This window comes from Oncorhynchus mykiss, chromosome 7 (genome assembly GCF_057628025.1).
Source record: "Oncorhynchus mykiss isolate SJ-2025 chromosome 7, ASM5762802v1, whole genome shotgun sequence".
Lineage (NCBI taxonomy): Eukaryota > Metazoa > Chordata > Actinopteri > Salmoniformes > Salmonidae > Oncorhynchus > Oncorhynchus mykiss.
In genome coordinates, this window is record NC_143028.1 from 85,573,082 (window position 1) to 85,643,127 (window position 70,046).

Below are 70,046 nucleotides of genomic sequence, written 5' to 3' on the forward strand. Positions count from 1 at the left end.
TGCTCAGTTTGGTGGTACCAAACTTCTTCCATTTATGAATGATGGAGGCCACTGTGTTCTTGGGGACATTCAATGCCGCAGACATTTTTTGGTACCCTTCCCTGGATCTGTGCCGACACAATCCTGTATCAGAGCTCTACGGACAATTCCTCCGACCTCATGGCTTGGTTTTGCTCTGACATGCATTGTCAACTGTGGGACCTTATAGAGACAGGTGTGTGCTTTTCCAAATCATGTCCATTCAAATGAATTTACCGCCGGTGGACTCCAATCAAGTTGTAGAAACATCTCAAGGATGATCAATGGAAACAGGATGCACATGAGCTTAATTTTGAGTGTCATAGCAAAGGGTCTGAATACTTATGTAAAGGTATTTGTTTTTAATACATTTAAAAACATTTCTAAAAACCTGCACCTAAGGGCCTCCCGAGTGCCACGGTGGTCTAAGGCACTGCACCGCAGTGCTAGCTGTGCCCCTAGAGATCCTGGTTCGAGTCCATGTCGCCGGCCGTGACCGGGAGACCCATGGGGCGGTGCACAATTGGTCAAGCGTCGTCCGGGTTAGGGGAGGGTTTGGCCCAGCGTTGTCCGGGTTAATGGAGGGTTTGGTCCAGCGTGGTCCGGGTTAAGGGAGGGTTTGGCCCAGCGTCGTCCGGGTTAGGGGAGGGTTTGGCCCAGAGTCGTCCGGGTTAGGGGAGGGTTTGGCCCAGCGTCGTCCGGGTTAGGGGAGGGTTTGGCCCAGCGTCGTCCGGGTTAGGGGAGGGTTTGGCCCAGCGTCGTCCAGGTTAGGGGAGGGTTTGGCGGCAGGGATGTTCTTGTCCCATCGCTAGTGACTCCTGTGATGCCGTGTGCAATGCACGCTGACACGGTCGCCAGATGTTTCCTCCGACACAATGGTGCGGCTGGCTTCCAGGTTAAGCGGGCATTGTGTCAAGAAGCAGTACGGCTTGGCTGGGTTGTGTTTCGGAGGACTCACAGCTCTCGAACTTCGCCTCTCCCGAGTCCGTACGGGAGTTGCAGCGATGGGACAAGACTAACTACCAATTGGATATCACAAAATTGGGGAGAAAAAGAGGTGTAAAAAATAACACAAATAAATACCCTGCACTTAAAAGGACTATGACCATGAGAAACAAGATTATCTGGTCTGATGAAACCAAGATTGAACTCTTTGGCTTGAATGCCAACCATCACGTCTGGAGGAAACAAGGCACTGCTCATCACCTGGCCAATACCAGCCCTACAGTGAAGCATGGTGGTTGCAGCATCATGCTGTGGGGATGTTTTTCAGCGCAGGGACTGAGACTAGTCAAGATTGAGGGAAAGATGAACGGAGCAAAATACAGAGATCCTTGACAATCTGCTCCAGAGAGCTCAGGATCTCAAACTGGGGCGAAGGTTCATCTTCCAACAGGACAAAGACCCTAAGCAAACAGCCAAGACACAGGAGTGGTTTCGGGACAAGTCTTTGAATGTCCTTGGGTGGCCCAGCCAGAACCCAGACTTGAACCCAATCAAACATCTCTGGAGAGACCTGAAAATAGCTTTACGGTGACGCTCCACATCCAACCTGACAGAGCTTGAGAAGATCTGCAAAGAAGGGGAGAAACTCCCAAAATACAGGTGTGCCAAGTTTGTAGCATCATACCCATGGGACGCGAGGCTATCATCGCAGCCAAAGGTGCTTTAACAAAGTACTGAGTAAAGGGTTTGAAATGTAAATGTGTTTTAATTTTTTTTTTATACATTTGCAAAGAATTCAAAAAAAAAAAATCTTTGTCATTATGGGGTATCGTGTACATACAGTGCCTTGCGAAAGTATTCGGCCCCCTTGAACTTTGCGACCTTTTGCCACATTTCAGGCTTCAAACAAAGATATAAAACTGTATTTTTTTGTGAAGAATCAACAACAAGTGGGACACAATCATGAAGTGGAACGACATTTATTGGATATTTCAAACTTTTTTAACAAATCAAAAACTGAAAAATTGGGCGTGCAAAATTATTCAGCCCCTTTACTTTCAGTGCAGCAAACTCTCTCCAGAAGTTCAGTGAGGATCTCTGAATGATCCAATGTTGACCTAAATGACTAATGATGATAAATACAATCCACCTGTGTGTAATCAAGTCTCCGTATAAATGCACCTGCACTGTGATAGTCTCAGAGGTGCGTTAAAAGCGCAGAGAGCATCATGAAGAACAAGGAACACACCAGGCAGGTCCGAGATACTGTTGTGAAGAAGTTTAAAGCCGGATTTGGATACAAAAAGATTTCCCAAGCTTTAAACATCCCAAGGAGCACTGTGCAAGCGATACTATTGAAATGGAAGGAGTATCAGACCACTGCAAATCTACCAAGACCTGGCCGTCCCTCTAAACTTTCAGCTCATACAAGGAGAAGACTGATCAGAGATGCAGCCAAGAGGCCCATGATCACTCTAGATGAAATGCAGAGATCTACAGCTGAGGTGGGAGACTCTGTCCATAGGACAACAATCAGTCGTATATTGCACAAATCTGGCCTTTATGGAAGAGTGGCAAGAAGAAAGCCATTTCTTAAAGATATCCATAAAAAGTGTAGTTTAAAGTTTGCCACAACCCACCTGGGAGACACACCAAACATGTGGAAGAAGGTGCTCTGGTCAGATGAAACCAAAATTGAACTTTTTGGCAACAATGCAAAACGTTATGTTTGGCGTAAAAGCAACCCACCATCCCCACTGTCAAACATGGTGGTGGCAGCATCATGGTTTGGGCCTGCTTTTCTTCAGCAGGGACAGGGAAGATGGTTAAAATTGATGGGAAGATGGATGGAGCCAAATACAATACCATTCTGGAAGAAAACCTGATGGAGTCTGCAAAAGACCTGAGACTGGGACGGAGATTTGTCTTCCAACAAGACAATGATCCAAAACATAAAGCAAAATCTACAATGGAATGGTTCAAAAATAAACATATCCAGGTGTTAGAATGGCCAAGTCAAAGTCCAGACCTGAATCCAATCGAGAATCTGTGGAAAGAACTGAAAACTGCTGTTCACAAATGCTCTCCATCTAACCTCAGAGCTCAAGCTGTTTTGCAAGGAGGAATGGGAAAAAATGTCAGTCTCTCGATGTGCAAAACTGATAGAGACATACCCCAAGCGACTTACAGCTGTAATCGCAGCAAAAGGTGGCGCTACAAAGTATTAACTTAAGGGGGCTGAATAATTTTGCACGCCCAATTTTTCAGTTTTTGATTTGTTAAAAAAGTTTGAAATATCCAATAAATGTCGTTCCACTTCATGATTGTGTCCAACTTGTTGATTCTTCACAAAAAAATACAGTTTTATATCTTTATGTTTGAAGCCTGAAATGTGGCAAAAGGTCGCAAAGTTCAAGGGGGCCGAATACTTTCGCAAGGCACTGTAGATGAGAATAAGGCTGTAACGTAACATTTGGAAAAAGTTGTGGGTTCTGAATACTTTCCGAATGCACTGTGTATTTACACTGTAACGTCACCTAGAGGTAGGTACATGTTGAATACTGGATACGCTTGTAGTTTGTTAATGTGAATAAAAATAAGTAATTCATTGCAATGATGGAATCTGATCAATTCAACTCAGTCTAACTTCCCTTCTTGCGCTTTATTGAGATTAAAATTACATTATGTTGGAGGATTTCAGTTGCATTACCTTTCCACTTAAACTGAGTACAAGCAAATTATATATTTTTACAGTTGTCCAAGTCAGTGGTTCCTAAACTGTCGGGTGTGCGATTGTCGGCGTGGAGCGCCCTACCGCCCCCAAAATATTTATAGAAGGGGGGGGGCCCGATTGAAAAAGGTTGGAAAACCACTGGTCTAAGTGTTATTTTGTAGAAAAATAACATTTAGATTTGTGAAAACATTCTTTCTCTTAGCCTTTCTTTTTCTGATCTGTTTCCATGGTTATATAACACACATTAACTTACTACTGGATCAAGACTGATTCTGACACTCAGCAGCTAACTGTACAAAAACAAATATTTGTATTTTCTTGTGAATTAGCTATGACCGTCTGTATTCATACACCATGTTGTGACGGGTTTGGTCCTGGTCTGTCTGCATGCTGCTGTCGGACGGACTGAACCCATAACGACCACTGGGTGGTGCTGCTGTCTCAGGTCTAGTCCGTTATGTTCCAAAAAACTAAAAAGTTCCGACAAACTTTCATTCTGACTTGAAGGGCTGGTTTCCCCGGACCTGGTGGGGAGGACATCCACTCAGAACTCATCCCTTGTCACCAGTGGCATGGAAAATGGCTTCTTTAACAAACCATTGTACATTAACCTCTACCAAAGTAAACATTTTGGATTAAATACAGAAAGTGTATTATTCAGCACTTTACAGCAGACTGGTCTGGGAGAAACCTCCGTAGCCAGAGGGCAGGTTTCAGACAAAATAATACAATCATCCATGTGAAAAAGGAGGGGCGTAGGAAGGCAGCAGAGTGCTAGGCCGTGGCCTCGATGGTGCATTCTTTAGCCAGGTGACCAGACTTTCCGCAGTTGTAGCAGTTGACTTCGCTGGCCTTGCTGCACTGGACGGCAACATGGCCGATCTCACCACACCTGATGGGAGACAGAGGAGAGAGACGAGGTTTAGCTAAGACAAGGGAGTGTTTTCAAGATGGAGCACAGTAATGAGTCTGTGTGTCAGTCTTCAGAAAGCACAGTCCTGCATCTGTGCATCAGTCTGTTTACCATGTGGCTTAAACAAGTCTAGGAGAAAGTGACAGGTCAGAGATAGCACATCCAGGACTCACCAGTAACACTTCACTACCTTGTTTAAAAATATATATATTTTGTAAATGTTCTTAAAAATGTTTTTTACTTGCATATTTTTCTTTATCGGGGATAGAGACCGTGAGAAAGAGGATAGATTGGAAAGAATTTTGTACCAGAAGGGGAGTGGGCCGGTCCCGAACCCACACAGTACCTGTGTGTTATCTCACCTAACAGCCCTTCTGGATGTGTATATGTGATAACTCACCTGTAACATTTGACCTTCTCACAGCCCTTCTGGATGTGTCCAAAACCTCCACAGGAGTAGCACTTCTGCTCGTTGGCATGGTCACAGTCTCGGGCCACGTGGCCAGCCTTGCCACAGTTGTAACAGACCTGCATTATAACAAAAGTCTCCAGTCACGTGGCCAACCCAGCCATAGTTATAATAAGGTTATAACACACCAGCATTGCCCTAGTTCTAACACTACAACACAATGGCCTCGCCCTAGTTCTAACACTACAACACACCGGCCTTGCCCTGGTTCTAACACTACAACACACTGGACTCGCCCTAGTTCTAACACTACAACACACTGGACTCCCCCTAGTTCTAACACTACAACACACTGGACTCGCCCTAGTTCTAATACTACACTGCAAAACAACGGCCTAGCCCTAGTTCTAACACTACAACACACCGGTCTCGCCCTAGTTCTAACCCTACAACACACCGGCCTCGCCCTAGTTCTAACACTACAACACACCGGCCTCGCCCTAGTTCTAACACTACAACACACCGGCCTTGCGCTAGTTCTAACACTACAACACACCGGACTCGCCCTAGTTCTAATACTACAACACACCGGCCTCGCCCTAGTTCTAACACTACAACACACTGGACTCGCCCTGGTTCAAATACTACACTACAACACACCGGCCTCGCACTAGTTCTAACACTACAACACACCGGCCTTACGCTAGTTCTAACACTACAACACACCGGCCTCGCCCTAGTTCTAACACTACAACACACTGGACTCGCCCTGGTTCAAATACTACACTACAACACACCGGCCTCGCCCTACTTCTAACACTACAACACACCGGACTCGCCCTAGTTCTAACACTACAACACACTGGACTCGCCCTGGTTCAAATACTACACTACAACACACCGGCCTCGCCCTAGTTCTAACACCTCAATGCACCGGTCTCGCCCTAGTTCTAACACTACAACACACCGGCCTCGCCCTAGTTCTAACACGACAACACACCGGCCTCGCCCTAGTTCTAACACTACAACACACAGGCCTCGCTCTAGTTCTAACACTACAACACACAGGCCTCTCCATAGTTCTAACACTACAGCACACCGGCCTCGCCCCAGTTCTAACACTACAACACACCGGCCTCGTCCTAGAACTAACACTACAACACACCGGCCTCGCCCTAGTTCTAATACTACACAACAACACACCGGCCTCGCCCTAGAACTAACACTACAACACCCCGGCCTCGCCCTAGAACTAACACTACAACACACCGGCCTCGCCCTAGAACTAACACTACAACACACCGGCCTCGCCCTAGTTCTAATACTACACTACAACACACCGGCCTCGCCCTAGTTCTAATACTACACAACAACACACCGGTCTCGCCCTAGTTCTAATACTACACTACAACACACTGGCCTCGGCCTTGTTCTAACACTACAACACAATGGCCTCCCCCTAGTTCTAACATTACAACACACTGGACTCGCCCTAGTTCTAACACTACAACACACTGGCCTCGGCCTAGTTCTAACAGTACAACACACTGGCCTCGGCCTAGTTCTAACACTACAACACACTGGACTCGCCCTAGTTCTAACACTACAACACACTGGACTCGCACTAGTTCTAAGACTACAACACACTGGACTCACCCTAGCTCTCATACTACACTACAACACACCGGCCTCGCCCCAGTTCTAACACTACAACACACCGGCCTTGACCTAGTTCTAACACTACAACACACCGGCCGTGGCCTAGTTCTAACACTACAACACACTGGACTCGCCCTAGTTCTAATACTACACTACAACACACCGGCCTCGCCCTAGTTCTAATACTACACTACAACACACTGGACTCGCCCTAGTTCTAATACTACACTACAACACACTAGGCATGCCCTGGTTCTAACACTACAACACACTGGGCTTGCCCTGGTTCTAACACTACAACACACCGGCCTCGCCCTGGTTCTAACACTACAACACACCGGCCTCGCCCTAGTTCTAACACTACAACACACCGGCCTCGCTCTAGTTCTAATACTACCCTACAACACACTGGACTCGCCCTAGTTCGAATACTACACTACAACACACCGGCCTCGCCCTAGAACTAACCCTACAACACACCGGCCTCGCCCTAGTTCTAACCCTACAACACACCGGCCTTGCCCTAGATCTAACACTACAACACACCGGCCTCGCCCTAGTTCTAATACTACAACACACCGGCCTCGCCCTAGTTCTAATACTACAACACACCGGCCTCGCCCTAGTTCTAATACTACAACACACCGGCCTCGCCCTAGTTCTAATACTACAACACACCGGCCTCGCCCTAGTTCTAACACTACAACACACCGGCCTCGCCCTAGTTCTAACACTACAACACACCGGCCTCGCCCTAGAACTAACACTACAACACACAGGCAATGCCCTAGAAATAACACTACACTACAACACACTGGGCTCGCCCTGGTTCTAACACTACAACACACCGGCCTCGCCCTAGTTCTAACCCTACAACACACCGGCCTCGCCCTAGTTCTAAGACTACAACACACCGGCCTCGCCCTAGTTCTAACACTACAACACACCGGCCTCGCCCTAGTTCTAATACTACAACACACCGGCCTCGCCCTAGTTCTAATACTACAACACACCGGCCTCGCCCTAGTTCTAATACTACAACACACCGGCCTCGCCCTAGTTCTAATACTACAACACACCTGCTTCGCCCTAGTTCTAATACTACACTACAACACACCGGCCTCGCCCTAGTTCTAATACTACAACACACCGGCCTCGCCCTAGTTCTAATACTACAACACACCGGCCTCGCCCTAGTTCTAATACTACAACACACCGGCCTCGCCCTAGTTCTAATACTACAACACACTGGACTCGCCCTAGTTCTAATATTACACTACACCACACCGGCCTCGCCCAAGTTCTAACACTACAACACAACGGCCTCGCCCTAGTTCTAACACGACAACACACCGGCCTTGCCCTAGTTCTAACACTACAACACACCGGCCTCGCCCTAGTTCTAATACTACACTACAACACACTGGACTCGCCCTAGTTCTAATACTACAACACACTAGGCATGCCCTGGTTCTAACACTACAACACAACGGCCTCGCCCTAGAACTAACACTACAACACACCGGCCTCGCCCTAGTTCTAACACTAAACTACAACACACCGGCCTCGCCCTAGTTCTAACATTACAACACACCGGCAACGCCCCAGAAATAACACTACACTACAACATACTGGACTCGCCCTAGTTCTAACCCTACAACACACCGGCCTCGCCCTATTTCTAACCCTACAACACACCGGCCTCGCCCTAGTTCTAACACTACAACACACCGGCCTCGCCCTAGAACTAACACTACAACACACCGGCCTCGCCCTAGTTCTAATACTACACTACAAGACACCGGCCTCGCCCTAGTTCTAATACTACACTACAACACACCGGCCTCGCCCTAGTTCTAATACTACACTACAACACACCGGCCTCGCCCTAGTTCTAACCCTACAACACACCGGCCTCGCCCTAGTTCTAACCCTACAACACACCGGCCACGCCCTAGTTCTAATACTACACTACAACACACTGGACTCGCCCTAGTTCTAATACTACAACACACCGGGCTCGCCCTAGTTCTAACACTACAACACACCGGCCTCGCCCTAGTTCTAACACTACAACACACCGGCCTCGCCCTAGTTCTAACACTACAACACACCGACCTCGCCCTAGTTCTAACACTACAACACAACGGCCTCGCCCTAGAACTAACACTACAACACACCGGCCTCGCCCTAGTTCTAACACTACACTACAACACACCGGCCTCGCCCTAGTTCTAACCCTACAACACACCGGCCTCGCCCTAGTTCTAATACTACACTACAACACACTGGACTCGCCCTAGTTCTAATACTACAACACACCGGGCTCGCCCTAGTTCTAACACTACAACACACTAGGCATGCCCTGGTTCTAACACTACAACAAACCGGCCTCGCCCTAGTTCTAACACTACAACACACCGGCCTCGCCCTAGAACTATCACTACAACACACCGGCCTCGCCCTAGTTCTAACACTACAACACACCGGCCTCGCCCTAGTTCTAACACTACAACACACCGGCCTCGCCCTAGAACTAACACTACAACACACCGGCTTCGCCCTAGTTCTAATACTACACTACAACACACCGGCCTCACCCTAGTTCTAATACTACACTACAACACACCGGCCTCGCCCTAGTTCTAACACTACAACACACCGGCCTCGCCCTAGAACTAACACTACAACACAACGGCCTCGCCCTAGTTCTAATACTACAACACACTAGGCATGCCCTGGTTCTAACCCTACAACACACCGGCCTCGCCCTAGTTCCAACCCTACAACACACCGGCCTCGCCCTAGTTCTAACCCTACAACACACCGGCCTCGCCCTAGTTCTAAGACTACAACACACCGGCCTTGCCCTAGTTCTAAGACTACAACACACCGGCCTCGCCCTAGTTCTAACACTACAACACACCGGCCTCGCCCTAGTTCTAATACTACAACAAACCGGCCACGCCCTAGTTCTAATACTACAACAAACCGGCCACGCCCTAGTTCTAATACTACAACACACCGGCCTCGCCCTAGTTCTAATACTACATCACACCGGCCTCGCCCTAGTTCTAATACTACAACACACCTGCTTCGCCCTAGTTCTAATACTACACTACAACACACCGGCCTCGCCCTAGTTCTAATACTACACTACAACACACCGGCCTCGCCCTAGTTCTAATACTACACTACAACACACCGGCCTCGCCCTAGTTCTAATACTACACTACAACACACCGGCCTCGACCTAGTTCTAATACTACACTACAACACACCGGCCTCGCCCTAGTTCTAATACTACACTACAACACACCTGCTTCGCCCTAGTTCTAATACTACACTACAAAACACCTGCCTCGCCCTAATTCTAACACTACAACACACCGGCCTCGCCCTAGTTCTAATACTACAACACACCGGCCTCGCCCTAGTTCTAATACTACACTACACCTGCTTCGCCCTAGTTCTAATACTACAACCCACCGGCCTCGCCCTAGTTCTAATACTACAACACACCGACCTCGCCCTAGTTCTAACACGACAACACAATGGCCTCGCCCTAGTTCTAACACTACAACACACCGGCCTAGCCCTAGTTCTAATACTACACTACAACACACCGGTCTCGCCCTAGTTCTAACACTACACTACAACACACCGGTCTCGCCCTAGTTCTAACACTAAACACACCGGCCCCGCCCTAGTTCTAACACTAAACACACCGGCCTCGCCCTAGTTCTAACACGACAACACAATGGCCTCGCCCTAGTTCTAACACTACAACACACCGGCCTCGCCCTAGTTCTAATACTACACTTAAACACACCGGTCTCGCCCTAGTTCTAACACTACACACACCGGCCTCGCCCTAGTTCTAACACTAAACACACCGGCCTCGCCCTAGTTCTAACACGACAACACAATGGCCTCGGCCTAGTTCTAATACTACACTACAACACACCGGCCTCGCCCTAGTTCTAACACTACAACACACCGGCCTCGCCCTAGTTCTAACACTACAACACACCGACCTCGCCCTAGTTCTAACACTACAACACACTAGGCATGCCCTGGTTCTAACACTACAACACAACGGCCTCGCCCTAGAACTAACACTACAACACACCGGCCTCGCCCTAGTTCTAACACTACAACACACCGGCCTCGCCCTAGTTCTAACCCTACAACACACCGGCCTCGCCCTAGTTCTAATACTACACTACAACACACTGGACTCGCCCTAGTTCTAATACTACAACACACCGGGCTCGCCCTAGTTCTAACACTACAACACACTAGGCATGCCCTGGTTCTAACACTACAACAAACCGGCCTCGCCCTAGTTCTAACACTACAACACACCGGCCTCGCCCTAGAACTATCACTACAACACACCGGCCTCGCCCTAGTTCTAACACTACAACACACCGGCCTCGCCCTAGTTCTAACACTACAACACACCGGCCTCGCCCTAGAACTAACACTACAACACACCGGCTTCGCCCTAGTTCTAATACTACACTACAACACACCGGCCTCACCCTAGTTCTAATACTACACTACAACACACCGGCCTCGCCCTAGTTCTAACACTACAACACACCGGCATCGCCCTAGAACTAACACTACAACACAACGGCCTCGCCCTAGTTCTAATACTACAACACACTAGGCATGCCCTGGTTCTAACCCTACAACACACCGGCCTCGCCCTAGTTCCAACCCTACAACACACCGGCCTCGCCCTAGTTCTAACCCTACAACACACCGGCCTCGCCCTAGTTCTAAGACTACAACACACCGGCCTCAACCTAGTTCTAATACTACAACACACCGGCCTCGCCCTAGTTCTAATACTACACTACACCTGCTTCGCCCTAGTTCTAATACTACAACCCACCGGCCTCGCCCTAGTTCTAATACTACAACACACCGACCTCGCCCTAGTTCTAACACGACAACACAATGGCCTCGCCCTAGTTCTAACACTACAACACACCGGCCTAGCCCTAGTTCTAATACTACACTACAACACACCGGTCTCGCCCTAGTTCTAATACTACAACACACCGGCCTCGCCCTAGTTCTAATACTACATCACACCGGCCTCGCCCTAGTTCTAACACTACAACACACCGGCCTAGCCCTAGTTCTAATACTACACTACAACAAACCGGCCACGCCCTAGTTCTAATACTACAACACACCGGCCTCGCCCTAGTTCTAATACTACATCACACCGGCCTCGCCCTAGTTCTAATACTACAACACACCTGCTTCGCCCTAGTTCTAATACTACACTACAACACACCGGCCTCGCCCTAGTTCTAATACTACACTACAACACACCGGCCTCGCCCTAGTTCTAATACTACACTACAACACACCGGCCTCGCCCTAGTTCTAATACTACACTACAACACACCGGCCTCGACCTAGTTCTAATACTACACTACAACACACCGGCCTCACCCTAGTTCTAATACTACACTACAACACACCTGCTTCGCCCTAGTTCTAATACTACACTACAAAACACCTGCCTCGCCCTAATTCTAACACTACAACACACCGGCCTCGCCCTAGTTCTAATACTACAACACACCGGCCTCGCCCTAGTTCTAATACTACACTACACCTGCTTCGCCCTAGTTCTAATACTACAACCCACCGGCCTCGCCCTAGTTCTAATACTACAACACACCGACCTCGCCCTAGTTCTAACACGACAACACAATGGCCTCGCCCTAGTTCTAACACTACAACACACCGGCCTAGCCCTAGTTCTAATACTACACTACAACACACCGGTCTCGCCCTAGTCCTAACACTACACTACAACACACCGGTCTCGCCCTAGTTCTAACACTAAACACACCGGCCCCGCCCTAGTTCTAACACTAAACACACCGGCCTCGCCCTAGTTCTAACACGACAACACAATGGCCTCGCCCTAGTTCTAACACTACAACACACCGGCCTCGCCCTAGTTCTAACCCTACAACACACCGGCCTCGCCCTAGTTCTAACACTACAACACACCGGCCTCGCCCTAGTTCTAATACTACAACACACCGGCCACGCCCTAGTTCTAATACTACAACACACCGGCCTCGCCCTAGTTCTAATACTACATCACACCGGCCTCGCCCTAGTTCTAATACTACAACACACCTGCTTCGCCCTAGTTCTAATACTACACTACAACACACCGGCCTCGCCCTAGTTCTAATACTACACTACAACACACCGGCCTCGCCCTAGTTCTAATACTACACTACAACACACCGGCCTCGCCCTAGTTCTAATACTACACTACAACACACCTGCTTCGCCCTAGTTCTAATACTACACTACAAAACACCTGCCTCGCCCTAATTCTAACACTACAACACACCGGCCTCGCCCTAGTTCTAATACTACAACACACCGGCCTCGCCCTAGTTCTAATACTACACTACACCTGCTTCGCCCTAGTTCTAATACTACAACACACCGACCTCGCCCTAGTTCTAACACGACAACACAATGGCCTCGCCCTAGTTCTAACACTACAACACACCGGCCTCGCCCTAGTTCTAATACTACACTACAACACACCGGCCTCGCCCTAGTTCTAATACTACACTACAACACACCGGTCTCGCCCTAGTTCTAACACTACACTACAACACACCGGTCTCGCCCTAGTTCTAACACTAAACACACCGGCCTCGCCCTAGTTCTAACACTAAACACACCGGCCTCGCCCTAGTTCTAACACGACAACACAATGGCCTCGCCCTAGTTCTAACACTACACTACAACACACCGGTCTCGCCCTAGTTCTAACACTACACTACAACACACCGGTCTCGCCCTAGTTCTATTACTACACTACAACACACCGGCCTCGCCGTTCTAACACTACAACACACCGGCCTCGCCCTAGTTCTAATACTACACTACAACACACCGGCCTCGCTCTAGTTCTAACACTACAACACACTAGGCATGCCCTGGTTCTAACACTAAAACACACCGGCCTCGCCCTAGTTCTAACACTACAACACACCGGCCTCGCCCTAGTTCTAATACTACAACACACCGGCCTCGCCCTAGTTCTAATACTACACTACAACACACCGGCCTCGCCCTAGAACTAACTCTACAACACACTGGGCTTGCCCTGGTTCTAACACTACAACACACCGGCCTCGCCCTGGTTCTAACACTACAACACACCGGCCTCGACCTAGTTCTAACACTACAACACACCGGCCTCGCCCTAGTTCTAACACTACAACACACTAGGCATGCCCTGGTTCTAACACTACAAAACAACTGCCTCGTCCTAGTTCTAACACTACAACACACCGGCCTCGCCCTAGAACTAACACAACGACACACTGGGCTCGCCCTGGTTCTAACACTACAACACACCGGCCTCGCCCTAGTTCTAACCCTACAACACACCGGCCTCGCCCTAGTTCTAACACTACAACACACCGGCCTCGCCCTAGTTCTAATACTACAACACACCGGCATCGTCCTAGTTCTAATACTACAACACACCGGCCTCGCCCTAGTTCTAACAGTACACTACAACACACCGGCCTCGCCCTAGTTCTAATATTACACTACAACACACCGGCCTCGCCCTAGTTCTAATATTACACTACAACACACCGGCCTCGCCCTAGAACTAACACTACAAACACACCAGCGTCGCCCTAGTTCTAATACTACACTACAACACACCGGCCTAGTTCTAACACGACAACACACTGGCCTCGCCCTAGTTCTAACACGACAACACACCGGCCTTGCCCTAGTTCTAATACTACACTACAACACACCGGCCTCGCCCTAGTTCTAACACTACAACACACCGGCCTAGTTCTAACACGACAACACACCGGCCTAGTTCTAACACTAAACACACCGGCCTCGCCCTAGTTCTAACACGACAACACAATGGCCTCGCCCTAGTTCTAACACTACACTACAACACACCGGTCTCGCCCTAGTTCTAACACTACACTACAACACACCGGTCTCGCCCTAGTTCTAATACTACACTACAACACACCGGCCTCGCCGTTCTAACACTACAACACACCGGCCTCGCCCTAGTTCTAATACTACACTACAACACACCGGCCTCGCTCTAGTTCTAACACTACAACACACTAGGCATGCCCTGGTTCTAACACTAAAACACACCGGCCTCGCCCTAGTTCTAACACTACAACACACCGGCCTCGCCCTAGTTCTAATACTACAACACACCGGCCTCGCCCTAGTTCTAATACTACACTACAACACACCGGCCTCGCCCTAGAACTAACTCTACAACACACTGGGCTTGCCCTGGTTCTAACACTACAACACACCGGCCTCGCCCTGGTTCTAACACTACAACACACCGGCCTCGACCTAGTTCTAACACTACAACACACCGGCCTCGCCCTAGTTCTAACACTACAACACACTAGGCATGCCCTGGTTCTAACACTACAAAACAACTGCCTCGTCCTAGTTCTAACACTACAACACACCGGCCTCGCCCTAGAACTAACACAACGACACACTGGGCTCGCCCTGGTTCTAACACTACAACACACCGGCCTCGCCCTAGTTCTAACCCTACAACACACCGGCCTCGCCCTAGTTCTAACACTACAACACACCGGCCTCGCCCTAGTTCTAATACTACAACACACCGGCATCGTCCTAGTTCTAATACTACAACACACCGGCCTCGCCCTAGTTCTAACAGTACACTACAACACACCGGCCTCGCCCTAGTTCTAATATTACACTACAACACACCGGCCTCGCCCTAGTTCTAATATTACACTACAACACACCGGCCTCGCCCTAGAACTAACACTACAAACACACCAGCGTCGCCCTAGTTCTAATACTACACTACAACACACCGGCCTAGTTCTAACACGACAACACACTGGCCTCGCCCTAGTTCCAACACTACAACACACCGGCCTCGCCATAGTTCTAACACGACAACACACCGGCCTTGCCCTAGTTCTAATACTACACTACAACACACCGGCCTCGCCCTAGTTCTAACACTACAACACACCGGCCTAGTTCTAACACGACAACACACCGGCCTAGTTCTAACACGACAACACACTGGCCTCGCCCTAGTTCTAACACTACAACACACCGGCCTCGCCCTAGTTCTAACACTACAACACACCGACCTCGCCCTAGTTCTAACACGACAACACACCGGCCTCGCCCTAGTTCTAACACGATAACACACTGGCCTCGCCCTGGTTCTAACACGATAACACACTGGCCTCGCCCTGGTTCTAACACTACAACACACCGGCCTCGCCCTAGTTCTAACACTACAACACACCGGCCTCGCCCTAGAACTAACACTACAACACACTGGGCTTGCCCTGGTTCTAACACTACAAAACAACTGCCTCGTCCTAGTTCTAACACTACAACACACCGGCCTCGCCCTAGAACTAACACAACGACACACTGGGCTCGCCCTAGTTCTAACCCTACAACAACACACCGGCCTAGTTCTAACACGACAACACACCGGCCTAGCCCTAGTTCTAATACTACAACACACCGGCCTCGCCCTAGTTCTAACAGTACACTACAACACACCGGCCTCGCACTAGTTCTAATATTACACTACAACACACCGGCCTCGCCCTAGTTCTAATATTACACTACAACACACCGGCCTCGCCCTAGTTCTAATACTAAACTACAACACACCGGCCTCGCCCTAGAACTAACACTACAAACACACCAGCGTCGCCCTAGTTCTAACACGACAACACACCGGCCTAGTTCTAACACGACAACACACTGGCCTCGCCCTAGTTCTAACACTACAACACACAGGCCTCGCCCTAGTTCTAACACTACAACACACCGACCTCGCCCTAGTTCTAACACGACAACACACTGGCCTCGCCCTAGTTCTTACACGACAACACACCGGCCTCGCCATAGAACTAACACTATGACACACCGGGCTCGCCCTAGTTCTAATACTACACTACAACACACCGGCCTCGCCCTAGTTCTAACACTACAACACACCGACCTCGCCCTAGTTCTAACACGACAACACACTGGCCTCGCCCTAGTTCTTACACGACAACACACCGGCCTCGCCCTAGTTCTAACATTACAACACACCGGCCTCGCACTAGTTCTAACACGACAACACACCGGCCTCGCCCTAGTTCTAATACTACACTACAACACACTGGACTCGCCCTAGTTCTAATAATACACTACAACACACCGGCCTCGCCCTAGTTCTAATACTACACTACAACACACCGGCCTCGCCCTAGTTCTAATACTACAACACACTGGGCTTGCCCTGGTTCTAACACTACAACACATCGGCCTCGCCCTAGAACTAACACTACAACACACCGGCCTCGTCCTAGAACTAACACTACGACACACCGGGCTCGCCCTGGTTCTAACACTACAACACACCGGCCTCGCCCTAGTTCTAACACTACAACACACCGGCCTCGCCCTAGAACTAACACTACAACACACCGGCCTCGCCCTAGAACTAACACTACGACACACCGGGCTCGCCCTAGTTCTAATACTACACTACAACACACCGGCCTCGCCCTACTTCTAACACTACAACACACCGGCCTAGTTCTAACACGACAACACACTGGCCTCGCCCTAGTTCTAATACTACAACACACCGGCCTCGCCCTAGTTCTAACAGTACACTACAACACACCGGCCTCGCACTAGTTCTAATATTACACTACAACACACCGGCCTCGCCCTAGAACTAACACTACAAACACACCAGCGTCGCCCTAGTTCTAACACTACAACACACCGGCCTAGTTCTAACACGACAACACACTGGCCTCGCCCTAGTTCTAACACTACAACACACCGGCCTCGCCCTAGTTCTAACACTACAACACACCGGCCTCGCCCTAGTTCTAACTCTACAACACACCGGCCTCGCCCTAGTTCTAACACGACAACACACCGGCCTCGCCCTAGTTCTAACACGACAACACACCGGCCTCGCCCTAGTTCTAGCACTACAACACACCGGCCTCGCCCTAGTTCTAGCACTACAACACACCGGCCTCGCCCTAGTTCTAACACGACAACACACCGGCCTTGCCCTAGTTCTAATACTACACTACAACACACCGGCCTCGCCCTAGTTCTAATACTACACTACAACACACCGGCCTCGGCCTAGTTCTAATACTACACTACAACACACCGGCCTCGCCCTAGTTCTAACACTACAACACACCGGCCTAGTTCTAACACGACAACACACTGGCCTCGCCCTAGTTCTAACACTACAACACACCGGCCTCGCCCTAGTTCTAACACTACAACACACCGACCTCGCCCTAGTTCTAACACGACAACACACTGGCCTCGCCCTAGTTCTTACACGACAACACACCGGCCTCGCCCTAGTTCTAACACTACAACACACCAGCCTCGCACTAGTTCTAACACGACAACACACCGGCCTCGCCCTAGTTCTAATACTACACTACAACACACTGGACTCGCCCTAGTTCTAATAATACACTACAACACACCGGCCTCGCCCTAGTTCTAATACTACACTACAACACACCGGCCTCGCCCTAGTTCTAATACTACAACACACTGGGCTTGCCCTGGTTCTAACACTACAACACATCGGCCTCGCCCTAGAACTAACACTACAACACACCGGCCTCGTCCTAGAACTAACACTACGACACACCGGGCTCGCCCTGGTTCTAACACTACAACACACCGGCCTCGCCCTAGTTCTAACACTACAACACACCGGCCTCGCCCTAGAACTAACACTACAACACACCGGCCTCGCCCTAGAACTAACACTACGACACACCGGGCTCGCCCTAGTTCTAATACTACACTACAACACACCGGCCTCGCCCTACTTCTAACACTACAACACACCGGCCTAGTTCTAACACGACAACACACTGGCCTCGCCCTAGTTCTAATACTACAACACACCGGCCTCGCCCTAGTTCTAACAGTACACTACAACACACCGGCCTCGCACTAGTTCTAATATTACACTACAACACACCGGCCTCGCCCTAGAACTAACACTACAAACACACCAGCGTCGCCCTAGTTCTAACACTACAACACACCGGCCTAGTTCTAACACGACAACACACTGGCCTCGCCCTAGTTCTAACACTACAACACACCGGCCTCGCCCTAGTTCTAACACTACAACACACCGGCCTCGCCCTAGTTCTAACTCTACAACACACCGGCCTCGCCCTAGTTCTAACACGACAACACACCGGCCTCGCCCTAGTTCTAACACGACAACACACCGGCCTCGCCCTAGTTCTAGCACTACAACACACCGGCCTCGCCCTAGTTCTAGCACTACAACACACCGGCCTCGCCCTAGTTCTAACACGACAACACACCGGCCTTGCCCTAGTTCTAATACTACACTACAACACACCGGCCTCGCCCTAGTTCTAATACTACACTACAACACACCGGCCTCGGCCTAGTTCTAATACTACACTACAACACACCGGCCTCGCCCTAGTTCTAACACTACAACACACCGGCCTAGTTCTAACACGACAACACACTGGCCTCGCCCTAGTTCTAACACTACAACACACCGGCCTCGCCCTAGTTCTAACACTACAACACACCGACCTCGCCCTAGTTCTAACACGACAACACACTGGCCTCGCCCTAGTTCTTACACGACAACACACCGGCCTCGCCCTAGTTCTAACACTACAACACACCAGCCTCGCACTAGTTCTAACACGACAACACACCGGCCTCGCCCTAGTTCTAATACTACACTACAACACACTGGACTCGCCCTAGTTCTAATAATACACTACAACACACCGGCCTCGCCCTAGTTCTAATACTACACTACAACACACCGGCCTCGCCCTAGTTTTAATACTACAACACACTGGGCTTGCCCTGGTTCTAACACTACAACACACCGGGCTCGCCCTGGTTCTAACACTACAACACACAGGCCTCGCCCTAGTTCTAACACTACAACACACCGGCCTCGCCCTAGAACTAACACTACAACACACTGGCCTCGCCCTAGAACTAACACTACGACACACCGGGCTCGCCCTAGTTCTAATACTACACTACAACACACCGGCCTCGCCCTAGTTCTAACACTACAACACACCGGCCTCGTCCTAGAACTAACACTACGACACACCGGGCTCGCCCTGGTTCTAACACTACAACACACCGGCCTCGCCCTAGAACTAACACTACAACACACCGGCCTCGCCCTAGAACTAACACTACAACACACCGGCCTCGCCCTAGAACTAACACTACAACACACCGGCCTCGCCCTAGAACTAACACCACGACACACCGGCCTCGCCCTAGAACTAACACTACGACACACCGTCCTCGCCCTAGTTCTAACACTACAACACACTGGCCTCGCCCTAGTTCTAACACTACAACACACTGGACTCGCCCTAGTTCTAACACTACAACACACCGGCCTCGCCCTAGTTCTAACACTAGAACACAATGGCCTCGCCCTAGTTCTAACACTAGAACACAATGGCCTCGCCCTAGTTCTAACACTACAACACACCGACCTCGCCCTAGTTCTAACACTACAACACACCGGCCTCGCCCTAGTTCTAATACTACAACACACCGGCATCGTCCTAGTTCTAATACTACACCTGCCTAGCCCTAGTTCTAATACTACAACACACCGACCTCGCCCTAGTTCTAACACTACAACACACCGGCCTCGCCCTAGTTCTAACACTACAACACACCGGCCTCGCCCTAGAACTAACACTACAACACACCGGCCTCGCCCTAGAACTAACACTACGACACACCGGGCTCGCCCTAGTTCTAATACTACACTACAACACACCGGCCTCGCCCTAGTTCTAACACTACAACACACCGGCCTCGTCCTAGAACTAACACTACGACACACCGGGCTCGCCCTGGTTCTAACACTACAACACACCGGCCTCGCCCTAGAACTAACACTACAACACACCGGCCTCGCCCTAGAACTAACACTACAACACACCGGCCTCGCCCTAGAACTAACACTACAACACACCGGCCTCGCCCTAGAACTAACACTACAACACACCGGCCTCGCCCTAGAACTAACACTACAACACACCGGCCTCGCCCTAGAACTAACACTACAACACACCGTCCTCGCCCTAGTTCTAACACTACAACACACTGGCCTCGCCCTAGTTCTAACACTACAACACACTGGACTCGCCCTAGTTCTAACACTACAACACACCGGCCTCGCCCTAGTTCTAACACTAGAACACAATGGCCTCGCCCTAGTTCTAACACTAGAACACAATGGCCTCGCCCTAGTTCTAACACTACAACACACCGACCTCGCCCTAGTTCTAATACTACAACACACCGGCATCGTCCTAGTTCTAATACTACACCTGCCTAGCCCTAGTTCTAATACTACAACACACCGGCCTCGCCGTAGTTCTAACAGTACACTACAACACACCGGCCTCGCCCTAGTTCTAATATTACACTACAACACACCGGCCTCGCCCTAGTTCGAATACTACACTACAACACACCGGCCTCGCCCTAGTTCTAACACTACAACACACCGGCCTAGTTCTAACACGACAACACACTGGCCTCGCCCTAGTTCTAACACTACAACACACCGGCCTCGCCCTAGTTCTAACACTACAACACACCGACCTCGCCCTAGTTCTAAAACGACAACACACTGGCCTCGCCCTAGTTCTTACACGACAACACACCGGCCTCGCCCTAGTTCTAACACTACAACACACCGGCCTCGCACTAGTTCTAACACGACAACACACCGGCCTCGCCCTAGTTCTAATACTACACTACAACACACTGGACTCGCCCTAGTTCTAATACTACACTACAACACACCGGCCTCGCCCTAGTTCTAATACTACACTACAACACACTGGACTCGTCCTAGTTCTAATACTACACTACAACACACCGGCCTCGCCCTAGTTCTAATACTACACTACAACACACCGGCCTCGCCCTAGTTCTAACACTACAACACACCGGCCTCGTCCTAGAACTAACACTACGACACACCGGGCCCGCCCTGGTTCTAACACTACAACACACCGGCCTCGCCCTAGAACTAACACTACAACACACCGGCCTCGCCCTAGAACTAACACTACAACACACCGGCATCTCCCTAGAACTAACACTACAACACACCGGCCTCGCCCTAGTTCTAACACTACAACACACTGGCCTCGCCCTAGTTCTAACACTACAACACACTGGACTCGCCCTAGTTCTAACACTACAACACACCGGCCTCGCCCTAGTTCTAACACTAGAACACAATGGCCTCGCCCTAGTTCTAACACTAGAACACAATGGCCTCGCCCTAGTTCTAACACTACAACACACCGACCTCGCCCTAGTTCTAACACTACAACACACCGGCCTCGCCCTAGTTCTAATACTACAACACACCGGCATCGTCCTAGTTCTAATACTACACCTGCCTAGCCCTAGTTCTAATACTACAACACACCGACCTCGCCCTAGTTCTAACACTACAACACACCGGCCTCGCCCTAGAACTAACACTACAACACACCGGCCTCGCCCTAGAACTAACACTACGACACACCGGGCTCGCCCTGGTTCTAACACTACAACACACCGGCCTCGCCCTAGAACTAACACTACAACACACCGGCCTCGCCCTAGAACTAACACTACAACACACCGGCATCGCCCTAGAACTAACACTACAACACACCGGCCTCGCCCTAGAACTAACACTACAACACACCGGCCTCGCCCTAGAACTAACACTACAACACACCGGCCTCGCCCTAGAACTAACACTACAACACACCGGACTCGCCCTAGAACTAACACTACAACACACCGTCCTCGCCCTAGTTCTAACACTACAACACACTGGCCTCGCCCTAGTTCTAACACTACAACACACTGGACTCGCCCTAGTTCTAACACTACAACACACCGGCCTCGCCCTAGTTCTAACACTGGAACACAATGGCCTCGCCCTAGTTCTAACACTAGAACACAATGGCCTCGCCCTAGTTCTAACACTACAACACACCAACCTCGCCCTAGTTCTAACACTACAACACACCGGCCTCGCCCTAGTTCTAATACTACAACACACCGGCATCGTCCTAGTTCTAATACTACACCTGCCTAGCCCAAGTTCTAATACTACAACACACCGGCCTCGCCGAAGTTCTAACAGTACACTACAACACACCGGCCTCGCACTAGTTCTAATATTACACTACAACACACCGGCCTCGCCCTAGTTCTAATATTACACTACAACACACCGGCCTCGCCCTAGTTCTAATACTACACTACAACACACCGGCCTCGCCCTAGTTCTAACACTACAACACACCGGCCTAGTTCTAACACGACAACACACTGGCCTCGCCCTAGTTCTAACACTACAACACACCGGCCTCGCCCTAGTTCTAACACTACAACACACCGGCCTCGCCCTAGTTCTAATACTACACTACAACACACTGGACTCGTCCTAGTTCTAATACTACACTACAACACACCGGCCTCGCCCTAGTTCTAATACTACACTACAACACACCGGCCTCGCCCTAGTTCTAACACTACAACACACCGGCCTCGTCCTAGAACTAACACTACGACACACCGGGCCCGCCCTGGTTCTAACACTACAACACACCGGCCTCGCCCTAGAACTAACACTACAACACACCGGCCTCGCCCTAGAACTAACACTACAACACACCGGCATCGCCCTAGAACTAACACTACAACACACCGGCCTCGCCCTAGTTCTAACACTACAACACACTGGCCTCGCCCTAGTTCTAACACTACAACACACTGGACTCGCCCTAGTTCTAACACTACAACACACCGGCCTCGCCCTAGTTCTAACACTAGAACACAATGGCCTCGCCCTAGTTCTAACACTAGAACACAATGGCCTCGCCCTAGTTCTAACACTACAACACACCGACCTCGCCCTAGTTCTAACACTACAACACACCGGCCTCGCCCTAGTTCTAATACTACAACACACCGGCATCGTCCTAGTTCTAATACTACACCTGCCTAGCCCTAGTTCTAATACTACAACACACCGACCTCGCCCTAGTTCTAACACTACAACACACCGGCCTCGCCCTAGTTCTAACACTACAACACACCGGCCTCGCCCTAGAACTAACACTACAACACACCGGCCTCGCCCTAGAACTAACACTACGACACACCGGGCTCGCCCTGGTTCTAACACTACAACACACCGGCCTCGCCCTAGAACTAACACTACAACACACCGGCCTCGCCCTAGAACTAACACTACAACACACCGGCCTCGCCCTAGAACTAACACTACAACACACCGGCCTCGCCCTAGAACTAACACTACAACACACCGGCCTCGCCCTAGAACTAACACTACAACACACCGGCCTCGCCCTAGAACTAACACTACAACACACCGGACTCGCCCTAGAACTAACACTACAACACACCGTCCTCGCCCTAGTTCTAACACTACAACACACTGGCCTCGCCCTAGTTCTAACACTACAACACACTGGACTCGCCCTAGTTCTAACACTACAACACACCGGCCTCGCCCAAGTTCTAACACTGGAACACAATGGCCTCGCCCTAGTTCTAACACTAGAACACAATGGCCTCGCCCTAGTTCTAACACTACAACACACCGACCTCGCCCTAGTTCTAACACTACAACACACCGGCCTCGCCCTAGTTCTAATACTACAACACACCGGCATCGTCCTAGTTCTAATACTACACCTGCCTAGCCCAAGTTCTAATACTACAACACACCGGCCTCGCCGAAGTTCTAACAGTACACTACAACACACCGGCCTCGCCCTAGTTCTAATATTACACTACAACACACCGGCCTCGCCCTAGTTCTAATATTACACTACAACACACCGGCCTCGCCCTAGTTCTAATACTACACTACAACACACCGGCCTCGCCCTAGTTCTAACACTACAACACACCGGCCTAGTTCTAACACGACAACACACTGGCCTCGCCCTAGTTCTAACACTACAACACACCGGCCTCGCCCTAGTTCTAACACTACAACACACCGACCTCGCCCTAGTTCTAAAACGACAACACACTGGCCTCGCCCTAGTTCTTACACGACAACACACCGGCCTCGCCCTAGTTCTAACACTACAACACACCGGCCTCGCACTAGTTCTAACACGACAACACACCGGCCTCGCCCTAGTTCTAATACTACACTACAACACACTGGACTCGCCCTAGTTCTAATACTACACTACAACACACCGGCCTCGCCCTAGTTCTAATACTACACTACAACACACTGGACTCGTCCTAGTTCTAATACTACACTACAACACACTGGACTCGCCCTAGTTCTAACACTACAACACACCGGCCTCGCCCTAGTTCTAATACTACAACACACCGGCATCGCCCTAGTTCTAATACTACAACACACCGGCCTCGCCCTAGTTCTAACAGCACACTACAACACACCGGCCTCGCCCTAGTTCTAATATTACACTACAACACACCGGCCTCGCCCTAGTTCTAATATTACACTACAACACACCGGCCTCGCCCTAGTTCTAATACTAAACTACAACACACCGGCCTCGCCCTAGAACTAACACTACAAACACACCAGCGTCGCCCTAGTTCTAACACTACAACACACCGGCCTCGCCCTAGTTCTAACACGACAACTCACCGGCCTGCCCTAGTTCTAATACTACACTACAACACACCGGCCTCGCCCTAGTTCTAATACTACACTACAACACACCGGCCTCGCCCTAGTTCTAATACTACACTACAACACACCGGCCTCGCCCTAGTTCTAACACTACAACACACCGGCCTAGTTCTAACACGACAACACACTGGCCTCGCGCTAGTTCTAATACTACACTACAACACACCGGCCTCGCCCTAGTTCTAATACTACACTACAACACACCGTCCTCGCCCTAGTTCTAACACTACAACACACCGGCCTAGTTCTAACACTACAACACACCGGCCTCGCCCTAGTTCTAACACTACAACACACCGACCTCGCCCTAGTTCTAAAACCACAACACACTGGCCTCGCCCTAGTTCTTACACGACAACACACCGGCCTCGCCCTAATTCTAATACTACACTACAACACACTGGACTCGCCCTAGTTCTAATACTACACTACAACACACCGGCCTCGCCCTAGTTCTAATACTACACTACAACACACCGGCCTCGCCCTAGTTCTAATACTACACTACAACACACCGGCCTCGCCCTAGTTCTAATACTACAACACACTGGGCTTGCCCTGGTTCTAACACTACAACACACTGGCCTTGCCCTGGTTCTAACACTACAACACACTGGCCTCGCCCTAGAACTAACACTACAACACACCGGCCTCGCCCTAGAACTAACACTACAACACACCGGCCTCGCCCTAGAACTAACACTACGACACACCGGGCTCGCCCTAGTTCTAATACTACACTACAACACACCGGCCTCGTCCTAGAACTAACACTACGACACACCGGGCTCGCCCTAGTTCTAACACTACAACACACTGGCCTCGCCCTAGTTCTAACACTACAACACACTGGACTCGCCCTAGTTCTAACACTAGAACACAATGGCCTCGCCCTAGTTCTAACACTAGAACACAATGGCCTCGCCCTAGTTCTAACACTAGAACACAATGGCCTCGCCCTAGTTCTAACACTACAACACAATGGCCTAGCCCTAGTTCTAACACTACAACACACCGACCTCGCCCTAGTTCTAACATTACAACACACCGGCCTCGCCCTAGTTCTAATACTACAACACACCGGCATCGACCTAGTTCTAATACTACACTACACCTGCCTAGCCCTAGTTCTAATACTACAACACACCGAGCTCGCCCTAGTTCTAACACTACAACACACCGGCCTCGCCCTATTTCTAATACTACAACACACCGGCATCGTCCTAGTTCTAATACTACACTACACCTGCCTAGCCCTAGTTCTAATACTACAACACACCGACCTCGCCCTAGTTCTAACACTACAACACACCGGCCTAGTTCTAACACGACAACACACTGGCCTCGCCCTAGTTCTAACACTACAACACACCGGCCTCGCCCTAGTTCTAACACTACAACACACCGACCTCGCCCTAGTTCTAACACGACAACACACTGGCCTCGCCCTAGTTCTTACACGACAACACACCGGCCTCGCCCTAGTTCTAACACTACAACACACCGGCCTCGCACTAGTTCTAACACGACAACACACCGGCCTCGCCCTAGTTCTAATACTACACTACAACACACCGGCCTCGCCCTAGTTCTAATACTACACTACAACACACCTGCTTCGCCCTAGTTCTAATACTACACTACAAAACACCTGCCTCGCCCTAATTCTAACACTACAACACACCGGCCTCGCCCTAGTTCTAATACTACAACACACCGGCCTCGCCCTAGTTCTAATACTACACTACACCTGCTTCGCCCTAGTTCTAATACTACAACACACCGACCTCGCCCTAGTTCTAACACGACAACACAATGGCCTCGCCCTAGTTCTAACACTACAACACACCGGCCTCGCCCTAGTTCTAATACTACACTACAACACACCGGCCTCGCCCTAGTTCTAATACTACACTACAACACACCGGTCTCGCCCTAGTTCTAACACTACACTACAACACACCGGTCTCGCCCTAGTTCTAACACTAAACACACCGGCCTCGCCCTAGTTCTAACACTAAACACACCGGCCTCGCCCTAGTTCTAACACTACACTACAACACACCGGTCTCGCCCTAGTTCTAACACTACAACACACCGGCCTCGCACTAGTTCTAACACGACAACACACCGGCCTCGCCCTAGTTCTAATACTACACTACAACACACTGGACTCGCCCTAGTTCTAATACTACACTACAACACACCGGCCTCGCCCTAGTTCTAATACTACACTACAACACACTGGACTCGTCCTAGTTCTAATACTACACTACAACACACCGGCCTCGCCCTAGTTCTAATACTACACTACAACACACCGGCCTCGCCCTAGTTCTAACACTACAACACACCGGCCTCGTCCTAGAACTAACACTACGACACACCGGGCTCGCCCTGGTTCTAACACTACAACACACCGGCCTCGCCCTAGAACTAACACTACAACACACCGGCCTCGCCCTAGAACTAACACTACAACACACCGGCATCGCCCTAGAACTAACACTACAACACACCGGCCTCGCCCTAGTTCTAACACTACAACACACTGGCCTCGCCCTAGTTCTAACACTACAACACACTGGACTCGCCCTAGTTCTAACACTACAACACACCGGCCTCGCCCTAGTTCTAACACTAGAACACAATGGCCTCGCCCTAGTTCTAACACTAGAACACAATGGCCTCGCCCTAGTTCTAACACTACAACACACCGACCTCGCCCTAGTTCTAACACTACAACACACCGGCCTCGCCCTAGTTCTAATACTACAACACACCGGCATCGTCCTAGTTCTAATACTACACCTGCCTAGCCCTAGTTCTAATACTACAACACACCGACCTCGCCCTAGTTCTAACACTACAACACACCGGCCTCGCCCTAGTTCTAACACTACAACACACCGGCCTCGCCCTAGAACTAACACTACAACACACCGGCCTCGCCCTAGAACTAACACTACGACACACCGGGCTCGCCCTAGTTCTAATACTACACTACAACACACCGGCCTCGCCCTAGTTCTAACACTACAACACACCGGCCTCGTCCTAGAACTAACACTACGACACACCGGGCTCGCCCTGGTTCTAACACTACAACACACCGGCCTCGCCCTAGAACTAACACTACAACACACCGGCCTCGCCCTAGAACTAACACTACAACACACCGGCCTCGCCCTAGAACTAACACTACAACACACCGGCCTCGCCCTAGAACTAACACTACAACACACCGGCCTCGCCCTAGAACTAACACTACAACACACCGGCCTCGCCCTAGAACTAACACTACAACACACCGGACTCGCCCTAGAACTAACACTACAACACACCGTCCTCGCCCTAGTTCTAACACTACAACACACTGGCCTCGCCCTAGTTCTAACACTACAACACACTGGACTCGCCCTAGTTCTAACACTACAACACACCGGCCTCGCCCTAGTTCTAACACTAGAACACAATGGCCTCGCCCTAGTTCTAACACTAGAACACAATGGCCTCGCCCTAGTTCTAACACTACAACACACCGACCTCGCCCTAGTTCTAACACTACAACACACCGGCCTCGCCCTAGTTCTAATACTACAACACACCGGCATCGTCCTAGTTCTAATACTACACCTGCCTAGCCCTAGTTCTAATACTACAACACACCGGCCTCGCCGAAGTTCTAACAGTACACTACAACACACCGGCCTCGCACTAGTTCTAATATTACACTACAACACACCGGCCTCGCCCTAGTTCTAATATTACACTACAACACACCGGCCTCGCCCTAGTTCTAATACTACACTACAACACACCGGCCTCGCCCTAGTTCTAACACTACAACACACCGGCCTAGTTCTAACACGACAACACACTGGCCTCGCCCTAGTTCTAACACTACAACACACCGGCCTCGCCCTAGTTCTAACACTACAACACACCGACCTCGCCCTAGTTCTAAAACGACAACACACTGGCCTCGCCCTAGTTCTTACACGACAACACACCGGCCTCGCCCTAGTTCTAACACGACAACACACCGGCCTCGCCCTAGTTCTAATACTACACTACAACACACTGGACTCGTCCTAGTTCTAATACTACACTACAACACACTGGACTCGCCCTAGTTCTAACACTACAACACACCGGCCTCGCCCTAGTTCTAATACTACAACACACCGGCATCGTCCTAGTTCTAATACTACACTACACCTGCCTAGCCCTAGTTCTAATACTACAACACACCGGCCTCGCCCTAGTTCTAACAGTACACTACAACACACCGGCCTCGCCCTAGTTCTAATACTACACTACAACACACTGGACTCGTCCTAGTTCTAATACTACACTACAACACACTGGACTCGCCCTAGTTCTAACACTACAACACACCGGCCTCGCCCTAGTTCTAATACTACAACACACCGGCATCGCCCTAGTTCTAATACTACAACACACCGGCCTCGCCCTAGTTCTAACAGCACACTACAACACACCGGCCTCGCACTAGTTCTAATATTACACTACAACACACCGGCCTCGCCCTAGTTCTAATACTAAACTACAACACACCGGCCTCGCCCTAGAACTAACACTACAAACACACCAGCGTCGCCCTAGTTCTAACACTACAACACACCGGCCTCGCCCTAGTTCTAACACGACAACTCACCGGCCTGCCCTAGTTCTAATACTACACTACAACACACCGGCCTCGCCCTAGTTCTAATACTACACTACAACACACCGGCCTCGCCCTAGTTCTAATACTACACTACAACACACCGGCCTCGCCCTAGTTCTAACACTACAACACACCGGCCTAGTTCTAACACGACAACACACTGGCCTAGCGCTAGTTCTAATACTACACTACAACACACCGGCCTCGCCCTAGTTCTAATACTACACTACAACACACCGTCCTCGCCCTAGTTCTAACACTACAACACACCGGCCTAGTTCTAACACTACAACACACCGGCCTCGCCCTAGTTCTAACACTACAACACACCGACCTCGCCCTAGTTCTAAAACCACAACATACTGGCCTCGCCCTAGTTCTTACACGACAACACACCGGCCTCGCCCTAATTCTAATACTACACTACAACACACTGGACTCGCCCTAGTTCTAATACTACACTACAACACACCGGCCTCGCCCTAGTTCTAATACTACACTACAACACACCGGCCTCGCCCTAGTTCTAATACTACACTACAACACACCGGCCTCGCCCTAGTTCTAATACTACAACACACTGGGCTTGCCCTGGTTCTAACACTACAACACACTGGCCTCGCCCTAGAACTAACACTACAACACACCGGCCTCGCCCTAGAACTAACACTACAACACACCGGCCTCGCCCTAGAACTAACACTACGACACACCGGGCTCGCCCTAGTTCTAATACTACACTACAACACACCGGCCTCGTCCTAGAACTAACACTACGACACACCGGGCTCGCCCTAGTTCTAACACTACAACACACTGGCCTCGCCCTAGTTCTAACACTACAACACACTGGACTCGCCCTAGTTCTAACACTAGAACACAATGGCCTCGCCCTAGTTCTAACACTAGAACACAATGGCCTCGCCCTAGTTCTAACACTAGAACACAATGGCCTCGCCCTAGTTCTAACACTACAACACAATGGCCTAGCCCTAGTTCTAACACTACAACACACCGACCTCGCCCTAGTTCTAACATTACAACACACCGGCCTCGCCCTAGTTCTAATACTACAACACACCGGCATCGTCCTAGTTCTAATACTACACTACACCTGCCTAGCCCTAGTTCTAATACTACAACACACCGAGCTCGCCCTAGTTCTAACACTACAACACACCGGCCTCGCCCTATTTCTAATACTACAACACACCGGCATCGTCCTAGTTCTAATACTACACTACACCTGCCTAGCCCTAGTTCTAATACTACAACACACCGACCTCGCCCTAGTTCTAACACTACAACACACCGGCCTAGTTCTAACACGACAACACACTGGCCTCGCCCTAGTTCTAACACTACAACACACCGGCCTCGCCCTAGTTCTAACACTACAACACACCGACCTCGCCCTAGTTCTAACACGACAACACACTGGCCTCGCCCTAGTTCTTACACGACAACACACCGGCCTCGCCCTAGTTCTAACACTACAACACACCGGCCTCGCACTAGTTCTAACACGACAACACACCGGCCTCGCCCTAGTTCTAATACTACACTACAACACACCGGCCTCGCCCTAGTTCTAATACTACACTACAACACACCTGCTTCGCCCTAGTTCTAATACTACACTACAAAACACCTGCCTCGCCCTAATTCTAACACTACAACACACCGGCCTCGCCCTAGTTCTAATACTACAACACACCGGCCTCGCCCTAGTTCTAATACTACACTACACCTGCTTCGCCCTAGTTCTAATACTACAACACACCGACCTCGCCCTAGTTCTAACACGACAACACAATGGCCTCGCCCTAGTTCTAACACTACAACACACCGGCCTCGCCCTAGTTCTAATACTACACTACAACACACCGGCCTCGCCCTAGTTCTAATACTACACTACAACACACCGGTCTCGCCCTAGTTCTAACACTACACTACAACACACCGGTCTCGCCCTAGTTCTAACACTAAACACACCGGCCTCGCCCTAGTTCTAACACTAAACACACCGGCCTCGCCCTAGTTCTAACACTACACTACAACACACCGGTCTCGCCCTAGTTCTAACACTACAACACACCGGCCTCGCACTAGTTCTAACACGACAACACACCGGCCTCGCCCTAGTTCTAATACTACACTACAACACACTGGACTCGCCCTAGTTCTAATACTACACTACAACACACCGGCCTCGCCCTAGTTCTAATACTACACTACAACACACTGGACTCGTCCTAGTTCTAATACTACACTACAACACACCGGCCTCGCCCTAGTTCTAATACTACACTACAACACACCGGCCTCGCCCTAGTTCTAACACTACAACACACCGGCCTCGTCCTAGAACTAACACTACGACACACCGGGCTCGCCCTGGTTCTAACACTACAACACACCGGCCTCGCCCTAGAACTAACACTACAACACACCGGCCTCGCCCTAGAACTAACACTACAACACACCGGCATCGCCCTAGAACTAACACTACAACACACCGGCCTCGCCCTAGTTCTAACACTACAACACACTGGCCTCGCCCTAGTTCTAACACTACAACACACTGGACTCGCCCTAGTTCTAACACTACAACACACCGGCCTCGCCCTAGTTCTAACACTAGAACACAATGGCCTCGCCCTAGTTCTAACACTAGAACACAATGGCCTCGCCCTAGTTCTAACACTACAACACACCGACCTCGCCCTAGTTCTAACACTACAACACACCGGCCTCGCCCTAGTTCTAATACTACAACACACCGGCATCGTCCTAGTTCTAATACTACACCTGCCTAGCCCTAGTTCTAATACTACAACACACCGACCTCGCCCTAGTTCTAACACTACAACACACCGGCCTCGCCCTAGTTCTAACACTACAACACACCGGCCTCGCCCTAGAACTAACACTACAACACACCGGCCTCGCCCTAGAACTAACACTACGACACACCGGGCTCGCCCTAGTTCTAATACTACACTACAACACACCGGCCTCGCCCTAGTTCTAACACTACAACACACCGGCCTCGTCCTAGAACTAACACTACGACACACCGGGCTCGCCCTGGTTCTAACACTACAACACACCGGCCTCGCCCTAGAACTAACACTACAACACACCGGCCTCGCCCTAGAACTAACACTACAAACACACCAGCGTCGCCCTAGTTCTAACACTACAACACACCGGCCTCGCCCTAGTTCTAACACGACAACTCACCGGCCTGCCCTAGTTCTAATACTACACTACAACACACCGGCCTCGCCCTAGTTCTAATACTACACTACAACACACCGGCCTCGCCCTAGTTCTAATACTACACTACAACACACCGGCCTCGCCCTAGTTCTAACACTACAACACACCGGCCTAGTTCTAACACGACAACACACTGGCCTAGCGCTAGTTCTAATACTACACTACAACACACCGGCCTCGCCCTAGTTCTAATACTACACTACAACACACCGTCCTCGCCCTAGTTCTAACACTACAACACACCGGCCTAGTTCTAACACTACAACACACCGGCCTCGCCCTAGTTCTAACACTACAACACACCGACCTCGCCCTAGTTCTAAAACCACAACATACTGGCCTCGCCCTAGTTCTTACACGACAACACACCGGCCTCGCCCTAATTCTAATACTACACTACAACACACTGGACTCGCCCTAGTTCTAATACTACACTACAACACACCGGCCTCGCCCTAGTTCTAATACTACACTACAACACACCGGCCTCGCCCTAGTTCTAATACTACACTACAACACACCGGCCTCGCCCTAGTTCTAATACTACAACACACTGGGCTTGCCCTGGTTCTAACACTACAACACACTGGCCTCGCCCTAGAACTAACACTACAACACACCGGCCTCGCCCTAGAACTAACACTACAACACACCGGCCTCGCCCTAGAACTAACACTACGACACACCGGGCTCGCCCTAGTTCTAATACTACACTACAACACACCGGCCTCGTCCTAGAACTAACACTACGACACACCGGGCTCGCCCTAGTTCTAACACTACAACACACTGGCCTCGCCCTAGTTCTAACACTACAACACACTGGACTCGCCCTAGTTCTAACACTAGAACACAATGGCCTCGCCCTAGTTCTAACACTAGAACACAATGGCCTCGCCCTAGTTCTAACACTAGAACACAATGGCCTCGCCCTAGTTCTAACACTACAACACAATGGCCTAGCCCTAGTTCTAACACTACAACACACCGACCTCGCCCTAGTTCTAACATTACAACACACCGGCCTCGCCCTAGTTCTAATACTACAACACACCGGCATCGTCCTAGTTCTAATACTACACTACACCTGCCTAGCCCTAGTTCTAATACTACAACACACCGAGCTCGCCCTAGTTCTAACACTACAACACACCGGCCTCGCCCTATTTCTAATACTACAACACACCGGCATCGTCCTAGTTCTAATACTACACTACACCTGCCTAGCCCTAGTTCTAATACTACAACACACCGACCTCGCCCTAGTTCTAACACTACAACACACCGGCCTAGTTCTAACACGACAACACACTGGCCTCGCCCTAGTTCTAACACTACAACACACCGGCCTCGCCCTAGTTCTAACACTACAACACACCGACCTCGCCCTAGTTCTAACACGACAACACACTGGCCTCGCCCTAGTTCTTACACGACAACACACCGGCCTCGCCCTAGTTCTAACACTACAACACACCGGCCTCGCACTAGTTCTAACACGACAACACACCGGCCTCGCCCTAGTTCTAATACTACACTACAACACACCGGCCTCGCCCTAGTTCTAATACTACACTACAACACACCTGCTTCGCCCTAGTTCTAATACTACACTACAAAACACCTGCCTCGCCCTAATTCTAACACTACAACACACCGGCCTCGCCCTAGTTCTAATACTACAACACACCGGCCTCGCCCTAGTTCTAATACTACACTACACCTGCTTCGCCCTAGTTCTAATACTACAACACACCGACCTCGCCCTAGTTCTAACACGACAACACAATGGCCTCGCCCTAGTTCTAACACTACAACACACCGGCCTCGCCCTAGTTCTAATACTACACTACAACACACCGGCCTCGCCCTAGTTCTAATACTACACTACAACACACCGGTCTCGCCCTAGTTCTAACACTACACTACAACACACCGGTCTCGCCCTAGTTCTAACACTAAACACACCGGCCTCGCCCTAGTTCTAACACTAAACACACCGGCCTCGCCCTAGTTCTAACACTACACTACAACACACCGGTCTCGCCCTAGTTCTAACACTACAACACACCGGCCTCGCACTAGTTCTAACACGACAACACACCGGCCTCGCCCTAGTTCTAATACTACACTACAACACACTGGACTCGCCCTAGTTCTAATACTACACTACAACACACCGGCCTCGCCCTAGTTCTAATACTACACTACAACACACTGGACTCGTCCTAGTTCTAATACTACACTACAACACACCGGCCTCGCCCTAGTTCTAATACTACACTACAACACACCGGCCTCGCCCTAGTTCTAACACTACAACACACCGGCCTCGTCCTAGAACTAACACTACGACACACCGGGCTCGCCCTGGTTCTAACACTACAACACACCGGCCTCGCCCTAGAACTAACACTACAACACACCGGCCTCGCCCTAGAACTAACACTACAACACACCGGCATCGCCCTAGAACTAACACTACAACACACCGGCCTCGCCCTAGTTCTAACACTACAACACACTGGCCTCGCCCTAGTTCTAACACTACAACACACTGGACTCGCCCTAGTTCTAACACTACAACACACCGGCCTCGCCCTAGTTCTAACACTAGAACACAATGGCCTCGCCCTAGTTCTAACACTAGAACACAATGGCCTCGCCCTAGTTCTAACACTACAACACACCGACCTCGCCCTAGTTCTAACACTACAACACACCGGCCTCGCCCTAGTTCTAATACTACAACACACCGGCATCGTCCTAGTTCTAATACTACACCTGCCTAGCCCTAGTTCTAATACTACAACACACCGACCTCGCCCTAGTTCTAACACTACAACACACCGGCCTCGCCCTAGTTCTAACACTACAACACACCGGCCTCGCCCTAGAACTAACACTACAACACACCGGCCTCGCCCTAGAACTAACACTACGACACACCGGGCTCGCCCTAGTTCTAATACTACACTACAACACACCGGCCTCGCCCTAGTTCTAACACTACAACACACCGGCCTCGTCCTAGAACTAACACTACGACACACCGGGCTCGCCCTGGTTCTAACACTACAACACACCGGCCTCGCCCTAGAACTAACACTACAACACACCGGCCTCGCCCTAGAACTAACACTACAACACACCGGCCTCGCCCTAGAACTAACACTACAACACACCGGCCTCGCCCTAGAACTAACACTACAACACACCGGCCTCGCCCTAGAACTAACACTACAACACACCGGACTCGCCCTAGAACTAACACTACAACACACCGTCCTCGCCCTAGTTCTAACACTACAACACACTGGCCTCGCCCTAGTTCTAACACTACAACACACTGGACTCGCCCTAGTTCTAACACTACAACACACCGGCCTCGCCCTAGTTCTAACACTAGAACACAATGGCCTCGCCCTAGTTCTAACACTACAACACACCGACCTCGCCCTAGTTCTAACACTACAACACACCGGCCTCGCCCTAGTTCTAATACTACAACACACCGGCATCGTCCTAGTTCTAATACTACACCTGCCTAGCCCTAGTTCTAATACTACAACACACCGGCCTCGCCGAAGTTCTAACAGTACACTACAACACACCGGCCTCGCACTAGTTCTAATATTACACTACAACACACCGGCCTCGCCCTAGTTCTAATATTACACTACAACACACCGGCCTCGCCCTAGTTCTAATACTACACTACAACACACCGGCCTCGCCCTAGTTCTAACACTACAACACACCGGCCTAGTTCTAACACGACAACACACTGGCCTCGCCCTAGTTCTAACACTACAACACACCGGCCTCGCCCTAGTTCTAACACTACAACACACCGACCTCGCCCTAGTTCTAAAACGACAACACACTGGCCTCGCCCTAGTTCTTACACGACAACAAACCGGCCTCGCCCTAGTTCTAACACGACAACACACCGGCCTCGCCCTAGTTCTAATACTACACTACAACACACTGGACTCGTCCTAGTTCTAATACTACACTACAACACACTGGACTCGCCCTAGTTCTAACACTACAACACACCGGCCTCGCCCTAGTTCTAATACTACAACACACCGGCATCGTCCTAGTTCTAATACTACACTACACCTGCCTAGCCCTAGTTCTAATACTACAACACACCGGCCTCGCCCTAGTTCTAACAGTACACTACAACACACCGGCCTCGCACTAGTTCTAATATTACACTACAACACACCGGCCTCGCCCTAGTTCTAATATTACACTACAACACACCGGCCTCGCCCTAGTTCTAATACTAAACTACAACACACCGACCTCGCCCTAGAACTAACACTACAAACACACCAGCGTCGCCCTAGTTCTAACACTACAACACACCGGCCTCGCCCTAGTTCTAACACGACAACTCACCGGCCTGCCCTAGTTCTAATACTACACTACAACACACCGGCCTCGCCCTAGTTCTAATACTACACTACAACACACCGGCCTCGCCCTAGTTCTAATACTACACTACAACACACCGGCCTCGCCCTAGTTCTAACACTACAACACACCGGCCTAGTTCTAACACGACAACACACTGGCCTCGCCCTAGTTCTAATACTACACTACAACACACCGGCCTCGCCCTAGTTCTAATACTACACTACAACACACCGGCCTCGCCCTAGTTCTAACACTACAACACACCGGCCTAGTTCTAACACGACAACACACTGGCCTCGCGCTAGTTCTAATACTACACTACAACACACCGGCCTCGCCCTAGTTCTAATACTACACTACAACACACCGTCCTCGCCCTAGTTCTAACACTACAACACACCGGCCTAGTTCTAACACTACAACACACCGGCCTCGCCCTAGTTCTAACACTACAACACACCGACCTCGCCCTAGTTCTAAAACGACAACACACTGGCCTCGCCCTAGTTCTTACACGACAACACACCGGCCTCGCCCTAATTCTAATACTACACTACAACACACTGGACTCGCCCTAGTTCTAATACTACACTACAACACACCGGCCTCGCCCTAGTTCTAATACTACACTACAACACACCGGCCTCGCCCTAGTTCTAATACTACACTACAACACACCGGCCTCGCCCTAGTTCTAATACTACAACACACTGGGCTTGCCCTGGTTCTAACACTACAACACACTGGCCTCGCCCTAGAACTAACACTACAACACACCGGCCTCGCCCTAGAACTAACACTACAACACACCGGCCTCGCCCTAGAACTAACACTACGACACACCGGGCTCGCCCTAGTTCTAATACTACACTACAACACACCGGCCTCGTCCTAGAACTAACACTACGACACACCGGGCTCGCCCTAGTTCTAACACTACAACACACTGGCCTCGCCCTAGTTCTAACACTACAACACACTGGACTCGCCCTAGTTCTAACACTACAACACAATGGCCTCGCCCTAGTTCTAACACTAGAACACAATGGCCTCGCCCTAGTTCTAACACTAGAACACAATGGCCTCGCCCTAGTTCTAACACTAGAACACAATGGCCTCGCCCTAGTTCTAACACTACAACACAATGGCCTAGCCCTAGTTCTAACACTACAACACACCGACCTCGCCCTAGTTCTAACATTACAACACACCGGCCTCGCCCTAGTTCTAATACTACAACACACCGGCATCGTCCTAGTTCTAATACTACACTACACCTGCCTAGCCCTAGTTCTAATACTACAACACACCGAGCTCGCCCTAGTTCTAACACTACAACACACCGGCCTCGCCCTAGTTCTAATACTACAACACACCGGCATCGTCCTAGTTCTAATACTACACTACACCTGCCTAGCCCTAGTTCTAATACTACAACACACCGACCTCGCCCTAGTTCTAACACTACAACACACCGGCCTAGTTCTAACACGACAACACACTGGCCTCGCCCTAGTTCTAACACTACAACACACCGGCCTCGCCCTAGTTCTAACACTACAACACACCGGCCTCGCCCTAGTTCTAACACTACAACACACCGTTCTCGCCCTAGTTCTAACACGACAACACACCGGCCTCGCCCTAGTTCTAACACGACAACACACCGGCCTCGCCCTAGTTCTAACACGACAACACACCGGCCTCGCCCTAGTTCTAACACGACAACACACCGGCCTCGCCCTAGTTCTAACACGACAACACACCGGCCTCGCCCTAGTTCTAACACGACAACACACCGGCCTCGCCCTAGTTCTAACACTACAACACACCGGCCTCGCCCTAGTTCTAATACTACACTACAAACACACCGGCCTCGCACTAGTTCTAATACTACACTACAACACAGCGGCCTCGCCCTAGTTCTAATACTACACTACAACACACCGGCCTCGCCCTAGTTCTAACACTACAACACACCGGCCTAGTTCTAACACGACAACACACTGGCCTCGCCCTAGTTCTAACACTACAACACACCGGCCTCGCCCTAGTTCTAACACTACAACACACCGACCTCGCCCTAGTTCTAACACTACAACACACCGGCCTCGCACTAGTTCTAACACGACAACACACCGGCCTCGCCCTAGTTCTAATACTACACTACAACACACTGGACTCGCCCTAGTTCTAATACTACACTACAACACACCGGACTCGCCCTAGTTCTAATACTACACTACAACACACCGGCCTCGCCCTAGTTCTAATACTACACTACAACACACCGGCCTCACCCTAGTTCTAATACTACAACACACTGGGCTTGCCCTGGTTCTAACACTACAACACACCGACCTCGCCCTAGAACTAACACTACAACACACCGGCCTCGTCCTAGAACTAACACTACGACACACCGGGCTCGCCCTGGTTCTAACACTACAACACACCGGCCTCGCCCTAGAACTAACACTACGACACACCGGGCTCGCCCTAGTTCTAATACTAAACTACAACACACCGGCCTCGCCCTAGTTCTAACACTACAACACACCGGCCTCGTCCTAGAACTAACACTACAACACACCGGCCTCGCCCTAGAACTAACACTACAACACACCGGCCTCGCCCTAGTTCTAACACTACAACACACTGGCCTCGCCCTAGTTCTAACACTACAACACACTGGACTCGCCCTAGTTCTAACACTACAACACACCGGCCTCGCCCTAGTTCTAACACTAGAACACAATGGCCTCGCCCTAGTTCTAACACTACAACACAATGGCCTAGCCCTAGTTCTAACACTACAACACACCGACCTAGGCCTAGTTCTAATACTACACTACAACACACCGGCCTCGCCCTAGTTCTAACACTACAAACACACCGGCTTCGCCCTAGTTCTAACACTACAACACAATGGCCTTGCCCTAGTTCTAAAATAATAACATTATAATACACTGGCCTTGCCCTAGTTCTAACATAATAACATTATAATACACTGGCCTTGCCATAGTTCTAACACACCTGTTCCCTCTCCTTCTTGGGCTCCTTACAGTCTCTGGAAATGTGTCCTCCACGACCACAGTTGTAGCACGCTGGGATGGAAGAATCACCAGAGGAACATGTTACTTATGACAAAGCAATAGACCAGTAAAGCAGGTGTTGAAATGCTTACCATCCTCAGTCCTCTCACAGTCCCTGGCAACATGCCCAGGCTCGCCACAGCGATAGCAGAACAGATCTGAGGAAAAGGAATAACATTATTAAATCAACATTGCTTTGCCAGGAATCGATTTAGAAGTTAGCACACGACCACAGTTGTTAGCACCCTCAGAGCTAGCCAGGGCCATGCTCAGTAAGACCAAACAGGACAGAAAGCTTGAAACTGAGTTATATGGGAAGATAGAAAACTACAAGACTTCACGTTCAGGTTCAAAGTGAGCCGTACTGAACACAGCGCGGGTCTGTAATGTAGTCAGTACATTTCCCCATCTATTGATCACTACCCTGTAATGTAGTCAGTACCTTACCTTTCCCCATCTATTGATCATTACCCTGTAATGTAGTCAGTACCTTACCTTTCCCCGTCTATTGATCACCACCCTGTAATGTAGTCAGTACCTTTCCTTTCCCCGTCTATTGATCACTACCCTGTAATGTAGTCAGTACCTTACCTTTCCCTGTCTATTGATCACTACCCTGTAATGTAGTCAGTACCTTTCAACATCTATTGATCACTACCCTGTAATGTAGTCAGTACCTTTCCCAGTCTATTGATCATTACCCTGTAATGTAGTCAGTACCTTACCTTTCCCCATCTATTGATCATTACCCTGTAATGTAGTCAGTACCTTTCCCAGGCTATTTATCACTACCCTGTAATGTAGTCAGTACCTTACCTTTCCCCATCTATTGATCATTACCCTGTAATGTAGTCAGTACCTTCCCCGTCTATTGATCACTACCCTGTAATGTAGTCAGTACCTTTCCACGTCTATTGATAACTACCCTGTAATGTAGTCAGTACCTTACCTTTCCCCATCTATTGATCATTACCCTGTAATGTAGTCAGTACCTTCCCCGTCTATTGATCACTACCCTGTAATGTAGTCAGTACCTTTCCCAGGCTATTTATCAGTACCCTGTAATGTAGTCAGTACCTTACCTTTCCCCGTCTATTGATCACCACCCTGTAATGTAGTCAGTACCTTTCCTTTCCCCGCCTATTGATCACTACCCTGTAATGTAGTCAGTACCTTACCTTTCCCTGTCTATTGATCACTACCCTGTAATGTAGTCAGTACCTTTCAACATCTATTGATCACTACCCTGTAATGTAGTCAGTACCTTTCCCAGTCTATTGATCATTACCCTGTAATGTAGTCAGTACCTTACCTTTCCCCATCTATTGATCATTACCCTGTAATGTAGTCAGTACCTTTCCCCGTCTATTGATCACTACCCTGTAATGTAGTCAGTACCTTACCTTTCCCTGTCTATTGATCACTACCCTGTAATGTAGTCAGTACCTTTCCCCATCTATTGATCACTACCCTGTAATGTAGTCCGTACCTTACCTTTCCCAGTCTATTGATCACTACCCTGTAATGTAGTCAGTACCTTTCCCAGTCTATTGATCACTACTCTGTAATGTAGTCAGTACCTTTCCCCATCTATTGATCACCACCCTGTAATGTAGTCAGTACCTTTCCCCATCTATTGATCACTACCCTGTAATGTAGTCAGTACCTTTCCCAGGCTATTTATCAGTACCCTGTAATATAGTCAGTACCTTTCCCTGTCTATTGATCACTACCCTGTAATGTAGTCAGTACCTTACCTTTCCACGTCTATTGATCACCACCCTGTAATGTAGTCAGTACCTTACCTTTCCCCGTCTATTGATCACCACCCTGTAATGTAGTCAGTACCTTTCAACATCTATTGATCACTACCCTGTAATGTAGTCACTACCTTACCTTTCCCAGTCTATTGATCACCACCCTGTAATGTAGTCAGTACCTTACCTTTCCCCATCTATTGATCACCACCCTGTAATGTAGTCAGTACCTTTCCCCATCTATTGATCACTACCCTGTAATGTAGTCAGTACCTTTCAACATCTATTGATCACTACCCTGTAATGTAGTCAGTACCTTTCCCCGTCTATTGATCACTACCCTGTAATGTAGTCAGTACCTTACCTTTCCCCATCTATTGATCACTACTCTGTAATGTAGTCAGTACCTTACCTTTCCCCATCTATTGATCACTACCCTGTAATGTAGTCAGTACCTTTCCCCGTCTATTGATCACTACCCTGTAATGTAGTCAGTACCTTTCCCTGTCTATTGATCACTACCCTGTAATGTAGTCAGTACCTTTCCACGTCTATTGATCACTACCCTGTAATGTAGTCAGTACCTTTCCCCATCTATTGATCACTACACTGTAATGTAGTCAGTACCTTTCCCAGTCTATTGATCACTAACCTGTAATGTAGTCAGTACCTTTCCCAGTCTATTGATCACTAACCTGTAATGTAGTCAGTACCTTTCCCAGTCTATTGATCACTACCCTGTAATGTAGTCAGTACCTTTCCCCGTCTATTGATCACTACCCTGTAATGTAGTCAGTACCTTTCCCCATCTATTGATCACCACCCTGTAATGTAGTCAGTACCTTACCTTTCCCCATCTATTGATCACCACCCTGTAATGTAGTCAGTACCTTTCCCCATCTATTGATCACCACCCTGTAATGTAGTCAGTACCTTTCAACATCTATTGATTACTACCCTGTAATGTAGTCAGTACCTTTCCCCGTCTATTGATCACCACCCTGTAATGTAGTCAGTACCTTACCTTTCCACGTCTATTGATCACCACCCTGTAATGTAGTCAGTACCTTACCTTTCCCCATCTATTGATCACCACCCTGTAATGTAGTCAGTACCTTTCAACATCTATTGATCACTACCCTGTAATGTAGTCAGTACCTTTCCCCATCTATTGATCACCACCCTGTAATGTAGTCAGTACCTTTCAACATCTATTGATCACTACCCTGTAATGTAGTCAGTACCTTTCCCTGTCTATTGATCACCAGCCTGTAATGTAGTCAGTACCTTAACTTTCACAGTCTATTGATCACTACCCTGTAATGTAGTCAGTACCGTTCCCCGTCTATTGATCACTACCCTGTAATGTAGTCAGTACCATTCCCCGTCTATTGATCACTACCCTGTAATGTAGTCAGTACCTTTCCCCGTTTATTGATCACTACCCTGTAATGTAGTCAGTACCTTTCAACATCTATTGATCACCACCCTGTAATGTAGTCAGTACCTTTCCCAGTCTATTGATCACTACCCTGTAATGTAGTCAGTACCTTTCCCCATCTATTGATCAATACCCTGTAATGTAGTCAGTACCTTTCCCAGTCTATTGAGCACTACCCTGTAATGTAGTCAGTACCTTACCTTTCCCAATCTATTGATCACTACCCTGTAATGTAGTCAGTACCATTCCCCGTCTATTGATCACTACCCTGTAATGTGGTCAGTACCTTTCCCCGTTTATTGATCACTACCCTGTAATGTAGTCAGTACCTTTCAACATCTATTGATCACCACCCTGTAATGTAGTCAGTACCTTTCCCAGTCTATTGATCACTACCCTGTAATGTAGTCAGTACCTTACCTTTCCCAATATATTGATCACTACCCTGTAATGTAGTCAGTACCTTACCTTCCCCATCTATTGATCACTACCCTGTAATGTAGTCAGTACCTTACCTTTCCCCGTCTATTGATCACCACCCTGTAATGTAGTCAGTACCTTTCCCCATCTATTGATCACTACCCTGTAATGTAGTCAGTACCTTACCTTTCCCAGTCTATTGATCACTACCCTGTAATGTAGTCAGTACCTTACCTTTCCCAGTCTATTGATCACTACCCTGTAATGTAGTCAGTACCTTACCTTCCCCGTCTATTGATCACTACCCTGTAATGTAGTCAGTACCTTTCCACGTCTATTGATAACTACCCTGTAATGTAGTCAGTACCTTTCCCTGTCTATTGATCACCACCCTGTAATGTAGTCAGTACCTTTCCCCATCTATTGATCACTACCCTGTAATGTAGTCAGTACCTTTCCCCGTCTATTGATCACTACCCTGTAATGTAGTCAGTACCTTACCTTTCCCCCTCCCGCGGCCCTTGCCTCGTCCCCGCCCGGCATTCGGACAGTTCTTGATCCAGTGGCCGGTGCGGCCGCATCCAAAACACTCATTACTACTCATCTCCACGTGTTCCTACAACCCGAGAGACAGACACAGTCATTTCACTAACCCTACAACCTGAGAGAGAGACAGACATAGTCAGATCACTAACCCTACAACCTGAGAGAGAGACAGACATAGTCAGATCACTAACCCTACAACCTGAGAGAGAGACAGACATAGTCAGATCACTAACCCTACAACCTGAGAGAGAGACAGACATAGTCAGATCACTAACCCTACAACCTGAGAGAGAGACAGACATAGTCAGATCACTAACCCTACAACCTGAGAGAGAGACAGACATAGTCAGATCACTAACCCTACAACCTGAGAGAGAGACAGACATAGTCAGATCACTAACCCTACAACCTGAGAGAGAGACAGACGTAGTCAGATCACTAACCCTACAACCTAATCCAAATACCTCCACCCGTATCCCCCATAGCAATCCTGTGACTTTCTCCCGTCTACTCAGCACATTTCAAAGCCATCTGGTTCATAGAGATAACCATTAACTTCTGATGTAAAAACCAGTCTCTATCACCCATCAGATACTATAGTCTTACTTCTGGTGTATCATGTCTCTCGCATAGCAATGTTCCAAGTTTAACCCAGAATCCAACAGTTCTAACTACCCACTATTCAAAGTGCTCTGAACAAATTAAGGTAACCATTCAAACATCGGCACATTCTAAGATCCGATGACCGTATCGGTATTGTTTTTTCGGACTCTCCCCTTGTTCGTATTCTCACGGGGCAGTAATTGCAGAGATCAATTGGTAAACTGATTTACCACCCCAAAATTTCCCGATTATGATTTTTCAACGCCGATACCAATTATTGGAGACCCAAAAAAGCCAATACCGATTAAAATCGGACAACTTTTTAAAAATGTATTTGTAATAATGACAATTATTACAATACTGAATGAACACTTATTTTAACTTAATATAATACATCAATAAAATCAATTTAGCCTCAAATAAATAATGAAACATGTTCAATTTGGTTTAAATAATGCAAAAACAAAGTGTTGGAGAAGAAAGTAAAAGTGCAATAAGAAAGCTACCGTTTCAGTCCGATGCTCAGAACATACAGTGGGGCAAAAAAGTATTTAGTCAGCCACCAATTGTGCAAGTTCTCCCACTTAAAAAGATGAGGCCTGTAATTTTCATCATAGGTACACTTCAACTATGACAGACAAAATGAGAAAAAAAAACAGAAAAATCACATTGTAGGATTTTTTATTAATTTATTTGCAAATTATGGTGGAAAATAAGTATTTGGTCACCTACAAACAAGCAAGATTTCTGGCTCTCACAGACTTCTTCTTTAAGAGGCTCCTCTGTCCTCCACTCGTTAACTGTATTAATGGCACCTGTTTGAACTTGTTATCAGTATAAAAGACACCTGTCCACTACCTCAAACAGTCACACTCCAAACTCCACTATGTCCAAGACCAAATAGCTGTCAAGGGACACCAGATACAAAATTGTAGACCTGCACCAGGCTGGGAAGACTGACTCTGCAATAAGTAAGCAGCTTGGTTTGAAGAAATCAACTATGGGAGCAATTATTAGGAAATGGAAGACCACTGATCTCACCCCGTGGGGTCAAAATGATCACAAGAACGGTGAGCAAAAATCCCAGAACCACACGGGGGGGACCGAGTGAATGACCTGCAGAGAGCTGGGACCAAAGTAACAAAGCCTACCATCAGCAAGGGCATTGAAGATGAAACGTGGCTGGGTCTTTCAGCATGACAATGATCCCAAACACACCGCCTGGGCAACGAAGGAGTGGCTTCGTAAGAAGCATTTCAAGGTCCTGGAGTGGCCTAGCCAGTCTCCAGATCTCAACCCCATTGAACATCTTTAGAGGGAGTTGAAAGTCCATGCTGCCCAGCAACAGCCTCAAAACATCACTGCTCTAGAGGAGATCTGCGTGGAGGAATGGGCCAAAATACCAGCAACAGTGTGTGAAAACCTTGTGAAGACTTACAGAAAACATTTGACCTCTGTCATTGCCAACAAAGGGTATATAACAAAGTATTGAGATAAACTTTTGTTATTGACCAAATACTTACTTTCCACCATAATTTGCAAATAAATTCATTAAAAATCCTACAATGTGATTTTCTGGATTTTTTGTCTTCTCATTTTGTCTGTCATAGTTGAAGTGTACCTATGATGAAAATTACAGGCCTCTCTCATCTTTTTAAGTGGGAGAACTTGCACAATTGGTGGCTGACTAAATACTTTTTTTGCCCCACTGTATGAAAAGCTGGTGGTTCCTTTTAACATGAGTCTTCAATATTCCCAGGTAAGAAGTTTTAGGTTGTAGTTATTATAGGAATTATAGGACTATTTCCCTCTATACCATGTGTATTTCATTAACCTTTGACTATTGGATGTTCTTATAGGCACTTTAGTATTGCCAGTGTAACAGTATAGCTTCCGTCCCTCTCCTCGCTCCTCCCTGGGCTCGAACCAGCAACACAACGACAACAGCCACCATCGAAGCAGCGTTACCCATGCAGAGCAAGGGGAACAACTACTAGAAGGCTCAGAGCCAGTGACGTTTGAAATGCTATTAGCGCGCGCTAACTAGCTAGCCATTTCACTTCGGTTACACCAGCCTCATCTTGGGAGTTGATAGGCTTGAAGTCATAAACAGCGCAATGCTTGACGCACAACGAAGAGCTGCTGGCAAAACGCACGAAAGTGCTGTTTGAATGAATGTTTACGCGCCTGTTTCTGCCTACCACCGCTCAGTCAGATACTTGTATGCTCAGTCAGATTATATGCAACGCAGGACACACTAGATAATATCTAGTAATACTTGCCTAGTTAAATAAAGGTAAAATAAAATATAAACCATGTGTAGTTAACTAGTGATTATGATTGATTGTGTTTTATAAGATAAGTTTAATGCTAGCTAGCAACTTACCTTGGCTTACTGCATTCGTGTAACAGGCAAGTCTCCTTGTGTAGTGCAACGAGAGAGAGAGGCAGGTCGTTATTGCGTTGGAATAGTTAACTGTAAGGTGGCAAGATTGGATCCAGTTATTTATATTATAACTTGTCCTTGTGGTCAAAATTATGTCGGTAAAACAAAGCGCAAATTTAAAGTACGAATGTGGGAGCATCGTGCAAAAACTCAACTTACAGTTGCGGACCACTTTTTGGAAGAAAACCATTCGATTTTGTCCCTACGTTATATCGTCATCGAACATGTCACCCTCCCTAGGAGGGGGTGACCTCGACAATTTATTGTTAAAACGAGAGGCTGCATGGATCTTTAATTTAAAGACCCTTTGCTCCCTTCGGTCTCATCGTAGACTTTGATCTGAAGCCATTCTTGTGATTGTGTTTTTGCTATTCATTGTAAATGTTTGTAGGCCTATGTAGCCAAATGGTATCTATGATCGTATGCTATTAATGAGTTTTTTGTATGTTATTTTTATATCTTAGAATTAACCAATGATATCAGGCCACACCCGGCCATGATTACAGACACCTGTGTGTCCTTTGACACTATATAAACTAGTGACCCAAGTGTTTGTCATTATACCGTGAAGACAGCTTGTCTGTGGAAACGTTGGGTATTAGAGGTCATTAAATGATTGCATCTGAGCTCCTAGAATGTGAAGCACTCCTTTTCTTTTTCAAGGATTCCTCACAGCACCACCCGCTATGGGTGGATTCCTCACAGCACCACCCGCTATGGGTGGATTCCTCACAGCACCACCCGCTATGGGTGGATTCCTCACAGCACCACCCGCTATGGGTGGATTCCTCACAGCAACACCCGCTATGGGTGGATTCCTCACAGCACCACCCGCTATGGGTGGATTCCTCACAGCACCACCCGCTATGGGTGGATTCCTCACAGCAACACCCGCTATGGGTGGATTCCTCACAGCACCACCCGCTATGGGTGGATTCCTCACAGCAACACCCGCTATGGGTGGATTCCTCACAGCAACACCCGCTATGGGTGGATTCCTCACAGCAACACCCGCTATGGGTGGATTCATCACAGCAACACCAGCTATGGGTGGATTCCTCACAGCAACACCAGCTATGGGTGGATTCCTCACAGCAACACCAGCTATGGGTGGATTCCTCACAGCACCACCCGCTATGGGTGGATTCCTCACAGCAACACCAGCTATGGGTGGATTCATCACAGCAACACCCGCTATGGGTGGATTCCTCACAGCACCACCCGCTATGGGTGGATTCCTCACAGCAACACCCGCTATGGGTGGATTCCTCACAGCAACACCAGCTATGGGTGGATTCCTCACAGCAACACCCGCTATGGGTGGATTCATCACAGCAACACCCGCTATGGGTGGATTCCTCACAGCACCACCCGCTATGGGTGGATTCCTCACAGCAACACCCGCTATGGGTGGATTCCTCACAGCAACACCCGCTATGGGTGGATTCCTCACAGCACCACCCGCTATGGGTGGATTCCTCACAGCAACACCCGCTATGGGTGGATTAATCACAGCAACACCAGCTATGGGTGGATTCCTCACAGCAACACCCGCTATGGGTGGATTCATCACAGCAACACCCGCTATGGGTGGATTCCTCACAGCACCACCCGCTATGGGTGGATTCCTCACAGCAACACCAGCTATGGGTGGATTCCTCACAGCAACACCAGCTATGGGTGGATTCCTCACAGCAACACCAGCTATGGGTGGATTCCTCACAGCAACACCAGCTATGGGTGGATTCATCACAGCAACACCAGCTATGGGTGGATTCCTCACAGCAACACCCGCTATGGGTGGATTCCTCACAGCACCACCCGCTATGGGTGGATTCCTCACAGCAACACCCGCTATGGGTGGATTCATCACAGCAACACCCGCTATGGGTGGATTCATCACAGCAACACCAGCTATGGGTGGATTCCTCACAGCAACACCAGCTATGGGTGGATTCCTCACAGCAACACCAGCTATGGGTGGATTCATCACAGCAACACCAGCTATGGGTGGATTCCTCACAGCAACACCAGCTATGGGTGGATTCCTCACAGCACCACCCGCTATGGGTGGATTCCTCACAGCAACACCCGCTATGGGTGGATTCCTCACAGCACCACCCGCTATGGGTGGATTCCTCACAGCAACACCCGCTATGGGTGGATTCCTCACAGCACCACCCGCTATGGGTGGATTCCTCACAGCACCACCCGCTATGGGTGGATTCCTCACAGCAACACCCGCTATGGGTGGATTCCTCACAGCACCACCCGCTATGGGTGGATTCCTCACAGCAACACCCGCTATGGGTGGATTCCTCACAGCAACACCCGCTATGGGTGGATTCCTCACAGCAACACCCGCTATGGGTGGATTCCTCACAGCAACACCCGCTATGGGTGGATTCCTCACAGCAACACCCGCTATGGGTGGATTCATCACAGCAACACCAGCTATGGGTGGATTCCTCACAGCAACACCAGCTATGGGTGGATTCCTCACAGCAACACCAGCTATGGGTGGATTCCTCACAGCACCACCCGCTATGGGTGGATTCCTCACAGCAACACCAGCTATGGGTGGATTCATCACAGCAACACCCGCTATGGGTGGATTCCTCACAGCACCACCCGCTATGGGTGGATTCCTCACAGCAACACCCGCTATGGGTGGATTCCTCACAGCACCACCCGCTATGGGTGGATTCCTCACAGCACCACCCGCTATGGGTGGATTCCTCACAGCAACACCCGCTATGGGTGGATTCCTCACAGCACCACCCGCTATGGGTGGATTCCTCACAGCACCACCCGCTATGGGTGGATTCCTCACAGCAACACCCGCTATGGGTGGATTCCTCACAGCACCACCCGCTATGGGTGGATTCCTCACAGCAACACCCGCTATGGGTGGATTCCTCACAGCAACACCCGCTATGGGTGGATTCCTCACAGCAACACCCGCTATGGGTGGATTCCTCACAGCAACACCCGCTATGGGTGGATTCCTCACAGCAACACCCGCTATGGGTGGATTCATCACAGCAACACCAGCTATGGGTGGATTCCTCACAGCAACACCAGCTATGGGTGGATTCCTCACAGCAACACCAGCTATGGGTGGATTCCTCACAGCACCACCCGCTATGGGTGGATTCCTCACAGCAACACCAGCTATGGGTGGATTCATCACAGCAACACCCGCTATGGGTGGATTCCTCACAGCACCACCCGCTATGGGTGGATTCCTCACAGCAACACCCGCTATGGGTGGATTCCTCACAGCAACACCAGCTATGGGTGGATTCCTCACAGCAACACCCGCTATGGGTGGATTCATCACAGCAACACCCGCTATGGGTGGATTCCTCACAGCACCACCCGCTATGGGTGGATTCCTCACAGCAACACCCGCTATGGGTGGATTCCTCACAGCAACACCCGCTATGGGTGGATTCCTCACAGCACCACCCGCTATGGGTGGATTCCTCACAGCAACACCCGCTATGGGTGGATTCATCACAGCAACACCAGCTATGGGTGGATTCCTCACAGCAACACCCGCTATGGGTGGATTCATCACAGCAACACCCGCTATGGGTGGATTCCTCACAGCACCACCCGCTATGGGTGGATTCCTCACAGCAACACCAGCTATGGGTGGATTCCTCACAGCAACACCAGCTATGGGTGGATTCCTCACAGCAACACCAGCTATGGGTGGATTCCTCACAGCAACACCAGCTATGGGTGGATTCATCACAGCAACACCAGCTATGGGTGGATTCCTCACAGCAACACCCGCTATGGGTGGATTCCTCACAGCACCACCCGCTATGGGTGGATTCCTCACAGCAACACCCGCTATGGGTGGATTCATCACAGCAACACCCGCTATGGGTGGATTCATCACAGCAACACCAGCTATGGGTGGATTCCTCACAGCAACACCAGCTATGGGTGGATTCCTCACAGCAACACCAGCTATGGGTGGATTCATCACAGCAACACCAGCTATGGGTGGATTCCTCACAGCAACACCAGCTATGGGTGGATTCCTCACAGCACCACCCGCTATGGGTGGATTCCTCACAGCAACACCAGCTATGGGTGGATTCCTCACAGCAACACCCGCTATGGGTGGATTCCTCACAGCACCACCCGCTATGGGTGGATTCCTCACAGCAACACCCGCTATGGGTGGATTCCTCACAGCACCACCCGCTATGGGTGGATTCCTCACAGCACCACCCGCTATGGGTGGATTCCTCACAGCAACACCAGCTATGGGTGGATTCCTCACAGCAACACCCGCTATGGGTGGATTCCTCACAGCAACACCCGCTATGGGTGGATTCCTCACAGCAACACCCGCTATGGGTGGATTCCTCACAGCAACACCCGCTATGGGTGGATTCCTCACAGCAACACCCGCTATGGGTGGATTCATCACAGCAACACCAGCTATGGGTGGATTCCTCACAGCAACACCAGCTATGGGTGGATTCCTCACAGCAACACCAGCTATGGGTGGATTCCTCACAGCACCACCCGCTATGGGTGGATTCCTCACAGCAACACCAGCTATGGGTGGATTCATCACAGCAACACCCGCTATGGGTGGATTCCTCACAGCACCACCCGCTATGGGTGGATTCCTCACAGCAACACCCGCTATGGGTGGATTCCTCACAGCAACACCAGCTATGGGTGGATTCCTCACAGCAACACCCGCTATGGGTGGATTCCTCACAGCAACACCAGCTATGGGTGGATTCCTCACAGCAACACCAGCTATGGGTGGATTCATCACAGCAACACCCGCTATGGGTGGATTCCTCACAGCACCACCCGCTATGGGTGGATTCCTCACAGCAACACCCGCTATGGGTGGATTCCTCACAGCAACACCAGCTATGGGTGGATTCCTCACAGCAACACCCGCTATGGGTGGATTCATCACAGCAACACCCGCTATGGGTGGATTCCTCACAGCACCACCCGCTATGGGTGGATTCCTCACAGCAACACCCGCTATGGGTGGATTCCTCACAGCAACACCCGCTATGGGTGGATTCCTCACAGCACCACCCGCTATGGGTGGATTCCTCACAGCAACACCCGCTATGGGTGGATTCATCACAGCAACACCAGCTATGGGTGGATTCCTCACAGCAACACCCGCTATGGGTGGATTCATCACAGCAACACCCGCTATGGGTGGATTCCTCACAGCACCACCCGCTATGGGTGGATTCCTCACAGCAACACCAGCTATGGGTGGATTCCTCACAGCAACACCAGCTATGGGTGGATTCCTCACAGCAACACCAGCTATGGGTGGATTCCTCACAGCAACACCAGCTATGGGTGGATTCATCACAGCAACACCAGCTATGGGTGGATTCCTCACAGCAACACCCGCTATGGGTGGATTCCTCACAGCACCACCCGCTATGGGTGGATTCCTCACAGCAACACCCGCTATGGGTGGATTCATCACAGCAACACCCGCTATGGGTGGATTCATCACAGCAACACCAGCTATGGGTGGATTCCTCACAGCAACACCAGCTATGGGTGGATTCCTCACAGCAACACCAGCTATGGGTGGATTCATCACAGCAACACCAGCTATGGGTGGATTCCTCACAGCAACACCAGCTATGGGTGGATTCCTCACAGCACCACCCGCTATGGGTGGATTCCTCACAGCAACACCAGCTATGGGTGGATTCCTCACAGCAACACCCGCTATGGGTGGATTCCTCACAGCACCACCCGCTATGGGTGGATTCCTCACAGCAACACCCGCTATGGGTGGATTCCTCACAGCACCACCCGCTATGGGTGGATTCCTCACAGCACCACCCGCTATGGGTGGATTCCTCACAGCAACACCAGCTATGGGTGGATTCCTCACAGCAACACCCGCTATGGGTGGATTCCTCACAGCAACACCCGCTATGGGTGGATTCCTCACAGCAACACCCGCTATGGGTGGATTCCTCACAGCAACACCCGCTATGGGTGGATTCCTCACAGCAACACCCGCTATGGGTGGATTCATCACAGCAACACCAGCTATGGGTGGATTCCTCACAGCAACACCAGCTATGGGTGGATTCCTCACAGCAACACCAGCTATGGGTGGATTCCTCACAGCACCACCCGCTATGGGTGGATTCCTCACAGCAACACCAGCTATGGGTGGATTCATCACAGCAACACCCGCTATGGGTGGATTCCTCACAGCACCACCCGCTATGGGTGGATTCCTCACAGCAACACCCGCTATGGGTGGATTCCTCACAGCAACACCAGCTATGGGTGGATTCCTCACAGCAACACCCGCTATGGGTGGATTCATCACAGCAACACCCGCTATGGGTGGATTCCTCACAGCACCACCCGCTATGGGTGGATTCCTCACAGCAACACCCGCTATGGGTGGATTCCTCACAGCAACACCCGCTATGGGTGGATTCCTCACAGCACCACCCGCTATGGGTGGATTCCTCACAGCAACACCCGCTATGGGTGGATTCATCACAGCAACACCAGCTATGGGTGGATTCCTCACAGCAACACCCGCTATGGGTGGATTCATCACAGCAACACCCGCTATGGGTGGATTCCTCACAGCACCACCCCCTATGGGTGGATTCCTCACAGCAACACCAGCTATGGGTGGATTCCTCACAGCAACACCAGCTATGGGTGGATTCCTCACAGCAACACCAGCTATGGGTGGATTCCTCACAGCAACACCAGCTATGGGTGGATTCATCACAGCAACACCAGCTATGGGTGGATTCCTCACAGCAACACCCGCTATGGGTGGATTCCTCACAGCACCACCCGCTATGGGTGGATTCCTCACAGCAACACCCGCTATGGGTGGATTCATCACAGCAACACCCGCTATGGGTGGATTCATCACAGCAACACCAGCTATGGGTGGATTCCTCACAGCAACACCAGCTATGGGTGGATTCCTCACAGCAACACCAGCTATGGGTGGATTCATCACAGCAACACCAGCTATGGGTGGATTCCTCACAGCAACACCAGCTATGGGTGGATTCCTCACAGCACCACCCGCTATGGGTGGATTCCTCACAGCAACACCAGCTATGGGTGGATTCCTCACAGCAACACCCGCTATGGGTGGATTCCTCACAGCAACACCAGCTATGGGTGGATTCCTCACAGCAACACCAGCTATGGGTGGATTCCTCACAGCACCACCCGCTATGGGTGGATTCCTCACAGCACCACCCGCTATGGGTGGATTCCTCACAGCAACACCAGCTATGGGTGGATTCATCACAGCAACACCAGCTATGGGTGGATTCCTCACAGCAACACCAGCTATGGGTGGATTCCTCACAGCACCACCCGCTATGGGTGGATTCCTCACAGCAACACCAGCTATGGGTGGATTCCTCACAGCAACACCCGCTATGGGTGGATTCCTCACAGCAACACCCGCTATGGGTGGATTCCTCACAGCAACACCAGCTATGGGTGGATTCCTCACAGCAACACCAGCTATGGGTGGATTCCTCACAGCAACACCCGCTATGGGTGGATTCATCACAGCAACACCAGCTATGGGTGGATTCCTCACAGCAACACCAGCTATGGGTGGATTCCTCACAGCAACACCAGCTATGGGTGGATTCATCACAGCAACACCAGCTATGGGTGGATTCCTCACAGCAACACCAGCTATGGGTGGATTCCTCACAGCACCACCCGCTATGGGTGGATTCCTCACAGCAACACCAGCTATGGGTGGATTCCTCACAGCAACACCCGCTATGGGTGGATTCCTCACAGCAACACCAGCTATGGGTGGATTCCTCACAGCAACACCAGCTATGGGTGGATTCCTCACAGCACCACCCGCTATGGGTGGATTCCTCACAGCACCACCCGCTATGGGTGGATTCCTCACAGCAACACCAGCTATGGGTGGATTCATCACAGCAACACCAGCTATGGGTGGATTCCTCACAGCAACACCAGCTATGGGTGGATTCCTCACAGCACCACCCGCTATGGGTGGATTCCTCACAGCAACACCAGCTATGGGTGGATTCCTCACAGCAACACCCGCTATGGGTGGATTCCTCACAGCAACACCCGCTATGGGTGGATTCCTCACAGCAACACCAGCTATGGGTGGATTCCTCACAGCAACACCAGCTATGGGTGGATTCCTCACAGCACAAGCACCTATAACAATCTCCCAGGGAGAGTCTGCGTAGCTCACCAAACTAACATCTGGGTTACAGAGAATCTTCTATCCCCATAGGGTTCTGAAGCCTGGTGAATTTAACCGTCAGAGTGGTAGGTAGGTAGCTAGCTAGCTTCTGGCAAGCATACGTGTAGCAGCATGACAGGCGTATTCATACCGCCGATTCTGTTGCGAAACGTTAGCAAGCGAAACGTGGAGAGGCCTACCTGAATTTGTCCAATAGTAGGGTGTTAAGTGACGGAACAAACAATGGAAGCTTTGTGAGAAAAGCAGTGATCAAATCTATTTTCACTAAATGCCAATAATGTGGTCGTCAAAACACAGAAATCATTTGAAAATATGAAAGTTGTTATGTGGAAGTTGTTAACCATGTCTAAAAAATCCCAATACTGTCTGTTATGTCTGTTACTGTCTGTTATGATATTTATGCTATGAGCCCAAATGTAAAGCAAGTGCCATGCGTAGAACGTTCAATTGTGTGGGACAGCCTTAATGAAGCCCGCCAAAATCAGTGTGTTCATATTTGCTCTTGACGATGGTTATTCCTCACTCTACCAAAGTAAGAGTGATGTGACATTGTATTTCCAACAAGTATTTTTTTTTATTTTACCTTTATTTACCTTGGCAAGTCAGTTAAGAACAAATTCTTATTTTCAATGAGGGCCAAGGAACAGTGGGTTAACTGCCTGTTCAGGGGCAGAACGACATATTTGTACCTTGTCAGCTCGGGGATTCGATCTTGCAACCTTTCGCTCTAACCACTAGGCTACGCTGCCACCTCATGAGAAAGTCCTGAGGGTGTTTTACGGTCATCAGACATCCTTAAAGTGAAATAAGGTCAAACGTGTTCCTCTGTTTCTGTCACTGATGTTTTCAGATGCTAAGTTTCAATCTAATTAGCGACAGATATTCATGTGAATATGCCAAAATCTGCACAAAAAAACTCCCCATTAATGCCCACGATTTTGAAATAAGATGTTCGACGAGCAGGCGTTCACTGCCCCGGTACACTCTATTGTGAAGTTGAAACGTCAAGGAGCAAGAAGTAGTAGGCCACACAAGCTCAGAATTAGGACTGCCAAGTGCTGAAGCGGGTAGCACGTAAAAATAGTCTATTCTCAGCTGCAACACTCACTAACACTCACTACCGAGTTCCAAACTGCCCCTGAACAAGGCAGTTAACCCACTGTTCAGAATTTTTTTTTAAAACTTAGTCGGGAGCTTCATGAAATGGGTTTCCATGGCCCGAGCAGCTGCACACAAGCCTAAGATCTCAAAAAAACTGAAATGATTCTTCAAAGTAGCAACCCTTTGCCTTGATGACAGCTTTGCTGTCACTCTTGGCATTCTCTCAACCAGCTTCAGTCGGAATGCTTTTCCAACAGTCTTGAATTCATGAACACTTGTTGGCTGCTTTTCCTTCACTGTGCGGTCCGACTCATACCAAACCATCTCAAATTGGGTTGATGTCAGGTGACTGGACCCAGGTCACCTATTTCTGAGGCTGGTAACTCTAATGAACTTATCCTCTGCAGCAGAGGTAACTCTGGGTCTTCCTTTCCTGTGGTGGTACTCATGAGACCCCGTTTCATCATAGAGCTTGATGGTTTTGGCAACTGCACTTAAAGAAGCTTTCAAAGTTCTCGAAATGTTCCAGATTGACTGACCTTCATATGTTAAAGTAAATGATGGACTGTCGTTTCTCTTTGCTTATTTGAGCTGTTCTTGCCATAATATATTTTGGTATTTTACCCAATAGGGCTATCTTCTGTATTCCACCCCTACCTTGTCACAACACAACCGATTGGCTCAAACGCAATAAGGAAAGAAAGAAATTCCCCAGATGTACACCTGTTAATTCAAATGTATTCCAGGTGACTACCTTATGAAGCTGGTTGAGAGAATGCCAAGAGTGTGCAAAGCTGTCAAGGCAAAGGGTGGCTACTTTGAAGAATCTCAAATATAAAATATTTGTATAACACTTTTTTAGGTACTACATGATTCCATGTGTGTTATTTCATAGTGTTGATGTCTTCACTATTATTCTACAATTTAGAAAATAAACGAAAACCCCAAAATGTATATATTTCTTAATTCCATTATTTTACTTCTAGATGTGTATATTGTTGCCTGGTTAAATAAAAGGTAATATCTAATAATTCACCGTTTTATTTAACCTACACTGCTGGAGCTAGGAACAAGCATTTTGGCTACACCCGCAATAACAACTGCTAAATATGTGTATGCGACCAATAAAATGATATGACAATGTCATAGCAATTCATTATCTTTCACAGGCAACTTCCAACATAAAGTGTGTTTACAAAACATGCTAATGTAGCTTGCTGCTAACTCACAATGGTAAACAAACACACACAACCAAACCCCCTCAGCAGATGTTCAGGATGTCGTCAAAGCAAAAATGTCAACCACAACAAAGTAGGATACTAGCTATAAATTGGGAAGCTATTTCCCACATGGACCCGGACCACGTCGCCCAGGTGCCCATTACATTAGGAACGTTTAAACAGGACCGCGCACCACGCGCGCACGTGGACTCGACCATAACATACCACTGAATATAGCTAACTAACAGGCTAATTGGGAAGCTACACCAAAACAAAGAGGAGATCAATTTTACATCACCAAAAAATGTGCGGGCAATATATTTCTTTCGAGACTAAGTCTGGACTGGAAAATCAATAATTAAATCCTGTGTCTTTCCCGCGTGCAGCCTGACGCATTAGGCCAAAGTGCGCTGTCAGAAAATATGTTTAGTTAGTTAGTCACGGAACCACAAAAACAGCTCGCCTTGCATTTACATTGTGTTCGTACTTCAGACAGACTGCGACTCTGTACGACACATGTTAAGTTTTTTTTAACATATCTTCCACCGTGTAATTGTTGAGATTTCTGTCCTTTAATGCAGCCACTCACCTCAGCTAAGTGACTGTTCCTGTTTGTTTGTTATCGGTCCCTCCCTCCTTTCTGCGTCACGCGCGGTTTGCACACGGTCCTTCTTCTTCGATGAGGTTTAACGGCGGTTGGCATCCAATAAATGTTGCATTACCGCCACCTACTAGACTGGACTATAACTCCCTTAGCCGTAGCTTTTTTTTTTCTTCGTCAAAGAATAAAATAAATAAATGACAACAAATACCCTACCATCTTATAATAAATACCCTAGTATCTTATAATAAATACCCTACTCCGCTATTTACATTTATTTACATCCACTCAGGCTCCCGAGTGGCGCAGCGGTCTAAGGAACTGCATCTCAGTGCAAGAGCCATTACCACAGTCCCTGGTTTGAATCGAGGCTGTATCACAACCTGCCGTGATTGGGAGTCCCACAGGGCAGCGCACATTTGGCCCAGCGTCGTCCGAGTTTGGCCGGGTAGGCAGTCACTGTAAATTACTGTCTTTCGCTAGTTCCTGTTTTCTAGTTTTCCTGGTTTTGACCATTCTGCCTGCCCTGAGCCTGCCTGCTATTCTCTACCTTGTAACACCACCCTGCATTACTGACCTCTGCCTGCCCTGACCCTGAGCCTGCCTGCCGTTCTGTACCTTTCGGACTCTACTCTTGACTCTTGTCTCAGGATGGTAAGTTGGTGGTTGAAGATATCCCTCTAGTGGTGTGGGGGCTGTGCTTTGGCAAAGTGGGTGGGGTTATATCCTTCCTATTTGGCCCTGTCCGGGGGTGTCCTCAGATGGGGCCACAGTGTCTTCTGACCACTCCTGTCTCAGCCTCCAGTATTTATGCTGCAGTAGTTTATGTGTCGGGGGGCTAGGGTCAGTTTGTTATATCTGGAGTACTTCTCCTGTCCTATTCGGTGTCCTGTGTGAATCTAAGTGTGCGTTCTCTCTTTCTCTCTCTCGGAGGACCTGAGCCCTAGGACCATGCCCCAGGACTACCTGACGTGATGACTCCTTGCTGTCCCCAGTCCACCTGACCGTGCTGCTGCTCCAGTTTCAACTGTTTTGCCTTATTATTATTCGACCATGCTGGTCATTTATGAACATTTTAACATCTTGGCCATGTTCTGTTATAATCTCTACCCAGCACAGCCAGAAGAGGACTGGCCACCTCACATAGCCTGGTTCCTCTCTAGGTTTCTTCCTAGGTTTTGGCCATTCTAGGGAGTTTTTCCTAGCCACCGTGCTTCTACACCTGCATTGCTTGCTGTTTGGGGTTTTAGGCTGGGTTTCTGTACAGCACTTTGAGATATCAGCTGATGTACGAAGGGCTATATAAATAAATTTGATTTGATTTGTATTTTAGAACTAACCCTGTGTATATTCGAACTACCCCTGTGTATATTAGAACGACCCCTGTGTATATTAGAACTACCCCGTTGTTTATAAGAACGACCCCTGTGTATATTAGAACGACCCCTGTGTATATTAGAACGACCCCTGTGTATATTAGAACTACCCCTGTGTATATTAGAACGACCCCTGTGCATATTAGAACGACCCCTGTGTATATTAGAACGACCCCTGTGTATATTAGAACTACCCCTGTGTATATTAGAACGACCCCTGTGCATATTAGAACGACCCCTGTGTATATTAGAACGACCCCTGTGTATATTAGAACTACCCCTGTGTATATTAGAACGACCCCTGTGCATATTAGAACGACCCCTGTGTATATTAGAACGACCCCTGTGTTTATTAGAACGACCCCTGTGTATATTAGAACTACCCCTGTGTATATTAGAACGACCCCTGTGTATATTAGAATGACCCCTGTGTATATTAGAACGACCCCTGTGTATATTAGAACTACCCTTGTTTATATTAGAACGACCCCTGTGTATATTAGAACTACCCCTGTGTATATTATAACTACCCCTGTGTATATTAGAACTAACCCTGTGTATATTAGAACGACACCTGTGTATATTAGAACTACCCCTGTGTATATTAGAACTAACCCTGTGTATATTAGAACTAACCCTGTGTATATTAGAACGGCCCCTGTGTATATTAGAACTACCCCTGTTTATATTAGAACGACCCCTGTGTATATTAGAACGACCCGTGTATATTAGAACGACCCCTGTGTATATTAGAACGACCCCTGTGTATATTAGAACTACCCCTGTGTATATTAGAACGACCCCTGTGTATATTAGAACAACCCCTTTGTATATTAGAACGACCCCTGTGTATATTAGAACTACCCCTGTTTATATTACAACGACCCCTGTGTATATTAGAATGAACCCTGTGTATATTAGAACTACCCCTGTCACTACCCCTGTGTATATTAGAACTACCCCTGTGTATATTAGAACTACCCCTGTGTATATTAGAACTAACCCTGTGTATATTAGAACTACCCCTGTGTATATTAGAACTAACCCTGTGTATATTAGAACTAACCCTGTGTATATTAGAACTACCCCTGTGTATATTAGAAGTACCCCTGTGTATATTAGAACTACCCCTGTCACTAACCCTGTGTATATTAGAACTAACCCTGTGTATATTAGAACTAACCCTGTGTATATTATAACTAACCCTGCCACTACCCCTGTGTATATTAGATCTAACCCTGTGTATATTAGAACTACCCCTGTGTATATTAGAACTAACCCTGTGTATATTAGAACTAACCCTGTGTATATTAGAACTACCCCTGTGTATATTAGAAGTACCCCTGTGTATATTAGAACTACCCCTGTCACTAACCCTGTGTATATTAGAACTAACCCTGTGTATACTAGAACTAACCCTGTGTATATTAGAACTAACCCTGCCACTACTCCTGTGTATGTTAGATCTAACCCTGTGTATATTAGAACTACCCCTGTCACTACCCCTGTGTATATTAGAACTAACCCTGTGTATATTAGAACGACCCCGGTGTATATTAGAACGACCCCTGTATATATTAGAACGACCCCTGTATATATTAGAACGACCCGTGTATATTGGAACTACCCCTGTGTATATTAGAACTACCCCTGTGTATATTATAACTACCCCTGTGTATATTAGAACTACCCCTGTGTACACTAGAAGTACCCCTGTGTATATTAGGACTACCCCCGTCACTAACCCTGTGTATATTAGAACTAACTCTGTGTATATTAGAACTACCACTGTGTATATTATAACTAACCCTGTGTATATTAGAACTACCCATGAGTATATTATAACGACCCCTGAGTATATTAGAACGACCCGTGTATATTAGATCTACCCCTGTGTATATTAGAACTACCCCTGTATATATGTGTATATTAGAACTACCCCTGTCTATATGTGTATATTAGAACTACCATGTGTATATTAGAACTACCCCTGTATATATTAGAACTATCCCTGTATATATTAGAACGACCCCTGAGTATATTATAACGACCCCTGAGTATATTAGAACGAACCCTGTGTATATTAGAACTAACCCTGCCATTAACCCTGTGTATATTAGAACGACCCCTATGTATATTATAACTACCCCTGTGTATGTTAGAACTAACTCTGTGTATATTAGAACTACCCCTGTGTATATTAGAACGACCCCTGAGTATATTAGAATGACCCCTGTGTATATTAGAACGACCCTCTGTATATTAGAACTAACCCTGACACTAACCGAGGGCCGACGCCAGAATGAATCCGTTGGACTGGCATTTCTTTTTTCCACGGGGGGCACGTTTTTATGTATAAAAATAAACAAATCAATAATTAAGTGCAATTAATTTAATGAGTAATTCAGTGCATTGTATTCATGGAGTGCCTTTGTTCCTACTTTTAAACAGAAAGCATCGGTGTTGGAACCCGGTCAATATGTATTTTTAAGTACCCCAACCAACCACCAAGACACAGTCAGCAAGATTTGTACTATTTATTTTATTTAACCATGCAAGATGCATTGTTGTGATAATAGCCCGTAGAATTCTCACCGGCTTGTTCTATTCCACACGGTGCCGTCTGTTTCCTTTCATTTGGTGGTGGCGTGGGAAGGTGTGGGTTCAGACTGAGGTCAGAAGAATACTCATCAGAGATGTCATCATGATTACATTCTTCCCCACCATCGGAGTCATTTTCATTCACATTTTGAAGCAACGCTAACGAGTGCATCCATTCATCTTGCCATTGTAAATTATGCACACTCTCACTGTGTACTGCAAGTAGGCAAGAGTAGACTGATAGAGTACATAATAATTAGAATACATCCATACAAATGGCCTACCCTATTTTTCATTCACATTCGGTGATTACATAATTATGCATAGTTCGCCTTCCCTCGCTCATCAACTCATCCATTCTCCCCCAACACTTCCCCTCGCTCGTCAACTCATCCATTCTCCCCCAACACTTCCCCTCGCTCATCCATTCTCCCCCAACACTTCCCCTCGCTCGTCCATTCTCCCCCAACACTTCCCCTCGCTCATCAACTCGCCCATTCTCCCCCAACGCTTCCCCTCGCTCATCAACTCGTCCATTCTCCCCCAACGCTTCCCCTCGCTCATCAACTCGTCCATTCTCCCCCAACGCTTCCCCTCGCTCATCAACTCATCCATTCTCCCCCAACGCTTCCCCTCGCTCATCAACTCATCCATTCTCCCCCAACACTTCCCATCGCTCATCAACTCATCCATTCTCCCCCAACGCTTCCCCTCGCTCATCAACTCATCCATTCTCCCCCAACGCTTCTCCTCGCTCATCAACTCATCCATTCTCCCCCAACGCTTCCCCTCGCTCGTCCATTCTCCCCCAACGCTTCCCCTCGCTCGTCCATTTTCCCCCAACGCTTCCCCTCGCTCATCAACTCATCCATTCTCCCCCAACGCTTCCGCTCGCTCGTCCAAGTCTGTTAGGACATCTACTTTATGCATGACACAAGTCATTTTTCCAACAATTGTTTACAGACAGATTATTTCACTTATAATTCACTGTATCACAATTCCAATGGGTCAGAAGTTTACATACACTAAATTGACTGTTCCTTTAATCAGCTTGGACAATTCTAGAAAATGATGTCATGGCTTTAGAAGCTTCTGATAGGCTAATTTACATCATTTGAGTCAGTTGGAGGTGTACCTGTGGATGTATTTCAAGGTCTACCTTCAAACTCAGTGCCTCTATTCTTGACATCATGGAAAATCAGAAGAAATCAGGCAAGACCTCAGAAAAACAATTGTAGACCTCCACAAGTCTGGTTCATCCTTGGGAGCAATTTCCAATCGTCTGAATGTACCATGTTCATCTGAACAAACAATAGTATGCAAGTATAACACCATGGGACCATGCAGCCATCATACCGCTTTGGAAGGAGACACGTTCTGTCTCCTAGAGATGAACGTACTTTGGTGCGAAAAGTGCAAATCAATCCCAGAACAACAGCAAAGGACCTTGTGAAGATGCTGGAGGAAACAGGTACAAAAGTATCTATATCCACAGTAAAACAAGTCCTATATCGACATAACCTGAAAGGCCACTCAGCAAGGAAGAAGCCACTGCTCCAAAACCGCCATAAAAAAGCTAGACTACGGTTTGCAACTGCACTTGGGGACAAAGATCATACGTTTTGGACAAATGTCCTCTGGTCTGATGAAACAAAAATAGAACTGTTTGGCCATAATGACCATCATTATGTTTGTAGGAAAAAGGGTGAGGCTTGTAAGCCGAAGAGCACTATCCCAACCGTGAAGCACGGCGGTGGCAGCATCATGTTGTGGGGGTGCTTTGCTGCAGGAGGAACTGGTGCACTTCACAAAATAGATGGCAGCATGAGGCGGGAAAATTATGCGGATACACTGAAGCAACATCTCAAGACATCAGTCAGGAAGTTAAGGATTGGTCGCAAATGTGTCTTCCAAATGGACCATGACCCCAAGCATACTTCCAAAGTTGTGTCAAAATTACTTAAGGACAACAAGGTCAAGGTATTGGTGTGGCCACCACAAAGCCCTGACCTCAATCCAATAGAAAATGTATGGGCAGAACCGAAAAAGCGTATGCGAGCTTGGAGGCCTACAAACCTGACTCAGCTACACCAGCTCTGTCAGGAGGAATGGGCCAAAATTCACCCAACTTATTGTGGGAAGCTTGTGGAAGGCTACCCGCAACATTTGACCCAAGTGAAACAATTTAAAGGCAATGTTACCAAATACTAATTGAGTGCATGTAAACTTCTGACCCACTGGGAATGTGATGAAATAAATAAAAGCTGAAATAAATAATTCTCTATTATTCTGACATTTCATATTCTTAAAATAAAGTGGTGATCCTAACTGACTTAAGACAGGGAATTTTTACTAGGTTTAAATGTCAGCAATTGTGAAAAACGGAGTTGAAATGTATTTGGCTAAGGTGTATGTAGACTTCCGACTTCAACCGTATGACATGCCCTCCTAAAACTGTCTATGGCACCAGTTCTGTTGATGACATTAAGATTCTAACAAGGAGAGTGGTGCTGGGACTGAGGCGTGGGGCATTACTTTATAAATGGCACAGTAGGGCCTCCCGAGTGGTGCAGCATCGTTTTGCTTGAGGCGTCACTACGGCCCTGGGTTAGATCCCAGTCTGTGTGACAGCCGGCTGTGACCAGGAGACCCATGAGGCGGCCCAGCGTCATCCGGGTTAGGGGAGGGTTTGGCTGGCCGGGATTTCCTTGACCCATTGTGCTCTAGCGACTCCTTGTGGCGGCCCGGGCACCTGCAGGCTGACTTTGGTTGCCAGTTAGACAGCATTTCCTCCGACACATTGGTGTGGTTGGCTTCCAGGTTAAGCAAGCAGTGCGGCTTGGCAGGGTCTTGTTTGAGGACGCATAGCTCTCGAACTTCGCCTCTCCCGAGTCCATAGGGGAGTTGCAGCGATGGGACCAGACTGTAACTACCAATTTGGATATCACAAAAATGTAGGAAATGGGTAAAACATTTTATAAAAATGTCAGAGTAATTTTAATTCATGAGCAGTTCAAATTACTGATTTAGCGGTTCTATAGAAACAGAATGTAGCCCAGGTATCTGATGCGGTCTGGCAAGAAAGAGAATGTCGTCGGTTGCTGTACTACACATACATGGGAATGTTATTGTAGTCAGTCAGTGACCAGAGACTGTTGAATGAATGAATGTGTCATAGTCAGTCGGTGACCAGAGACTGTTGAATGAATGAATGTGTCATAGTCAGTCGGTGACCAGAGACTGTTGAATGAATGTTGTCGTAGTCAGTCGGTGACCAGAGACTGTTGAATGAATGAATGTTGTCGTAGTCAGTCGGTGACCAGAGACTGTTGAATGAATGTTGTCGTAGTCAGTCAGTGACCAGAGACTGTTGAATTAAAAATCAAATCAAATTTTATTTGTCACATACACATGGTTAGCAGATGTTAATGCGAGTGTAGCAAAATGCTTGTGCTTCTAGTTCCGACAATGCAGTAATAACCAACAAGTAATCTAGCTAACAATTCCAAAACTACTACCTTATACACACAAGTGTAAGGGGATAAAGAATATGTACATAAAGATATATGAATGAGTGATGTTACAGAGCGGCATAGGCAAGATACAGTAGATGGTATTGAGTGCAGTATATACATATGAGATGAGTATGTAAACAAAGTGGCATAGTTAAAGTGGCTAGTGATAAATGTATTACATAAAGATGCAGTAGATGGTATAGAGTACAGTATATACAGTGCCTTGCGAAAGTATTCGGCCCCCTTGAACTTTGCGACCTTTTGCCACATTTCAGGCTTCAAACATAAAGATATAAAACTGTATTTTTTTGTGAAGAATCAACAACAAGTGGGACACAATCATGAAGTGGAACGACATTTATTGGATATTTCAAACTTTTTTAACAAATCAAAAACGGAAAAATTGGGCGTGCAAAATTATTCAGCCCCCTTAAGTTAATACTTTGTAGCACCACCTTTTGCTGCGATTACAGCTGTAAGTCGCTTGGGGTATGTCTCTATCAGTTTTGCACATCGAGAGACATTTTTTCCCATTCCTCCTTGCAAAACAGCTCGAGCTCAGTGAGGTTGGATGGAGAGCATTTGTGAACAGCAGTTTTCAGTTCTTTCCACAGATTCTCGATTGGATTCAGGTCTGGACTTTGACTTGGCCATTCTAACACCTGGATATATTTATTTTTGAACCATTCCATTGTAGATTTTGCTTTATGTTTTGGATCATTGTCTTGTTGGAAGACAAATCTCTGTTCCAGTCTCAGGTCTTTTGCACTACATCAGGTTTTCTTCCAGAATGGTCCTGTATTTGGCTCCATCCATCTTCCCATCAATTTTAACCATCTTCCCTGTCCCTGCTGAAGAAAAGCAGGCCCAAACCATGATGCTGCCACCACCATGTTTGACAGTGGGGATGGTGTGTTCAGGGTGATGAGCTGTGTTGCTTTTACGCCAAACATAACGTTTTGCATTGTTGCCAAAAAGTTCAATTTTGGTTTCATCTGACCAGAGCACCTTCTTCCACATGTTTGATGTGTCTCCCAGGTGGCTTGTGGCAAACTTTAAACTACACTTTTTATGGATATCTTTAAGAAATGGCTTTCTTCTTGCCACTCTTCCATAAAGGCCAGATTTGTGCAATATATGGACAGAGTCTAACACCTCAGCTGTAGATCTCTGCAGTTCATCCAGAGTGATCATGGGCCTCTTGGCTGCATCTCTGATCAGTCTTCTCCTTGTATGAGCTGAAAGTTTAGGGACGGCCAGATCTTGTTAGATTTGCAGTGGTCTGATACTCCTTCCATTTCAATATTATCGCTTGCACAGTGCTTCTTGGGATGTTTAAAGCTTGGGAAATCTTTTTGTATCCAAATCCGGCTTTAAACTTCTTCACAACAGTATATCGGACCTGCCTGGTGTGTTCCTTGTTCTTCATGATGCTCTCTGCGCTTTTAACGGACCTCTGAGACTATCACAGTGCAGGTGCATTTATACGGAGACTTGATTACACACAGGTGGATTGTATTTATCATCATTAGTCATTTAGGTCAACATTGGATCATTCAGAGATCCTCACTGAACTTCTGGAGAGAGTTTGCTGCACTGAAAGTAAAGGGGCTGAATAATTTTGCACGCCCAATTTTTCAGTTTTTGATTTCTTAAAAAAGTTAGAAATATCCAATAAATGTCGTTCCACTTTATGATTGTGTCCCACTTGTTGTTGATTCTTCACAAAAAAAATATAGTTTTATATCTTTATGTTTGAAGCCTGAAATGTGGCAAAAGGTCGCAAAGTTCAAGGGGGCCAAATACTTTCGCGAGGCACTGTACATATACATATGAGATGAATAATGTAGGGTATGTAAACATTATATTAGGTAGCATTGTTTGAAGTGGATAGTAATATATTTTACATAATTTCCCATCAATTCCCATTATTAAAGTGGCTGGAGTCGAGTCAGTGTGTTGGCAGCAGCCACTCAATGTTAGTGGTGGCTGTTTAACAGTCTGATGGCCTTGAGATAGAAGCTGTTTTTCAGTCTCTCGGTCCCAGCTTTGATGCACCTGTACTGACCTCGCCTTCTGGATGATAGCGGGGTGAACAGGCAGTGGCCCGGGTGGTTGTTGTCCTTGATGATCTTTATGGCCTTCCTGTGACATCGGGTGGTGTAGGTGTCTTGGAGGGCAGGTAGTTTGCCCCCGGTGATGCGTTGTGCAGACCTCACTACCCTCTGGAGAGCCTTACGGTTGTGGGCGGAGCAGTTGCCGTACCAGGCGGTGATACAGCCCGACAGGATGCTCTCGATTGCGCATCTGTAGAAGTTTGTGAGTGCTTTTGGTGACAAGCCGAATTTCTTCAGCCTCCTGAGGTTGAAGAGGCGCTGCTGCGCCTTCTTCAAGATGCTGTCTGTGTGGGTGGACCAATTCAGTTTGTCTGTGATGTGTACGCCGAGGAACTTAAAACTTACTACCCTCTCCACTACTGTTCCATCGATGTGGATAGGGGGGTGTTCCCTCTGCTGTTTCCTGAAGTCCACAATCATCTCCTTAGTTTTGTTGACGTTGAGTGTGAGGTTATTTTCCTGACACCACACTCCGAGGGCCCTCACCTTCTCCCTGTAGGCCGTCTCGTCGTTGTTGGTAACCAAGCCTACCACTGTTGTGTCGTCCGCAAACTTGATGATTGAGTTGGAGGCTTGCGTGGCCACACTGTCGTGGGTGAACAGGGAGTACAGGAGAGGGCTCAGAACGCACCCTTGTGGGGCCCCAGTGTTGAGGATCAGCGGGGTGGAAATGTTGTTGCCTACCCTCACCACCTGGGGGCGGCCCGTCAGGAAGTCCAGTACCCAGTTGCACAGGGCGGGGTCGAGACCCAGGGTCTCGAGCTTGATGACGAGCTTGGAGGGCACTATGGTGTTAAATGCCGAGCTGTAGTCGATGAACAGCATTCTCACATAGGTATTCCTCTTGTCCAGATGGGTTAGGGCAGTGTGCAGTGTGGTTGAAATTGCATCGTCTGTGGACCTATTTGGGC

General features: G+C 48.6%; 1 protein-coding gene across 8 annotated transcripts; it reads right to left on the minus strand.

Annotated features, from left to right (window-relative positions):
- Positions 1-3,608: 3,608 nt before the first annotated feature.
- LOC110528704 (CCHC-type zinc finger nucleic acid binding protein) lies at positions 3,609-59,637 on the minus strand. 8 transcript variants are annotated; one of them, XM_036984377.2, is made up of 6 exons: positions 59,515-59,637; positions 45,218-45,332; positions 41,191-41,256; positions 41,040-41,110; positions 5,011-5,138; positions 3,609-4,589 (listed from the first exon to the last, which is right to left on the minus strand). In XM_036984377.2, the coding sequence occupies exons 2-6, from the start codon at positions 45,318-45,320 to the stop codon at positions 4,472-4,474; spliced, it is 486 nt and encodes a 161-aa protein (XP_036840272.1). In that variant the 5' UTR covers positions 45,321-45,332; positions 59,515-59,637; the 3' UTR covers positions 3,609-4,471. The 8 variants fall into 8 exon arrangements, with proteins under 8 accessions (XP_036840272.1, XP_036840273.1, XP_036840271.1 ...); XM_036984378.2 differs by having other exon boundaries at positions 59,400-59,559; XM_036984376.2 differs by having other exon boundaries at positions 59,413-59,519.
- Positions 59,638-70,046: the final 10,409 nt, after the last annotated feature.

Coding starts and splice junctions, on each gene's coding strand:
- LOC110528704 (XM_036984377.2), bottom strand. CDS start 45,320: ATGAGTAGTAATGAGTGTTTTGGATGCGGCCGCACCGGCCACTGGATC. Junction 41,111..41,190: donor CTGTGAGAGGACTGAGGATG/GTAAGCATTTCA, acceptor CTTCCATCCCAG/CGTGCTACAACTGTGGTCGT. Junction 4,590..5,010: donor GAGAAGGTCAAATGTTACAG/GTGAGTTATCAC, acceptor GTCTCCCATCAG/GTGTGGTGAGATCGGCCATG.